This window comes from Cibotium barometz, unplaced genomic scaffold (genome assembly GCF_041138505.1).
Source record: "Cibotium barometz isolate CiBa-2024 unplaced genomic scaffold, ASM4113850v1 ctg412, whole genome shotgun sequence".
NCBI lineage: Eukaryota > Viridiplantae > Streptophyta > Polypodiopsida > Cyatheales > Cibotiaceae > Cibotium > Cibotium barometz.
The window spans coordinates 215,089-287,177 of NW_028229439.1; the positions used below are offsets into that span (position 1 = coordinate 215,089).

General features: G+C 41.5%; 1 protein-coding gene across 1 annotated transcript; it reads left to right on the forward strand.

Annotated features, from left to right (window-relative positions):
- Positions 1-7,613: 7,613 nt before the first annotated feature.
- Positions 7,614-10,107, forward strand: LOC147602601 (agamous-like MADS-box protein AGL15). The gene is made up of 3 exons (XM_086797837.1): positions 7,614-7,795; positions 9,667-9,777; positions 9,933-10,107. The coding sequence occupies exons 1-3, from the start codon at positions 7,614-7,616 to the stop codon at positions 10,105-10,107; spliced, it is 468 nt and encodes a 155-aa protein (XP_086653963.1).
- Positions 10,108-72,089: the final 61,982 nt, after the last annotated feature.

The following is a 72,089-nucleotide window of genomic DNA, read 5'->3' on the forward strand; positions in this document are numbered from 1 at the left end:
ACATAATATGAAAGGTACTCAACCAATACATACATGGGTTCTCTATAGTGTGAACTCGACTAAATACACACAAGGTAAGAGGCTGAAAATCTTCTTCTTCTCTACTCAACACTCAACATGCCATCTACAAGATAAGAGTACACATAATATGAAAGGTACTCAACCAATACATACACGGGTTCTCTATAGTGTGAACTCGACTAAATGAGCTGGCGCTATAACTATGCCAGTCTCTAGAATGGCTGTCATATAGCCTGTCATCTCACTGGCCGCATATCACCCATGATCTCACCAACCATGCCAGTGGTGTAAGTGTGGGGCCTATCCCCCAGGCGGGTCATCAGTGTCCACTGCCTCACTAGACGAGCTCGATATCTCAACAGGTATAAGCAATCAATATGGTACCAGAATTGCAAGAGGATGAAGAAGAAGAGTTTCTGAGGAGAAATCCTTCAGTTACCCCTGTCTTTGAGGTGGATGTAGAAAATATTATCCAACAATATGCTTTTCAAAAGGATTTTAAGATGGACCAGCATGCCATAAAAACAGATTATGAATCGTGAAAATGCATAAGGAAATTACAGATGGAGAGGATGAAGAAATAATGGAGAACACAAAAGAAGGGATACAGGCAGTTATCCAGGCGACAGAAAGAGTTTTTGAGGAACATATGTCCAAGACATCTAGGGTTAAAGAAGATGAACTTTAGGATTTGAACTTAGGGACATAGGAGGAGCCAAGGAATGTCAAAATCAGTATTAATCTGAAAGGACAGTTCAAAGAGGACTTGACAGGTCTGTTATGGGAATTCAAAGATATTTTTGCTTGGCATTACACTGATATGAAAGGAGTTGATCCAAGGTTCTGCTAGCATAAGATCAGCCTAAAGAAGGATGCCATACCTATAGTAGTGCAAAAGAGATATAGGATGAACATTGAACCCTAACTTTGCAAAGCAGGTGAAAGAAGAAATTGATAAACCCCCCTAGTTGTTGCTAGCTTTTTATCCTTATCGTCAACTATGTTCTAGATTCCATTCTTCATAAGGAAAAATTTCACCTTGGTTTGCCAAGTATGAAATCCCTTCTCATCAAATTCATTAGTGTGCCCTCTTGAATCCATTTGAGCAAGTTCTTACCGCTTGGCTTATAACTCAAGGGAAATGTCTATTGCTTTATAAATCTCAAATTAGGTTCTTAATAATTAATCAATTTATGCATACCCAAAATAGGATAAAAAATGGTTAATAGAGTGATTTAGGATGATCATATGAACACATGCAAAACTTTTGCCCTGCTAGAGGAGCAACTATCTAAGTTTAACAGGTTGGTTACAGGAAGCGAAGAGGGAGCAGGAGGAGGAGAAGCCAAAAGGGGCCCACGAGAGGCGGACGAGCGGCCAAAGGTGAAAAATGTTTTTCCTGAACACTGAACCCGTCAGATTTTGGCTCGGCAAGTTCTCTTTTGCGATCGTGGGTAGTACTGGAGTCTGGGGGGTTGGTGGGTGGCTGGGTATGGTGACTCGTGAGTACTAAAAGTAGTATGATGTGTGTAGCCGGGTGAAGGAAAAAAAATAAAAAACTGTACGCAGACCACGTGCCTGCTGACCTCGTCGCCGTTGCGACTCTCGAGTCCCATCTCCATTGAAACGGTAGTCTGCGACGACTCTGTCGGTGGCGTGGGCGGGAAATCCGACCACGATTTAATCGTCTTATCAATCATTAACCATCAGGGGGTAAGGCTTTGGTTCACTTGTCCCTAGCGTCGGGTGTTCTCTGCAACTTGTAAGTGGCCTCTGGGCGTACGCACCTTTAGATCATGCACTGTTCTCTTTGAGTAACAGCGAGAACGCACACTGTCACACAGGCTTTACGCTTGAGCTTTGAGCAGCTGATCTTTTGCAAGCTATTTTCCCATGGGGCGAAGCAAGATAGAGATCAAGAGGATAGAGAACACCACGACCCGCCAGGTGACCTTCTGCAAGCGGCGTGTTGGTCTGGTGAAGAAGGCCCGCGAGCTCTCTGTGCTTGGCGATGCCGGCGTTGCTCTCATGGTCTTCTCCAGCTCGGGCAGACTCTTCGATTAGGCAGGCTCTAGGTACGCCGCTGCCCCCCAATCCTCTTAAAGCCAGGACTAATTAATTAGCTGTGATCTGAATTCGCTCCCTGCTGTGTCGCCGCAAGGACCATGAACGAAATCCTCCAAGCTTACATCAGTACCGCTCGCGAAGGCGTTGGCCCTCACCCTCCACCAAGCCGGTGAGTGCTTAAATCAAATTTGATGCAGAATACTCTTCCTCAGAAATGATTTCTTTGTTTGGGGACAATTTGCATAGCCCTTGGTGTATCGATGTATTCCTCTTTGTTATCTCACTGCTCTCTACAATATTGTCACAGCATTGAAGAGAAAGTTCTTCTTTATTTCCTCTGTGCGCTATGCTTCCACCATTCTTCATGCTAAACTCTCTAACCACCCCTACCTTCTGTCCCTCAACCCTAGGTCTCTCACATCTTAGAGGATGGTGGAATTCAAGTATCTCTCATCCACCTTCCCTCTCATCCACCTTGTACAAGGAGGTAGACAAGCTAGTGGGAGGTAGACAAGCATGCCCACTAGCTGGTAAAATGGCACTGAAGCAATTCATAGAGTTGCCCTAAGAGGAGCTCGAACAAAACTTTAGAGCAGTTGGAGCAGCTTCAAAAGTCAAACGTCATCACTCTGCCATCAGGTAAGAAGAAGGTCTTCGACCCTTTATATGTAGTTGAAGTGTTTAAATTGCTGGACGAGGGGGAAGTTGAGAGCAACAACAAGCCGACGAACGACGAGGACCTAATTAGGTAATTTGGCTCACTGGAGGGCCTGGCCAAGGAATTCATGATTATAGGCACGGTAGATGAAGACACACAGAAACTGAGATGATCAATCTCTCACACAAACCATACTGCATGTCTAAAAAACTTTCGGAATAGTGATGGTAGCCAAAGCCAAAACAAGAGTGACCTTGGTGGAGGTCTTGCACCACAATTTGAAGGAACAGATTGGGAAGCTTACAAGACCCAACACAAAAACAAAGATTGGTCCTTGTCTGGCGTATTATGAGACTGATCGATAAAAGCATCAAGCATGCATGCCTATGATGAGGATGTGAGGTCTTTGAAATAGGATTGGAAGATTACATGGGCAGGACCATGCACCACTAACTTTGATAGTTCTTTCCTATACACACTATGGATGTCCAAAGGAGGGGGGATGGGTTCTTGTGGAAGAGAAGGGGGCTCAGGAAGGGTTGGTTCATGTGGATTATCTAAACTAACGGATAGTGGGGGAGAAAATCGCAAAGGGAGAGGAAGAGGAAGAGAAGGAGCAAGGCTTGGATCATTGCCAAAATGAAAGGTGTTGCTCGTTGACATGGTTTCTACTCTATCTTTGCCTCATGAGCTACCCTTTTTGTTTCCACCTCTTGAACTTGGTGGATAGGGAGAAGTTTAGTCCTATCATGTTTCCGACTCCTACGACTTTGAGAACCCATTCTCAAGGAAGCTAAGAGAGACAAATTTATGAAGGCTCAATGATGCAATAATACTAGAGATGTGTGTGGGATAGTATTAAAGATGTGTGTTTATATAGAAAAAGTAGCTTATCCACTTCAAATCTAATTGGATTTCTTACCTATGACTGATTGGATACTTAAGATAAACATAAAGATAAAAAGAAAACTATTATCCACTTAAAAAATTAATATTATTAATAGTAAATATTTATAAATCTAAATATTTATCATTACTAGATATAAAAATATATTTTAAAATTATCTTTTGTTTTATAACTGTATAACTACATTTTCTTTCAAAGGTTTTTCCTACACATAAAAATGTTTTTAAGAAATATTAAATTTTAAAAATCAAATTTTAAAATAAAATAATATGGACTTAAAAAAATTTTATTTATCTAATTTTAAAAATATAATCCTTTAAACTTAGTGATTTTAAATTCTTTTATATTAATAAGTTATATATATTTTATTCTTTGAAATTCTATATTCTAATTCTCTTTTTTGAAAAATATTAAAAATATACTAAATTAACTTTTTCAAAAATCTACTTTTGAAAAAAAATTGGGAAGGAAGGAAGGAGGTGCCAGGTGTCATGCGTACATGCCACGTGACTTTTACTAAACATGTGGCATTATTATGGCTGACGTGGCTATTCCTTGATGTGGCATGCTATGTCACCAAGTGCGAGGTGGCATGCAAAGGTGAGAAGAAGATGTGGCATTAATGATGACTAGAATGATGAGGTGGGAAGTCAACTAGGTTGACCATGCTGACATGGAGGAGGGTGGATGTGGCAAGGTGAGGTGGCATGGTGCTTATGTGGATTCTCTCGAAAGCTGATGTGGACATAAAGTAGCATGCACATATAAGATTTGTGTCCACCCAAGCCTCACACATGGCATGATATTTAGGCTTTGAGGATTACCAAGCTTAGATTTCCAAACCTAACTAGGATTAGTTTTAGACTTGAAAAGGGGAGAATGGACACAATATGGGAATTATCACTTGGGAGAATTGAAATTGGAGCTTTTCATACTCACATTAAGAAAAAATAAAAAATAAAAAAATCATAGTAACAAGTATATTTATCTCTAGAGTTTTTAGATTGAAAATTTTAATATTTGATTTTCTAGAATTAAATTACAATTGATTTAATGGACCTCTAATAGTCATAATAAATTTTATAAAGTAAATCTACAAAAATCTAACTGTTAGAATTGTAATATTATCTTAGATCCACATTCTACTAATCTTCCCTAATCTAATTATCACCAGATCCATACAAATTGAGCATTTTAAATGGTAGATGTGGTGGGAGGACAAAATAGTATGTTTTTAACAATTCTAATACCTTTTAAATAATATAGAAAATAGTGTAACACTTCAAAGATTACTCACTAAATCAAGTTAATCTCCATATTATGTGAGTTTGTGATATGCAAAGTGGGAATATCATATAAGTAATAATGTAAAAGTTATAGGTAATTTACTCACATTTAGTGTACCTATCGAGACCTCCGATGACAGGACTTGTATACAATTTTTGTTTCCAAAGAAAAGGGGCTTTGCAATTATTGGATATTTGATAAGATTATAGTTTTAGTTTCCCAACTTTGCATGTGATGTTTCATTAGAAGACCTTAAAGTGAAACTCCTTGGGGGTGGCTGACTTGGAGAGATTGGCTATTCTTCTGGAAAAATTACCTATTTTTCAGGTTAAACCCAAGGGCGCCCACTAAACAAAACTAGATAACCTCATCTTGCAACCACCCAGGAGTAGAAAGTATTTTTGTTCTCACACATTATAACCAACCAATTTGTATAGATACCATTGTAATAAATATATATATGAAATTAATATTAAGTTCAATTTCTCGTTTACATTGGTCATCTTGTCTTAATAACGTTGAATAACTCTTTTACAAAATGAATTCACAAGACAAGATAGATGGATACAAAATTATATTATATTAAGAAAACTTCAAGATTATGGGAGACAGACATTTCATACAACTAAAAGTATTTTCAGATTTTCTTCCCACCATAATACCATCTACCTTAAAATTGAAATATGATGGTATGGCATCTAATAGAAATTCCAAGGACGTGCAAAGATCTCTCTATGTCCATTTTGCATTTATAGGGATGACTATTGTCTTCATCACTCAAGTTGATCATTAGGTCATACTACACAAATTTTTGCTCTAAATCCAATGGCATCCACGTCCCCTCTACTCTTTTTTATCCTATGAGGATTTTTTTCATGATGGTTGCATAGTCACCCAATCGTTTAATTTGAAGTTTATACCTTTCCACACACCCTGATCATCTTTAACACTATGAAGGATGCATGATGAAATGGCATTAGGAGTGCACCTCAGGTTAGATTGTTAGATGATGGATGATGCAAAAAGATGACGAGAAAGTGGTGCAATTATGGTAGACTAGGGAATTTCAAATGCATTTACATATTTTGGGGAGAACATAAATTTTTATTTTTTATTTTTTGAAGTACAACATTTGAAACCTAGTAAAGTGAAGTTGAAATAGCTATGCCATATTACATTAAAGTGGTGATAACCTACTAAAATACCCAAAACTAGTGAAGTTAGTGAAAAATGGATATGACACCCGATGACATATTTATGGTTGAATGTCACAATTCTATTGGTCCAAAGCTTAATCCAAATCTCGTACGAGTGATTAAAATGCGACCCTTTTTAAACATTTTTTGCCATAATGTGGAAAACATTAGCCGATAGATCATAGATTCTGAAGAGCTCTTAGCCACATACCAAGTTATTTCTTACATCCAAAGTCTCTTTTCAATTACTGACATCATGAAAAACAAGATACACTTAATTTCCATGGGCTTACAGAAAAAATTACATTCATAAGGTGGTTAAAGAATTGAAAAATTATATTATATTTATCCAAAAGGGTACCTAAAAAAATTAGAGAGAGGTTTCATTTTAAAATTCAAAATTCATTACTAAGTGGTTTTGAAAATACATCTTCAATGCAAATAGTGTGCAAGGTTTTCATTTAATGACTCCCCCCCATACAATAACCCCCCTCCCCTTTTCTCAAGGATATGTGTGTGTAAGTGGTACTGGACACATTTACTATGAGAGATGTTCATAAAGACACAAGGGGTGTGGTTGAGGGTGGGTGTGTGTATAAAGGCACAAGAAAATGTGGGATAGGATAGCAACCATTGAGCTTTGTTGGGAAACTTTATAAAGGAGGATGACATAAGGATAGAAATGGAAAGTAGCATAGGCAGGTCTAGCTCAAATCCCAATTGTGAAAACATACCATCATTGTATTAAATTTGGTTTAGTTGTCTTCTAGGATGTTTGTAGGTTTTGGTAAAATGAATGATATCCAAATACCCAATAAGTGGAATAATTATGGTCATGCGTGTAGCTTTAACAATTAAAAAAGGTAAATTTGAACCAAAATATCAAATATTAAAAAATAACTTATAAACAATGAATCTACTAAATGTACAGATAATGCATCCACCACTAGAACACGATAGAAATTGAATCTAAGGGAGCTGAGCCTGCCTTCCCCTTAGAGCGCCTTACCAATAGAGCTCTTATGCTTTCATAATTGTAAACTATTTGTACTATTGCCAAGCTCTTTGAATTGCAAATACTAAAATTTGACACTTCAAAGACTTTAGACTTTGTACTAGAGTTTCTGGGTTCAAATCCTCTTGGGGACATTGCATACTAACCATGTGTTTGCATGCAGGTGGACACTCTCACGTAGTAGAGGTTCCCTCTCACGTAGTAGAGGTTTGATTTTTGACGGGCACCCTTACCCGTCAAAATTGACTGGTTTAGTAAAATATATCAAGTTTTTCTTTAGTGTAAAATATTTCTTTAGTGTAAAAATTTCCAAGTATTATATAGCCAAAATGTTAAACAACGAACATGATGCCCATCTCTGACCTTTAGATCATGCACTGTTCTCTTTGAGTAACAGTGAAAACGCGCGCGCACACACTGTCACACAGGCTTTACGCTTGAGCTTTGAACAGCTATTTGCCCATGGGGCGAAGCAAGATAGAGATCAAGAGGATAGAGAACACCACGAACCGACAGGTGACCTTCTGCAAGCGGCGTGTTGGTCTGGTGAAGAAGGCCCGCGAGCTCTCTGTGCTTTGCGATGCCGACGTTGGTCTCATCGTCTTCTCCAGCTGGGGCAGACTCTTCGATTACGCAGGCTCTAGGTACGCCGCTGCCCCCCAATCCTCTTAAAGCCAGGACTAATTAATTAGTTGTGATCTGAATTCGCTAAGGAATGGTAGATTCAGGAAGCACTAAGGAACCAGGAAGGAGAGCACCATGAGCTTCAAAATATGAGGCACGAAGCTCAAGAAGAAGAAGAATCAATAGATGTGTTTCTCAAGTACCCAATGTTCAAGGGAAAGAGCAAGGAGGATCTAGATGCACACATCTTCATCTTCGAAACCACATCCTTGGCCACTTGAGCTCCGTTGCCACAAATGACAGAGTACTTTATGACAACTCTATGGCAAGGCCACTAGCTAGTATGCGCAATATGGTTTGGAGCACTTTCAGATATTTGAAGAGTTGAAGAAGGCCTTCCTGAAAAGATTCACAAAATACAAGACCATCACAGAAGTACTGGAAAAGCTATAGATGCTAACTCAAAAGAAGAGGCCGACAAAAGATTCTCCAGCTAAATTTCGAGCACTGTTAATGCATCTGGATCAGCCCAACAAAGCTACGCCAGCCACATTGAGTCGATGGTTCGTGAGAGGACTGAGGGAAAAGCTCCAGATAGTGGTGGCCTTTGCATATGATTGGGATACCCTCACCTTCGAAGAAGTGGTGGTGGGAGCAACCAGAGTTAAGGGAATCTTGAAGCAAACAAGCAAAGACCCCAAGAAGAAAAAGAAGGATAAAAGGAAGAAGAAGGTGCACAGAGAACGAGAAGCGAGCTAGCAACAGCGTGGAGGTGGCAAGAAAATTGAGGTTGCCATCCCAAAAAAGGATACATAAATGGAAAGGGAGACGCATCAAATCACTATCTCCCCTCCTCAATCCGGCAATTAATGACCTTGCATCTAGGGCAGTGGGCACTGATGGATAGATTTTAAAAAGATTTTGGGAAAATCATGGAGATATTAGGTAGTTATGGTCGTACCAAGGGGGGGCATGCACCACGACAACGGCTAGAAATCGTATCACTTTCTCTATAGAAGGCCTAGTTTGCATGTCATTGTGCAAAAACTCTCTATTGTGCTATGCTTCCACCATTCTTCATGCTAAACTCTACTGCCACCCCTACCTTTTGTCCCTCAACCCTAAGTCTCTTGCATCTTACAGGATGGTGGAATTCAAGTATCTCCTGTCCAGTCTGTACAAGGAGGCAGACAAGCATGCTGATTGGCTGGATAAAATGGCACTAAAGCAATTCATAGAGCTGCCCTAAGAGAAGCTCCAATACAACTTTAGATCTAAGAAGCAGTTGGATCAGCTTCAAAAGTGAAACGTCATCACTCTACCATCAGGTGAGAAGAAGGTCTTCGACCCTTTATATGTAGCTGAAGTGTTTAAATTGCCGACCAAGGGGGAAGTCGAGATCAAGCCAGCAATGACAAGGACTTCATTAGGGAATTCGGCTCGCAAGGGCAGGGCCAAGGAATTCAATATTACAGTCACGGTAGATGAAGATACATAGAAACTGAGATGATCAATCTCACACACAAACCATACTACATGTCTAGAAAAACTTTCAAAATGGTGAAGGTAGCCGAAGCCAAAACAAGAGTGACCTCGACAGAGGTCCTGTACCACAATTTGAAGGAACAGATTGGGAAACTAACAAGGCTCAACAAAAAAACAAAGATTGGCCCTTGTCTGACAGCCTTGTTTAACGAGAAGGTCTAAGGAGGAGCTAAAAAGGACAAGGAGAAAGGCCCCAAAGAGGAGGCAATAGGAAATCCCTAGAAACAGGTGACGTCCGGCAGGGCAGCGAAGCAACTTCAAGAAAGGGCAAGAAGACTCAAGACTTCGCATCATCCGGACTAAGGAAGACAAGAATCTTTAAATTTGGTGACAAAAAGATGGGCAGGAAGAAGGGGAAAATTGCCAAGGAGGGAGCTAGTGGGGCAATGGAGGTAGCAAGAAGTCCTGAGCTCAAAGAGGACTTGGTCGATATTGGAAAGTTGATTTTATCACAAAGGTTGGAGTAGCAGCAAACATGAGGGTACCACTAAGCTTGCAACTAGATACACCTGCACAATCAAACATCTCTGCAACCAAGCTCGCAAGCTTTCTAGAATCCATTGACACAGAGTGGGTACAAGGAGCCCTTAATTACCTTTAATGATGTATCAGTATGATTGATAGGCTGAAGGAGACGACAAAGCTACAAGCACTCATCAAGGAGAAAGATGCAGCCCTCCAGCACGTTGTGATGAGCCCGCAGGAACCCTTGCAAGAGAAACTATGCAAGAGAAGGATGGAGGCTGGCCGAATCGATGTATTGCAAAACGAAATTCAGGAACTCTAGTAGGCCAACATAGGGATAAAAAGGGAAATGGAGAATATGAAGGAAATGATGGCCAGAAAGGAAAAGGTTATTGCACAAATGCAGGAAGAATTGGAGAGGGCCAAAGAAAATCAAGTAAGGACTGAGAAACAAGTCACTCTAATCTAGGAAGAGTACCTCAAATTCATTTAAGAGGTCCAGGATAGGGTTGATAAAGACAAGGTGGAGTTGGTAAAAATAGAAGCCAGGCTTGTAGTGCTAGATGCAGAGGAGTTCCCTGAAATATACGAGCTTGATGTGGAGAATATGGAGCAATGGGAAGGTCTTGTAGTAGATGACCTTAAGGAGATGCGGGGAGAGTATATTACAAAGTTAACAACTATTATGCAAGCCCCCACACCTTCTTACAAACAGTTGACTCCCTGCCAGTTAAAAGGGGGAGATTCAGACGAGGGGGTCCAGAAACCCAAATCCAGCCAAGACAGTAGGCTTGTAGCCAAAAAAGGCCTTGGAAACAATAGCAACAAGCCAAGTGGGCAAAGGAGCTCGCAACAACACAACGGAGGAGGTGCCAGCAGAGAAGAAGAGCTACAAAATGAAAATGAGAAGTTGAGGGAAGAGATGAAAATTCGGAAAAGAAGATTCACGATCTTGAAGGGTGAAGGAAAGAAGCCAGCCGCGCAATCTGAAGGGAAGGGAAAAGAAATCGTCTTATGGAAAGGATCATCAATGGATCTCATCCCCAACAATGAACTTAAAGAGCATGCATGGGCAGCTACGAAGAAGCTAGAGGAGAAAGAAAATATTGAGGCCACACTGAGGGTCAAGATTGAAGAACTAGAGGTGCTCATAGAAGAACTCAAAGAGCAACAGAGACAGGGTGGCAAGATAATAAAACCCCTGAAAAGGGAAGTGGAGGAAGCCATGCTTGTAAGGATAACAAGGGAGAAATGAGGGAAAATGACTACATATGAGCTGAATGTCACCCTTACGATAGCTAGTGTGCTGACCTTAGAAAGAAGGCAAAACTAATGGAGGCCATGAAAAAGGCACATGCAGAGGAAGTGCTGTCAAAAACAAAAATGTTGGAGGACTTCCAAAGTTGGGCTGAAATAGAAAAAAGGGAAAAGGAGGACTTGGAAAGAAAGATGCAAGAGGAAATGGGCCAAAAACACATGGGCATTCGGAACGAGATTGCACTGAAGTGCATGCAAAATTTGATCCACACAGCTCATGAGGCCTTCCAACTAGGATGAAATTGTGAAATTCATGAACCAATTGGAAGCGCCTAAGGTAGCAGGATAGGGCTAGATGAGCTCTCAGGTAGGAGTAGCCAGACAAGGAAAAATCACATCCCCCCGATCTAGACCTATGCACAGAAGCAATGAGCTCTTATGACTCAGAGATCTGAGTGAGGAGGCCACTATTCACTGGAAGAGCAATACTGCTAGTGCCCCTCACCCCAATAGAGTTACCTAGCAGAAAGAGGAAGGGGAGTACCAAAGTCAAAACCAACAGGTATACCACCCAATGGGTGGAAATGGAGTTGGGGCAGGAGAAGAAGGCCAAGAGAACTAGAGAAAACAGATAGCATCATCACCCTAGAGCAAACAAATCCCCATGCCTTTGCAACATGCATGGATGTGGACACAATGAGAAGGGCCAGGGCAAGGTATCTAGAGGCGCACTCCATAGATGTGCAGTTCCGACGACGAGTGGATGAAAGAAATGAAGTGGACCATGCATGGGTGAGCAGTAGGAAAAGGGTCTATGAGCTAAGATATGCCCAAGACTACCCTATCCAATTTGTTTCAGAGGGTATTACACCAACAAAAGTAGAAGCAGAAGGTAAATCAGAGATAAGCCATAAGTGTCTAACCGTTGGATTCCGAGTCAGGAATATCTAGATGAATTGTTTTTCGAGAACAACTCTGGGCTTTGATACTGGTGCAGCATCAACCACGGATCGCTAGGTGTCAGCGGCCAGCCAGCCTGTTTCGCCGCCAGTTATTGCTGACCATTGTGCAACAAACTAAGCCTTCTTGTTTTGTAACAAACTTGTAATAGTTTCTTGAAGAGCGGATAGTATGTGTATGGATGTAAGCAACAAAAGGATTCTAGTCGGATATGGGTGGATGAGAGGATAAGGAATAGAGGGTGGTTGACTACTGAGTGAAGGAGTCAAGCTTTTACCATTGTAAAACTTTGTATTTGCCAAAGCTAATACAAAAGAATGTTGTTGGAATTTCTCTCTCACTTATCTCTCCTCTCTTTGCATTGTTCTATCTATTCTCCATCATTCCATGTAAAGAGCATTCCTGTCTGGACGAGAACTCGATTCTTGAATCATGAGAGGCCTAGGAACTAGCCTGTATGTAAACATGATTAACTCCTCTAGATTACATAGACGAGTAGCTTAACGTGTCACCGTTGGCTTATTGCATTGGGCACAATTGCATTAGTCATGCTCTGTAGGAGCTGACTAGGTGGTCCGAAACCACACAAGCGGCGAACACCGACATTAGCGATGGAAGAATTGAAAAGTAAATGAAAAAAATGGAAAATATACATCCAAATAGCAAATGATTGTCCTATGATCCCTCTTCTTCATATACCAGTTTCATAGAAGAAATAGGGTCATGCATTTGTGATGGGAAAAGTCTTAAGAGGTGGTGTCTATAAAACTCTCTTCTCACCCATTTATGATGTATGTGTCTAAGAAGATATACCTAGAATATTATTACACTCGATTGATCTCATGTCATGAGAGGTTAAGGTAAGGGGAATCTAGACTCTATCGAAATGGGGGGAGATGGTCCATATCCATGCCATGTTCATGCAACTAATAAACTACCTTGAAATACCATACACATATTGGTAATCGTGGTGGTGTGTGGATCGTATTTCAACTACCTTGAAATACCATACACATATTGGTAATCGTGGTGGTGTGTGGATGAGGAGGAGGGTGGTCTAGATTATTTCATACATTGCATCTCCCTCTCATGATGCAACTACAAAGAAAACTCTAGTGCCAACTGTGTGATGGGAAAAGTCTTAAGAAGTGGTGTCTAAAAACTCTCTTCTCACCCATTTATGATGTATGTGTCTAAGAAGATATACCTAGAATATTATTACACTCGATTGATCTCATGTCATGAGAGGTTAAGGTAAGGGGAATCTAGACTCTATTGAAATGGGGTGAGATGGTCCATATCCATGCCATGTTCATGCAACTAATCAACTACCTTGAAATACCATACACATATTGGTAATTGTGGTGGTGTGTGGATGGTATTTCAACTACCTTGAAATACCATACACATATTGGTAATCATGGTGGTGTGTGGATGAGGAGGAGGGTGGTCTAGATTATTTCATACATTGCATCTCCCTCTCATGATGCAACTACAAAGAGAACTCTAGTGCCAACTGTGTGAGGCAATCTATTTAATTGGATATGTCCATTGTGGTAGCATGCCATTGAGTTGGCTAAGTAACATACTTTGGCACGAAGGTCATAAAATGCCAATCTCCAATGGCTTCTGCAAAAAAGCTTAAAGGCTTACAAAAAGATCATTAATGAATTTATCATGTATAAAAACTGTACTGATACTTACATTTTGTGGTAAGCCAACAAAACCACATTGAGGGAGTCCATGTTAGCACACAAAACCAATTCAGGATATTAAAAAATGTGACAGTTGGATCATGCAAGTGTGTCAACAACATTGGGTCCAATAAAAGCATACGACTCTGCATTGGAAATGGCAGATTTCCTGTAGTCATTCTATAAGAAAAGATACAGTTCAATCCTACACTCACGAAGGAATGGGTAGCACAATTGTACAAATAAATTTCTCTAACTAAAATAAGAAACACTCACGAAAGAATAGGTAGCACGATCAAGTCTGTGACCTTGCATCAATAGTTTTGCAAAACTAGAACATCATGTAGAGAAATTGCAAATAATCTGTTTTCTTACGCAACATATAAACAAATTTAAAAACTGGTGTTGAGAAATCGCAGTGCCTTTGCATTCTGTGCATCAAGTCCATCTAGCAATCGTTGTCTTAGAGCCCCCGACATAATTCTTCGAGCTGTTTAGCTTCCTATTTTTCTTGCTATTTAGCCACCTGTTTTCTCTCTGTAGGTCTAGCATGCTTTATGAAAATAAGTATTCGATACCAATAAATGATATTGACATTGTCCAAAAAAGAGTAAATTGAAAATAGCCTATCTAGTCGTCATCATTCCCACCATCACCTCCTTTCCCTTCCTCGGCATTGTGAGCCTCTTTCTAAATTCCCTCAATAAATATAGGTAAACCATAAGTTACATGATACCAAACCATAAGTTGTAAACTTAATTCGTAAACCATTATACTTACATAGTTAAAAATGTGGGCCCAATTAATTGGATTCTCTTATTGCGCCAAGATTTTGAGCAATGTAGATTTTCTATGCCTCCATGTATATTTGTACTTGTCTTGCATATAGGCACGACCAGTTGTCTCTTTCTACACACATTCATTGAAGGCAATTGAGTACACATATGGTACAGGCTATACATAAATACATGGAGTACGGAAGCATGGATAAGCACATGGAGTAAATGTGAGGGATTCACTTATGAAGTATGTACATAAGTATCCGGTGTCACGCCCATTATCGAGATGAGAACCGTGAATCTTTGAAACATGCTCTAGCTTCCTCTTATTATTTCTTATACTTATCAAGGGTGTCAAGTATTTCATCCCTATCCTTCCTCTAATCATTTACATCTAGATACAGGGGAGCTTATTTTTTCTCTTTTAATGCATCTCGTACATGTAACCTTTGATGACTCATTGTGGTTGTCGTCCTCTTTAGCATCCACTTTGTACTAAAATTTTCATCTTGGTTTGGTTGTTGCAGGATCGATAGAGTTGGTTGAGGATATAGCTCTTCGTGGTTGTTCCAGTTCCTAAGGATATCATGGGAAAACTCGACCGCTGACAAGAGTTGATGTACACATGTCAAGATGTGGTAGTACTTGCATCCTCTTCTCATTGATGAGTCCACCATCGTGGCTCCATCATTTGTAGCATCAATAAGAATAGCATGCAGGTGCCCTAAAGCAAGGAGTGTGGGCATTCGGAGACTGAGGAGTATGAATGCCTAGAGTGGGTCCCAGGCTGGATACCATAGTAGTGGCATTAACCAAAACACTGCCAACTCTCTTGTAGATGATAAGGTGAAGTGTAAACATCATCCCACCACCACCCACAACAACCACCAATACCACCACTATCACCACCACCACCATTGCCACTAGTATTTCCACTACTATGGCGGCTTCTATCACTTTGTGGAGACCTACGGTATGAACTCCCTCTTTCACTAGCCTGGTTATCTAAGGTGCAAAACCATAGGATATGTGTGCCATGCTCTAGCATGGCTACCTCTCCTACTACTTAAGGGAGAGCATCTGAAAGAAGTCTCATATCTCATCATGTGTCGTGTAGTCCCTTATATTACTAGATGACAGCCTAGGAGGGGAGTCCAAAGATCTTATGCATAGACCTATGCATAATACTATTTACATAGTTTTGTGCATTAATACTACACAAAAGATAATTATTAAAAAAAACATATTTTAAAGCAAAGTTTTCCCAAGCATCTTAGGTTGTAATAGCAAAGAGAATGGTAGTGCATGTCTCTTACCGAAATGTAGAGAGCTTGAGGGAGCTTAATAAAGATCCTAAAAAGTTGGACAAACAAAATATTTAAGATAATACATAAGCCATTCATACATGGATTCATTCTAGAAATCATGGATACGGATGCTTTCTTAATACTAAAAATTAATTGTTGGTATTGGCCACCAACGAATAAATTGTAGCCATATAAATATCACGTATCTTATTTTTCTAAAGAGATATCTTTGTCCTCTCTCTCTCTCTCTCTCTCTCTCTCTCTCTCTCTCTCTCTCTCAGTTTTTCAATGGAGTGTGTAGACAATTTTTCATCTTCAAAGGCTGAGTGGTTGGTAGAGAGAGAGTTTAATTTCTTGCATACGTTGCAATTCCTCTATTAGAAGGGTACGTCACCATCCACCACACACACACACACACACACTCTCTCTCTCTCTCTCTCACACACACACATACACACACAATCGCTCTCAGTCATTATGTCTACTTAGGATGTGGATGATATAGACTACATGTGAGTATAATTCAATTTGGTAGTATAATCAAGGCCTCAGAGAGGTGAGGCACAATGAGGGATATAGTTCAATCAACACCCATAGAAGAACCAAGAGAAGAGTACCCCAATGCAAGGCACACATACGTATATTTGGGAGCATATGCAGCTACATATACAAGAAGGGGTAAAAAACATGAAATTGATGCATTATTTGGAGATTAACATGATGGACAAGACACATTGTTAGAAGAAGTTGGAGTCATCAACCCCTTTGTACAAGGGATCGAGAACATCTAAGTTATGAGGTTGTCTTTCTTTCATTAATTTATATTCTATTTATTGTTGATCAAACAAGTGTCTCTATATTATTCACAGTGTTACAATTTACAATATTTCTCGAGGAGAACAACTCTATGGCCGAGATACAAGACAAGGCAAAGAAGATGCTAAGTTTTTTTTTTCGAGAAAAGATCCTTTCATTAGTTAAATAAAAACGCCCGTAGGGCTACAAAAGATCTCTCCTACTCCTAAGAGAGACAGAGCAGCGAATACAGCATGGCAGCCCGGGAGACTCTCCCTAGGTGCTGCAAAATACAAGCATCAGTACAAAGAACTGAGCGGCTAAATCATACAATAGGGGGGGGGAAGAGCCAAACAGGTGGCCTGTAGTGCCAACGAGGGGATCCCGTGTGTAAGGTGTAGAAAGGGCCACAGCGCCAAGTGGTGTGAAAGGCCTGGCGCCGTAAGATCGCCTCATCCGAGTCTCCCCGGATGCGGTCGTACTGTCCTCGCAGGGTGTGGATCAACTCCTGCCAAATCCCCCGTACAATCTCTGCTGGTGGCTCCAATCTCCCCTCAAAGGCCGTAAAGCACCGGGCCCTCCAGATGGTGAGGCTGCTGAGGAGCTCCCATCGTAAATCCCTCTCCTGTGTCCAGCTGGCGGACGAGAAATCCGGTGCCGGAACTAGGCGAGGCTGGCCCCTAATAAATCTGATGGCCTGACTGCCCTGCTCCATCTCATAGTCCATAGCAGGCCCTGACGAAGTCGACCAAGCAGCGGCACCCCACGTAAACATACCCTCTGGAGAGGGGGGCCAGAATACACAGCATCCGCAGCCAAATCTGCTGTGCCTGAGGGCAATCCCAAAGGCAATGTCTCTGTGTTTCCATAGGGTGGCCGCATCGGACGCAGGCCGCCGGAAGACCGCTGTAAACAAGCCAAGTGCCAACTTGCTGAGCCCCTGTGGTGGGCGACCACCACTGAAAAGTCGAGATCCTGCGGGCCTGTCGACTAGCCCAGAGCCGAGCCCAAAAATCCTCCAGGAACTCCTGTGAGAGTCCCTGTAGTCGCCAATGCCCCGTTGCCACTGGAGAAACCGTCCTCCTCGCCGTCAAAATATGCCGCCCCAGCCGAACAGTATACTGGAAAAAGGTGATCTCTGTGGCCTCAAGGGATGCATAAGGATCATGCCACTCGTACTCCCCGGGGTCCCATTGTAGCCGGGCCAAGGGCGCACTGCATATGCCCATATGCGCCAATCCGGGAGCACATCAGCAGGGTCGGGGTCAATATGCCACTTCCGAGAAGTGGCGGCCACTACCTGAATCCTCTGAAAGGTGCACTCTGCAACCAAAGGCGACTCCACCTCCACTCTCTGGAGTCTGCCCTCATCCTGAATCTCATAGTAGAGGCATCTGCCATCCTCAGTGCAAGCTCTGACAGCAATCAGGATCTCCAACTGTGTAAAGGCTCCCATCCACCATGGGGCCACTGGCTCGAGAGGCGTGAACCACTCCTCTGTGAGTGCCTCCTGAATATCATCCCTCATAATCAACCCCCCTCTGAAGTGACTCAGCCTCTCCACCTGGATCTCCTCTGGTAGACTGCAGAAAGCCTGCCTGTCTCCAAAACTACGAGCTGGGCCTGCCGCTAAAGGTCCCCAGGCTAGACGAGGCTGAGAACCCAGCATATGACCCTGCTTCGTGCGAACCGCTGGGCTCCAGATGAGCAGCTGTTTGGCAAGAAGATGCTAAGTTATTTGGACATGGACCACAAGAGTATACATGCATGCCCACATGATTGCGTGCTATTTTGTGGAGAGTATGGAGAATTGTCTGCATGTCCAAAATGTGGTGCTCATAGATATAGGCAATATTATCAAGGTCAAACCATTCCTTGTGCAAGTTTTAAAGAAATTTTCTAGAATTCCAAGGATAAAACACATGTTTAAGTGCAAGTCCATGGTAGAGCTAATGACACATGGCATGTTAGAAAATGATCTACATATGGTATCTTAACGATTCTCATTGATTGTGCTGCATGGAGACACATCAAGGAGACATAGCCATAATTTGAGGAGAAGTTTTGATATATATATATCTTGGTCTAGTAATGGATGCTATTTATCCATTTGGTTTGGATTCCGCATCATGGAGTACATGGCCAGTGGTAATAGTAAAGTACAACATCTTGCCATGGTTGACCAATAAGAAGGGGAATCTCTTGCTTCGTCTACTAGTACCTCGAAAGTACAAAGTGAAACAAATGGATGTGTATTTAGCACTATTAAAAGATGAGCACCAAATGGATGTGTATTTAGCACTATTAAAAGATGAGCACCAAATGTTATGGGCATGACACTCCTATGCATGATATATCTAAACATTCTAACTATAGCTTACCCAACATAAAGGGAATATTGATGCATGCCTTTCTAAGCTATGGCAAGTGTTTAGGTAAATTTAAATTTAACCATACAAATATATATATTTATATCTATACAAAGACCATGCACAACTTTCAAGGCTATGGGGAGTGTTCAAGTAAATTTTACCATACACACACACACACACACACACACACACACACACACATATATATATATATAGTGAAAAGGTCATTATGAGACAAAATCATAAGATTTTGTATATTTAATTCTTCAGAAATGAAAAAAACGACTTTTGGCATTGCCTTGAATTTCAAGGGTTAAAATTGGGAGAAATTTTCCTCAATTTTGAGGTTGAAAATTGATTGGTTTTAGAGCTTCAATGTCTTTAGAAAAAGGTTTTTTTGCACTATGATTGTTTTTTGTCTTTTCCTAAGTTGTTTAGAGGTTGTTCTCACGGAAGGATGTATTCGTCCACACATTGCGAGTAGGAATTTGCATCATGCATGCATTATATCACTTTTTTGCAACACACATGGAGAGTTTTATGCACTTTTTTCTCACTGAAAATCATAAAAAGAAAACTATCTTACCAAGCTTTTTAATAGCATTCAAACATAGGTAAACTAAAAGCCTTCTACTTTGTTGTTGTGTCTACATTGATCTGATATAACACCATATTGGGGAATATGGGAATTTCCCACAAGTTTGGGACACGTGGTCAAAAGTTTGGATTAACCATAACTTGAACACCACTAATCCAAAAAGAGCGCTTTATAGCTCTTTAGATTCCATTTTTCAAGCGCTTTCCAACGATAGGTCATATGATAGGATTTTGAGAAACTTACAAACATGTTATCCATGTCCCCTTTTTTAAGTATTCAAAAATGGGAATTGGGAAATTCCCAAATTCACTAATATGGTGTTATATCCATGTGTTGCAGGTGACTAGATATGGATGATTTACATTAGGAATTAGGCACTATGAGTGTAAATGCGAGGCAGGAGCTTTACCTTGAGATTCAAGAACTTGGCAAACAACAACTCTAGCAATTAGAATTGGCATTCATCAAATGATTCTTATCAAAGTGGCTAGCCAATGTAGAGTCCACCACCAAACCAAGAATGTTAAGATGTCAAGCTCAACATGAGGTGACACTCACGAGGCACCTCCATGACCGTTCAACATTTAGATCACTCGAGGGTATGATGGTTGGTGCCGACATATCTTTGCCAAAGATTCTACACCTGGACTACAACTAGTCCACACCTACCCACTCCACTTTAGCGTGTCCAAATTATTGACAGCTTATGTATACTATAGTATGTGTGTTAATCACTTTTTCTGATTTATAGACCGCTTTTGTTGAAGAAGCAGAAGAACAATTTGCAGCCTCTCATCTTATGTGTTCTCTTCTAGGGTTTGTGAGAGTGTGTGTGTGCTTGCAAGAGCTCAAGCTTCCTTCTCCCCTATATCTTTTCATGGTATCAGAGCCTAGTTCATGCTAAGATCTATGAGTGGCAAGAAAGAGAAGCACAAGAAGCGGTATGAGGGTAAGAACTTCAACTACTCTTCCCCCTTTGTGTTGGCTACTACACCCTTGTCGAGAGCTCTTCGGGAGAGGCACCAGCTAGCGAACTCTGATTGAGGAGTTGTCTTCACGTGAGAGCGGAGCTGCAAGGAAACTATATATCATCCTTCTGCCAAATTTTTCGAGCCGAAAACATATTTTTGGCACGTCTTGACCTTCGTTTTTCAGTTCACTCACGTGCACTGTAGGTAAGTTTCAATTCTCTGCAGATTTCTACTTTTTGAACTATAGGAAGGGAAATTGGTTGTGCATACACTGTGTACTACAAAGAGGTCCGAAAGTTTCATTGGGTGTATGTATGCAAATTAAGGTCACTATTTGTGGTGGATAGTTATGGTATAGTATAGTACCGCTGTGTAAAGAATACAGTAATTTGTGCAGGTCAAATAAAGTGACGTTTTTTGTGAGTTTGTGCGCTACAGACAAGATGTTGAATGATGTACCATTATCGTTTACTTCTCTCTCTCTCTGTCTCTGTCTCTGTCTCTCTCTCTCTCTCTCTCTCTCTCTCTCTCTCTCTCTATTGGAGAAGAAACCTCATGTTTCTTTAGTCCAAATCAGTTCATTATTTCTTTGGCCATTTTTGTTGTGCACATATCTTGCTATTACTACTCGGCAAACATGTCCAAAGTATTGCCAAGAACCGTATCATTTCCTGACAAACCCTGACCTCTAATCATTTTTTCTACCCCAGTTGCTCAGATTTCATCTGTTCATAGTGATTCCTTAACTACTTTTGTTGACCCAGGTGCTTGGATTACTTTGCTCAAACTAGTAAGTGTGCAAGGAGAAACTATGTCTTCAACAAAGGAGAAGATCTTATCATATAAAAAAATTGAAGCTTGTGGATCTCCCCTCGCACTAAACCACACATAAATCATCTAAATATGGGTGGTCCAAGCACTAGAACATCGTGAGGGAATGACAAAGAAGACAAATACCTTCTTTTCTTTAAAGACAAAAACCCCTCTTTTTCCATCCATCTTGTGAGCACATCTATTAATCTTGGAGCACTATCTGGCACAAGACAATGTTTCTCTTTTAATATATCAAAATGATCAAGCTAATTTGGGAGACTCTTTACAATTTTAATACTGTGACTCGTGGCATAGGGGAGACGCCACCATTTTAAAAATTGATCCTATGTCTTGTGTATAAAAATATAAGTCCTTGCATATTTTTGGTGATTTGTTTTCTGGGTATATTCCCCCATCTTTCATTATGTTGCTGACAAATTATAGATGCTTCTTTTGGGAAACTCCATCCTAAAGGATGTGTATTGTTGAAAAACAGGTAGAGGGAGAGGAGACACACACACAGGAGCAAACCCTAATGTATATTGCAAACCCTAACCATAGAGGGAAGCCATCTTCCTTCTCACACAATGCATAAAGCCATAATCCATAATACACAAGACACACTATGAGTTGTGTCCACACACATCTAACCCTAGCTAATGTCCACACACTAGACGCGGTCATTTATGTCTCACACATGCTCCTACCTAACATGCCAGCACATAGTGCAGCTGGCACACACTGACATCAAGCTTGAATCTCAACAGCCCCTCTCAAGCTCATGATGTACTGCCATAGATGAAGATGTAGATGAGCTTGGGCTATCAAAGCTCTCAACACTCCCCCTCAAGCTCATCCCACGTACTCCTAACATAGTACGGAAGTACTCAAACTTCTCCCTGCTAAGTGACTTTGTAAAGATGTCAGCCACTTGCTCTTCAGTCTTCAAATACTGTAGATCCACTGTACCATCTAGTACAAGCTCTCTGACAAAGTGATAATGGACCTCTATGTGTTTGGTCCGCACATGAACACTGGATTCTTGGCCAACTGTATGCTGCTCATGTTGTCACAATGAATGACAACTCTGCCATCAATAGGCTCACCCAAATCAGCCAATAGATTCTTTAACCATATTCCTTCACAAGTAGCAATGGCTGCACCCTTGTATTCAGCCTCTGTGTACTGGATAAAGCAATAGTAGGTTGCTTCTTGCTGCTCCAACTCACCATGGCACTTCCAAGTGTAAAGGCATATCCTCTAGTAGACCTCCTGTCATATGAGCTACCTGCCCAATCAGCATCTGTGTAGCCATGTATATCCAAGCCTTTACCATTCTCATAAAGAAGACCATAATGTGCAGTGGTCTTTACATATCGCATAATGCGTCTCACTGCATCCAAATGAGGTCTTCTGGGACTCTGCATAAATTGGCTTACTAGCCCCACAGCATAACTCAAATCCGGGCGTGTGATAGTCATGTAAATGAGACTACCAACCATCTTTCCGTACATAGATGGATCATCCAACTCTTCACCAAAATCAGCCCGCAACTTCACATTTTGCTCCAAAGGTGTACTCATTCGCTTACACCCTATCATGCCATATTTTGCCAACATATCCAATGCATATTGGCGTTGCACTAACCATGTACCTGCATGATCTTTGATCACTTCAATTCCAAGAAAGTATCTCAACTCACCCAAGCCTTTCATGTCAAACTGCCCACTCAATGCTTTCTTGACATACATCACATCTGTACCATGATCTCTTGTGATAATCAAGTCATCCACATAGATGACAAGTAAGACAATCCCATGATTTGTTTTCGTCACATAGAGTGAAGAATCTGCTGTAGAAACCTGAAATCCAAGGGAGATAAGATATCTTCTCATCTTATCACTCTAAGCACGAGGTGCTTGCTTCAAACCATATAATGCCTTCTTCAATCTGCATACATGAGTGGGATACTTTGGGTGTACATATCCTTCTGGCTGTGCCATATACATTCTTCTCGTAGATCACCATTTAGAAATGCATTTTTCACATCCATTTGATGCATTTCCCAACCATTTGCTGCTGCAGCCATAGCAATGACTGCTCTCACTGTTCCCATCTTTGCCACTGGACTAAATGTTTCATCATAGTCCAAGCCTTGGGTTTGTGCATAACCCTTAGCTACCAATCTCGCTTTTTTTTTAGATTTTATAGGTTTTAAGTAATATTATAACTAAAATATTTAAAATTTGTAGGTTCTAATGACCTACTTTAAATTTTGAAGGTCTTTTTAAAAATTTATCATTCACCCGACACTAAACCTCGGTTTTTCCTAAACACTCGACGAGTTCCTTAAAATTTCAAATGACATACATTTTTTCAAACTGCTTTTCATATGACATGAATCTCCAGAATCATGCTATTCAGATGGCAAGTATTTTATCAAAATGAAAAGCTTTTTCTAAACTAAAAAATTATATGTAATAAAACAATCAATCAGCTTCTTTTTTAGGTAATAATAACGTATAATCTTTGATGAAACTTGTATATACATAAAGCATCCAATCTACAAACAAAAGGTTGCAATGTAATACTTATGCTGTGAAAGTATTAATGCAAGAGATGTGCGATAGTCTAGCTTGCCAAAATGGGCTTAAACACCCTAGTAGGACCCTCTTGCTAATTGTGTTCAAAGCCAAAATAGTTTGGTTGCTCCTATCCAAGTATTCAGTGGGGGTGTCCTGCCATCTTAACTAAGTGTCTAGCTTGCCAAAATGGGCTTAAACACTATCTTTGGATATGCATTGTAGTTGTCCAGCCATCTTAACTAGGTGTCTTGCTGCCTAGCCATCTAAAATGTGTGTCCATCTTGCCAAAAAGGGCTTAGACACCCTAGTACAACCTACTCACTAGTTGTGTTCAAGGCAAAATAGCTCCAGTGATGTTGCCAACCATCTTATGTACCCATACATTGCCAAACCATCTTATGTACCAGAGCCCACTTGCAAGTTCCAGAGAACATGTGACAGCAGGGACAAGTGAATCAAAGCCGATGGTTAATGATTGATAAAATGATTAAATCATCGTCGGATTTTCTGCCCATGCCACAGGTAGAGTCGGTGCAGACTACTGTTTCAATGGAGATGGGACTTGCGAGTCCCTACTCCCAAAATGGCACCAAGGTTAGGCATGTCGTATGCATACAGTTTTTTATTTTTTTCCTTCACCACACATCATACTTAGTGTGAGAAAAAAACCGTCCTTTAGTGTAATTTTCACTGCTCGAATTGAGAAAAACCGGTTATAATTTTGCCTAGACTTAAATTTAAAGATTGAGAATTTTAAAGTTTTAGTTATAAAACCGATTAATCCATGCATTTTTTCAATAAAAATTGGCTGGGCTTGAAGGTCATCCTTTTTTTCATTGGTTAAAAAAAAAGCTTATTTCCGACACTGATCATACTACTTAGTACTCACCACACCCACCCCCTCATACCACCCAAGATCAGAAAAGAGAAGGGTGGATGGTGATGGCTTTGTTGAAAGAACGGTAGAGGGGGAGGAGACACACACACAAGAGCAAACCCTAATGTATATTGCTAACCCTAACCATAGAGGGAAGCCATCTCTCTTCTCACACAATGCATAATGCCATAATCCATAATACACACAACACACTATGAGTTGTGTCCACACACATCTAACTCTAGCTAATGTCCACACACTATGACCAGCTGGACACGCGGTCATTTATGTCTCACACATGTTCTTACCTAACATGCCAACACATAGCATAGCTGGCTCACACTGACATTGAGCTTGAATCTCAACAGCCCCTCTCAAGCTCATGATGTACTGCCGATGAAGATGTAGATGAGCTTGGGATATCAAGGGTCTCAACACTCCCCCTCAAGCTCATCCCATGTACTCCCAACATAGTACGGAAGTACTTAAACTTCTCCCTGCTAAGTGGCTTTGTAAAGATATCTGCCACCTGCTCATCAGTCTTCACATATTGTAGATCAACTGTACCATCCAGTACCTTCTCTCTGACAAAGTGATAATGGACCTCTATGTGTTTGGTCCTCGCATGAAAAACTGGATTCTTTGCCAACTGTATACTGCTCATATTGTCACAATGAATGACAACTTTGCCATCAATAGGCTCATACAAATCTGTCAAGAGACTCTTTAACCATATAGCCTCACACGTAGCAATGGCGGCACCCCTGTATTCAACCTCTGTACTAGATAAACCAACTGTAGATTGCTTCTTGCTACTCCAACTCACCACAGCACTTCCAAGTGTAAAACCATAACCACTAGTAGACCTCCTGTCATATGAGCTACCTGCCCAATCAGCATCTGTGTAGACATGTATGTCCAAGCTTTTACCACTCTCATAAAGTAGACCATAATGTGCAGTGGTCTTCACATATCGCATGATGCGTCTCACTGCATCCAAATGTGGTTTCCTGGGGCTTTGCATAAACTGGCTCACAAGTCCCACAGCATAACTCAAATCCGGGCGTGTGATAGTCATATAAATGAGACTACCAACCACAGCACAACTCAAATCCGGGCGTGTGATAGTCATATAAATGAGACTACCAACCATCTTTCTGTACATAGATGGATCATCCAATTCCTCGCCATAATCAGCCCGCAACTTCACATTTTGCTCCAAAGGTGTACTCATAGGCTTACACCCTGTCATGCCATATTTTGCCAACATATCCAATGCATATTGGCTATGTACTAACCATGTACCTGCATGATCTTTTACCACTTTAATTCCAAGAAAGTATCTCAACTCACCAAGATCTTTCATGTCAAATTGCCCACTCGAAGCTTTCTTGACATGCATCACATCTGCACCATGATCACCTGTGATAATCAAGTCATCCATATAGATGACGAGTAAAACAATCCCATGTTCTGTCTTCTTCACATAGAGTGAAGAATCTACTGTAGAAATCTGAAAACCAAGTGAGATAAGATATCTGCTCATCTTATCACTCCAAGCACGAGGTGCTTGCTTCAAACCATATAATGCCTTTTTCAATCTGCATACATGAGTGGGATATCTTGGGTGTACATACCCTTCTGGCTGTACCATATACACTACAAGAGGCCCATCTTAGCCACTGGACTAAACGTCTCATCATAGTCCAAACCTTGGGTTTGTGTATAACCCTTTGCTACCAATCTTGCTTTATGTCTCTTAATAGAACCATCAGATTTGCACTTCACTTTGTAAACCCATTTACATCCAATAACATTCTTGTCCTTTGGTAATGCAACCAAATCCCATGTGTCATTATGAATCAATGCGTCCATCTCAACATCCATTGCTTTCTCCCATACATGCGTTCCAACAGCTTCTGTATAACATGTAGGTTCCACATGCTTCACCATAGATGTCATGTATGCATAGTGCATAGCAAAATCTTGATATGTCAATCTGTCAACTGGATATCTGACTCTCTGGGATCTCCACAATGCATGCGGATCACTCTGAACACCTGTAACTCTAGCATGTGGTGGCACATATCTATCCTGCCTAGCACCAGGTGTGCGTAAAACAGGTATGCCAAGCTCCTCATCCAAACTCTCTAAACTCGATGACTCATAACCTGTAACTCCAATGCCTTCAACCTTCTTCTTTCCTTTATCCACAGCACTACTCCCAGTGCTTACACTCTCATGCCTCAAACGTCCTGACCATGGACGTACAGTACTACTTTCAGCTTCTGCTCTGCTGGCCGAGACATAGTAGTAGAACTAGAACTTGCTTGTGGCAAGTTCACAGGCACATCAGCCTCAAGTGACTCAATGACACCCTCATCTTTTGCTTTGTACCAACTAGCAAGCTCATCAAACACCACATCTCATGAGATGACCACTTGTCTAGTTTGTGGATTATAACATTTGTATGCCTTTCGATCGTATGCATATCCAACAAATACACATTTCTCTGCCTTAGGATCCAACTTCCTTCTTCTTTCATCAGGCACATGTACATAAGCTATGTATCCAAAAACTTTGAGGTGTCCAATGTCTGGCCTATAACCTATAAGCCGCATCTCTGGCGTGCTTCCATGAATGGCTGCTGTAGGTGTTTTGTTCAGTATATACACTGCAGTAGCACATGCTTCTGCCCAATAATAATCTGGCATGCTCTTTTCATTGAGCATTGCCCTGGCCACTTCACATATGACTCTATTCTTTCTCTCAGCCACACCATTCTGCTGAGGTGTATACCTGCAAGAAGTCAATTGTCTTCTTCTACCATGCTTCCTCAAGAAATGCTCAAAAACTTTTTAGGTGTATTCACCACCTCCATCTGTCCTCAAACATTTAATCCAACAGCCATATTGCTTTTCTGCAAAAGCTTTGAAATCCATGAACTTTTCCAATACTTCACTGTTCTCTCTTAGAAAGTATATCCATGTCATCCTGCTAAAATCATCTATGAATGTCACATAGTATAAACTGCCTTTGATAGATGGGTTTTATGCAGGACCCCATACATCACTATGTACTATCTCAAGTGGCCTGCTACTCATATTTCCTTCTCTAGGAAACCTCAACCTTGCCTGCTTTCCAAACTGACAGGCTTTACAAACATGCATATTCCCATCATATTTGAATCTAGGCAATCCATTAACAATGCCTCTTGTCTGGATGTTCTTTAATCTCTGTATATTGACATGTCCAATCCTCTTATGCCACATATCAATGTCCTGTACCACATTCCTGCTTTTGGAGAACATGGCTGATTTTAGCTCAGGAATTCCAGCATCCAGCTTAAACAATCTGCCTTCTTTCTTGCTTTTAGCAATGACTCTACATCCATGTTTGAAGTCCTCAACGAAGCAACCATGCTCGTTGAAACGAACCTGTAATCCCTGTTCCACCATTTGACCAACTGAGGCCAAGCTCTTTGTGATAGAAGGCACATACAATACATTAGACATAGATTTTGTTTGACCATTGTGCATAACCAATGGTACACTTCCAACATGTGTAATGGCATGCTGAGTATCATCTCCTGTTTCCACATAGCCTTTCACATCCATAGGCTTCGTATGCTCAAACCATTCACCATGACACGTCATATGGTTTGATGCTCCAGAATCCATATACCAAGTATCATCATTCTCAGCATTTGTCATCATCGATCCAACAACATGTTTCATGGCGAACAAATGATTTGCAGTGCCATCATTACTACTTGATGCATAATTTCCACCACCATGTTGTGCATAATTTCCACCATAATGACCACCATGTTGTGCTCTAACCCCTCTCAAATCATTCTGTTTGCAAAAACAATCTCTCGCCATATGACCAAACTTCCCACAATAATGGCATTCCACATCTTGCATAGATGTATGTTGGCCTTGCCAATGTCCTCTACCATGGGGATTACCTCTGCCTCTCTGAGGTGCATATCCACGACCACCTCGAGCACCATATAAAGGCTGAAAATTCTGTTGAGATGACCTGTCCTGCCATCCACAACCATTACCACCAGGTCCATGTGATGCGAATCTCCCCTTGCCTCTAAAACCTCTCTGAGAATAGAAAGCCTGATTCTTGCCATTATCATCATGGCTAGTAGATGCATCTAGAAATGAATCACTGAGTTTGATTTCCTCAACAAGCAAGAGGGAAACCAACTCATCAAAGTCCGGTAAACCTGTACTCCTCACTGAGATAGATGTATTAAAAGATTTATATTCCTTGCCAAGACCACGCAAAGTAATATCCACCAAATCATCATCAGGCATGGGGGCATTTATTGTTGCCAATGCATCTGCAAACTTCTTTATTTCTTGCACATAATCATGGATGCTCCTTTTGTTCCGCTTCACATTATGTATCTGTTGTCGCCAAACAACTGAGACTTGCAAGCACTCGTGTCTGTATCAAACATCTTTACCAAAGTATCCCATGCATCTTTGGGATTCTCAGCATCCTGTATGTGTATGAGAAAAGCATCAGAAATACATATAGACAGATAATGCAGCACTTTGAATGCTCTTTCTAACCATTGCTTATGAGCAATAACCTGCTGCTGTGTAGGTTGTCGAGGTAGCTCAGGCTCAGGCTCAGGCTCAGGCTCAGCACCTGTAATGAGATTCCAAAAACCTTTTCCTTTCAAGAAACTTTTTATCCTGTACTTCCATGCCTGGAAGTTCTTCCTATCTAGCTTTTCACCTACTGGATTATCCGACATGTTTGCTCAATGCAAAAACACTTGCGTACACTTCAAATTTGTAAATGAGCCTTCCTCAGCTCAACCACACTCCAATGAGTGTTCCAGATACTCCAATGTAGCCACAAATCTTCAAATTTGATGTAGAAAATCAACCTGTATGCATCCAAGATGAACTGACTCACGTAGTCCGAGATACTCTGCTTTGATGCGCTTTCCATGGCTCCAAATCACAATGTAGTGGTGCAATCAAGTGTGGGCAACTTGTATTGACACCTAAACAACCTCAATGTTGAATATCAACACCATCTGACATGTGTACATATCAATTTTTGAAAACTCCTTTCTCTGTTTTGGGAAAAACCAGAAAAACCAATAGTAAAATGGCTCTAATTTCTTCAATATTTGTTCAAATTGAGCAACCAGGCATTCATTAGCTTAGCAATAGTGTCCATCAACTCCATGTAGGAGGAATTTGTCCAATTGTTTAAGACCAAAGATTAATTAAAATTACTCTGGACAACCTATTTATCACCTCATTCCCAGCTCAATTAAGCATAATTCATCAAACCAACCATGTAGCATCCTTCTCACTAGTGTGTACCACAAATTTACTAAGCCAATTGTGAGATTTATCAGTCACCACACTTGATTTTGAGCCTCCACCTATCAAAAACCTGAAAATTCTGCCCTGTTTCTCTGTATGAGCTGCGCCGCCTACTTCTGAGGGCTTTGGGAGTGGTTGTAGTGCTAATTGATGAGGTAATCAAATCCCCAACACACCTAAGTATGTGTGCAACCAGTCAATGGTTGGAGTTTTGCCAAAAATATGCTCCAAATGCATCAAATCTTGACTCCTTTTTCTCTGTTTTGTGAGAGCTCAAAAACCAGAGTTTTTCACTCATTCAAATGCATGTAAATTGCTCCAAAATCACAGTAGGGCTTGCATAGGAGTTGCCAATACATCTCTCCTTGTCAGATACATGTTTGTTTTGCCAGATTTACATGTATTTCCACCATACATCAGTGTTTCCAAGCTTTAATGGAAAGCTTCCAAAAACCAGAAATTTTCTTTGCTTTGATTTGCTCTAACTTGCTTTGTTTTTGCCTGAATCACCTGCAATCCGCTCAAGGATGTTTAGAAGACCTTACCCGGTAGGCCAAGCTCTCAGATCTGATAAGAATTGGTGTGCTCCAAGCTTCACAGCTCCAATGGCAAGCTTCACAGCTTCTCTTCACAGCTTCTTCTCCCTCTTCTCTCACTCACTCATAAACCCTAATAGACAGCACAAGGCTCTGATACCATGTTGAAAGAACGGTAGAGGGGGAGGAGACAAGCAAACCCTAATGTATATTGCAAACCCTAACCATAGAGGGAAGCCATCTCCCTTCTCACACAATGCATAATGCCATAATCCATAATACACACAACACACTATGAGTTGTGTCCACACACATCTAACCCTAGCTAATGTCCACACACTATTACCAGCTGGACATGCGGTCATTTATGTCTCACACATGTTCCTACCTAACATGCTAGCACATAGCATCGTTGGCTCACATTGACATCGAGCTTGAATCTCAACAGCCCCTCTCAAGCTCATGATGTACTGCCGATGAAGATGTAGATGAGCTTGGAATATCAAGGGTCTCAACAGGCTTAAGGTGTGCGAATGGCAGCCTACGTCATAGTTGTGTCCTGATGGGCATCATGCTCGTTTTCTAACATTTTGGCTATATAATACTTGGAAACTTTTGAAGTGCTTGTGATATTTTACACAAAAGAAAAACTTGCTATATTTTACTAAACGAGTCAATTTTGAAGGGTAAGGGTGCACGTCAAAAATCAAACCTGGCCTACGTGTCCACCTGCATGCAAACACACGTTTAGTATGTGATGTCCCCAAGAGGATTTGAACCCAAAAACTCTAGTAGAAAGTCCAAAGTCTTATCCACTAGGCTACCGCCCTAGGGACAACATCATATAATTTGAAGTGTCAAATTTAGTATTTGTAATTCAAAGAGCTTGCCAATAGTACATAGTACAAATAGTTTACAATTACAAAAACATAAGAGCTCTATTGGTAAGGTGCTCTAAGGGGAAGGCTCACCCCCCTTGGATTCAATTTAGATCGTGTTCTAATGGTGGATGCATTATCTTTACATTTAGTAGATTCATTGTTCATAAGTTATTTTTTAATATTTGATATTTTGGTTCAAATGTAACTTTTTTAATTGTTAAAGCTACACGCACGACCATAATTATCCCACTTATTGGGTATTTGGATATCATTCATTTTACCAAAACCTACAACATCTAGAAGACTGCTAAACCAAATTTAATACAATGATGGTATGTTTTCACAATTGGGATTTGAGCTAGACGTGCCTGTGCTACTTTTCGTTTATATCCTTATGTCATCCTCCTTTATAAAGTTTCCCAACAAAGCTCTATGGTTGCTATCCTATCCCACATTTTCTTGTACCTCTACACACACGCCCCCCCTCAACGACACCCCTTGTGTCTTTATAAACATCTCTTATAGTAAATGTGTATAGTACCACTTACACACACATATCCTTGAGAAAAGGGGAGGGGGGTTATTTTATGGGGGGAGTCATCAAATGAAAAAATTGCACACTATTTGCATTGAAGATGTATTTTCAAAACCACTTAGTAATGAATTTTGAATTTTAAAATGAAACCTCTCTCTAATTATTTTAGGTACCCTTTTGGACAAATATGATATAATTTTTCAATTCTTTAACCGCCTTATGAATGTAATTTTTTCTGTAAGCTCATGGAAACTAAGTGTATCTTGTTTTTCATGTCAGTAATTGAAAAAAGACTTTGGATGTAAAAAATAACTTGGTATGTGGCCAAGAGCTCTTTAGATTCTATGATCTATCGGCTAATGTTTTCCACATTATGGCCAAAAAATGTTAAAAAAGGGTCGCATTTTAATCACTCGTACTACCGGATTTGGACTAAGCTTTGGACAAACAAAAGTGCGACATTCAACCATAAATATGTCATCAGGTGTCATATCCACTTTTCACTAACTTCACTAGTTTTGGGTATTTTAGTAGGTTATCACCACTTTAATGTAATATGGCATAGCTATTTCAACTTCACTTTAGTGGGTTCCAATATGACATAAACAAGGTCAACGTCTCCTGCCAAAACCTTCTCTCTAACAAAATGGTAGTGGACCTCTATATGCTTCATGCGAGCATGAAAAACTGGGTTCCTGGCCAACTGTATAGTGCTAATGTTGTCATAGAAAATGACAACTTGTCTATCCACTGATAGACCCAAATATGCAAGTAGCTTTCTCAACCAAGCTACCTCACATGCTACCATAGCAGCACCTCTCTACTCAGCCTTTGTATACTAGATAGATAAATTGTAGGCTGCTTCAAGTCACAGTAGCACTCCCCAAAGAAAACATGAAGCCACTAGTAGATCTTGCTGCTTCTTGCTACTCCAAGTCACAGCAGCACTCCCTAAAGAAAACATGATGCCACTAGTACCAGCCCAATCAGCATCTGTGTACCCATGTACACATATCTATGTCCCAGTTTCATAAAATAGTCCACAATGCAAAGTAGACCTCACATACCTCAGTATGCATCTTAATGCATCCAAATGCGACTTTCAAAAAAACAAGGAACCTGCAAAAACCTGCAAAAACTGACTCACCAACCCAACAGCATATCTCAAATTTGGCTTGGTGATCGTCATGTAGATCAAGCTTCTTACTATGCACCTATACATAGTAGTATCCTCCAAAATCTCTCCGGAATCTGCACTCAACTTGCCATTCTGATCCAATGGCACTAAGATAGGCTTACAGCCTGTCATACCATACTTGTACAACATGTCCAAGCCATACTGTCTCTGCAGTAATCCAATACCATTTGGTGACCTAATCACCTCAATGCCCAAGAAATATCTGAGCTCCCCCAGATCCTTCATCTCAAACTTTTGTCTAAGCAAGATGTTTACATCAAAGATCTCTGCATCATGGTCCCCCGTAATGACCAGGTCATCTACATAGATGACAACAAGCACAACCCCTCTATCACTGTGTCTCACATACAATGAGAAATCTGCATTGGCTACATGAAAGCCAATAGTGACAAGTATTGTCAGACCATGCTCTTGGTGCTTGTTTTAAGCCATACAAGGCTTTCTTCAACCTGCAAACATGCTCGGGGTGACTCACATCCTCATAACCAGGTGGCTGCAACATATACACCTCTTCCTGCAAATCCCCATGCAAAAATGCATTCTTTACATCCATTTGATGTAAAGACCATTGCTTTGATGCAGCCACTGCTATCACAACTCTCATTGTTGCCATCTTGGCAAACTGGGCTGAAAGTTTCCTCATAATCAATGCCATATGTCTGCGCATATCCTTTGGCTACCAATCTAGCCTTGTACCTGCTTTTATGCTTCCAACACTGTTATGTTTTACTTTGTACACCCACTTGCATCCAATGGCTTTCTTGCTTTCAGGCAATTGCACTAAATCCCAAGTCTCATTTCCATATAGTGCATCCATCTCCTCATCCATAGCTTTCTCCCAACGCACATTTTCAACAACCTCATCAATGCATGTGGGCTCTACAACTTGTACAACTTTTGCCATGTATGCATAGTGATGTGCCACATAACCATCATAGGTAAACCTCTGCAAAAGCACAGGATTCTTTACTCTCCCAGATCTTCGCAGCTTTGCATTCATGGCTTCCATAGCCTTCTTTACACCACGTGTTCTCATAGTTAGTATCCCAAGATCCTCATCAAGGCTCATCTCTGAGCCACTAGACTCTCCATCAACATGAGAATGCCCCATGTCAGGCATACTAAGGGGCTTAACCACTTTCTCTTTGCCTTTATGTGATGTACTAATCACATTTGCAGGACTGGTATTATGATGCAGCCTGCCACTCCATGGTCTATCAACTGAACCACTAGATGACTCTCCTGGTCCACTCAAACACTGTGATTGCGGACTTGCATTCTATGCAACCACATTTCCACTTACATCAGCCCCAACAGCTTCTTTTTCAGCAGCATACCAGCTGCTGATCTCATTAAAAACAACATCCCTACTTACCCTCAACTCATGTGTAAGCAGGGTTATAACACCTGTATCCCTTTTGCTCAAGGGAATACCCAATAAACACACATTTTTTAGCTTTTGGATTCAGCTTAGTTCTCAGCTCATCTGGCACATGCATATATGCAATGCATCCAAAGACTTTCAGATGAGACAAATCAGGTTTTCTGCCACAGCAAACCTCTCCTCTCGAGTTACATCATGTATGGCTGCAGTTGGAGTCCTGTTCATGATGTAAACTCCTCTATGAGCAACCTCAGCCCAATAGTGATGCGGCATATTCTTCTCTCCCATCAATGCTCGCGCAATCTCAGCAATGTGCCTGTCTTTCCGCTCTCAGTAACTCCATTTTGCTGCGGAGTGTATCTGTAAAAATTCAGAGAACTCATTGGAGAAGCACTCTCCCCCTCCATCTGACCTTAGGCACTTTGCATGTTTCCCTGTTTGCTTTTCAACCATAACTCTGAAATTCTGAAAATGAGTGAACACCTCACTCTTCTCCTTCATGAAATATACCCACACTTTCCTTCTGTGGTCAATATAATACCTGTAGCCTCCCATAGACATGGTCTTCATAGGACCCCATACATCTGAATGCACAACATCTAGTGCATTTTTGCTCACATTTTTGTCATCAATAAATGTCACATAATACCTGTAGCCTCCCATACATCTGAACGCACAACATCTAGTGCATTTTTGCTCACATTTTTGTCACGTAAAAATACATGCTTTATTTGCCTTCCAAATTGGCATGCTTCACATATTTTCTGCATACCTTCAACTTTAAACTTTGGCAGCTCTGTTACAATTCCTTTAGTCTGCATAGACTTCATTCTTTGCACATTCACATGTCCAATTCTTTTATGCCAAATGTCTGTGTATGTAACAATTCCTGAACCATTTGCAAACATCGCAGCACTCACTTCAGGCATGTTTACATTCAATGTAAACATTCTGCCCACTCTATTGCCTTTTGCAACCAACCTGCACTTGTCTTTAAAGTCTTTAACATAACAACCATCACGGTTAAACCGAACTTGCAAACCTTGCTCAATCATCTGGCCAACTGAAACCAGATTCTTTATTATGTTCGAAACATGAAGTACATCTGCAAGGTACTTCACTTTACCATCTTGCATAGACAATGGCACATCTCCAACATGGGCAATTGGATGAGCAGTGTTATCCCTTGTTTCCACAAAACCTAGTCTTTCAAGGTTTTTCATCTCCTTGAACCACTTCCCATGACTTGTCATGTGGTTCATAGAAGCACCTGAATCAACGTACCATACATCATCTTTATGTGCTGCTTCAACATTTTCAGACATGGCATTAACAACATGCTGCATAACAAACAATCTTTCATTATCCTCATTGTTTTTGCTTGAGGATGGATAGTTGTTTTGTTGCAATTTTCCATTTTGCATGTTAGCCTGCTTCTTATAACAATCTGCCTGTACATGTCCAGGCTTACCACAATAAAAACATCCACGTGTATCATTATACTGCCTTTGCCAATTTCCATGACCTTTTTGACTCCCCCTATCTCTGAATTGGCCTCTTCCACCTGCGTGTTGTTGTTGTTGTGAATTCTGGGACTGTTGTTGTTGCTGATGGCCATAATTCTGATTACCTGTTCGGCCACCTTCTTGGCCGCGTCCATGGCCTCCTCTACCTTGTTCTGTTCTTGAACGTGTGTAGAAGGCTTGTTGCTCTGAATTGTTTTTGTTTTGTGAAGACTGTTGGTCTTCACCCAAGCTCTTCTCTTCTATAATCAACATAGACACCAAATCTGTGAAATTGGGAATGTTTTTCCGAGTCTGAATAGACGCCTTGAACGCCTTGTATTGTGGCCCGAGACCACGTAGATAGACTTCCACTTTATCATCATCATCTACTAAAACACCAATAGATGTAAGGGATTCCACAATACCCTTGATCTTCAATGCATAGTCATTCATAGACATACTCTTTGTCTCCATAGTATGAAGTTCATTCTTCAATTGTATCTTTCGTGCCTTGGTATTCGTTTCATAAAGTTTTTCCAAGGTGTCCCATGCCTCCTTGGGGGACTTGGCATCCTGTATGTGCCCAATCATGGTGTCCTGTATACTGATAGAGAGCCAATACATAACTTTTCTAGCTCCTTGGTTCCAATCCTTGAACTCTTTCACATCTGCAGTAGTCAAATTGATCTCCGGTATCTGCGGTGCCTCTTCATGCTCACCTTCTATGTAGTCCTAGTAACCCTTTCCCCCATCAGAAAATTTGTCAACCTGAATCTCCAAGCATGGAAGTTGTTCTTGTCAAGCTTCTCAGCAACAATCTGGTTTATGCCATCATTTAACATCTTGCAAGACACACAAATTTACCAAAAACAGCACTCTGGTTTGTCCTGCACAAATTTCTATATTTTCTACAGCAGTACTGTACTACACTCAAATGTCACAAAAACTAGTGACCTCAATGTGCAAACATACACCCAATGGCATTTGTTTGACCTCCTTGCAGCACACACAATGTTTGCACAACCAATCTGTCTTCCTGCAGTTCTTAAAATAGAGTTCTACATAGAATCAATGACTTACCTGTAGTGCTTGAAATCGCCTGCTTTCCGAAAAACGGAGGTCCTAACGCGCCCGAAACACATTTTCGACCTGAAAACTCTATCCAATATTGTCTGATAGGACAATATAGTTGCCCTATAGCTTTACTCATGCGAAGAAAGCTCCTCAATTAGAGATCGTTTGCCAGTGCCTCCCGTAGAGCTCTCGTAGAGCTCCCGACAAGGGTATAGTCGCCAACACAAATAGGAAAGAGTAGATGAAGCTCTTACCCTCGTACCGCATATCACCCATGATCTCACCAACCATGCCAGTGGTGTAAGTGTGGGGCCTATCCCCCAGGCGGGTCATCAGTGTCCACCACCTCACTAGATGAGCTCGATATCTCAACAGAGGTGTCACGAGAAAAGCAATGTGTGAGTGTGCAACATGAATAGAGCAAGGGGAGGAGCATGCACATTAGATAAGGAATGGACTAAGGGTACATTGGCAAAGGTTTATTTGTGTGGTCATTTGTAAAAGGTGAATTCAAAGGTAAAAAATGTAGCACATGGAAAGTTCAAGGGAGCACATGTAGTGTGAGCATTTATGGACACATGGTTGGCACTAGGGTGCACACAAAACATAGATTGGGAGCTCCATGAGAGCTATAAAAGGATGTACTTGGATCAACTCTAAGGCAATGAGATTATGGTATTATGAGTCGTAAACCTTGATTATTGTTTAGCATTAAAGCTTAATCCTCTTCACTATTGTTGTCTCTCTACAATGAAGGCTATCATCATCTTCAATCCTTCCTATCCATGTGATTTCACAACAGCTGTATGGTGACCTTTGCTACTCTTGTTTGGCTTACTGAACTCACTCCCTATCTCTTCCTTGTGATATTTGGCACCACCTCTCTCAACAATAGGCCTTTTTGGGTGTAGGGTATTGGGATATGAGCTTTTTTGTCCATTCTTTTTTGGGTGATCATCCCTCAGGTTTTTGAGATACTCAGCAATAGGGTCTACTTGGTGTGGGGCTGTCATGGCTTTTGGTTCTATCCTTCAAGGAGTGCTTAATATAGAGCTTAACTTGATTTTTGAGAAACGTTTAAGCTATTTGTCAATTTTGAGTGTTATAATATATGCCACTTTTTGTACCCATAATAACTACCACTTAAAATGCTCAATCTTGTAGTTCAAAAGAGTGTTATAATGAGACATTAATAGTCAAAATTGCAAATCCAATGGTTGGATTTTTAATGATCTCTTTTCCAAAATTCTTCCAAGTTATCAGAAGGCCTGTAAATATTAATAATTTAATTAGCAAAATTATATTTTTGATGTAAATCATCTAAAATATATAGGGACTAGTGTACTTGTAATGGTGCATATATGGAAAAAAATTAGATCTCTCTAAGTATGGAAAGATCATTTATTAATCATGTTATCATATTTTTTGATAAATTTTATTTAATTAGACTAATTTATATTAATTTAAGTGATCTTTTTTTACTTTGAGTGCATATGTATTGTCTATTAGTTGCTTGATCTCATTTAGCATACCTTGCCCCCCCCCCCCCAAATTTGCTCTCCATGCATTGTCCTAGTCTAGCATAAACTAGACACCCTGATCTGCAACCCAACCAACTCCTAAGCAACCTTTAACATTTCCTTCTCTTTGATGGTGGGACACCTAATCTTGCAAAATAACCAAACCAACTCCTGAGCGGCCTTTAACATTTCCTTCTCTTTAAAGTGGGGTTTGGATATTTGGCTAACTTTCCGGGTAGCCGATGGGGATCTATTTTCCCTCTCACCACTTGAGGGGTTGATGGTAGCATATTCTCCTCATCAAACGAGGAAGATGACACATTGGTGGTTGTCTCCTCTCTTTATGACCACACAGCTATCCCCTTTGCCGATATTTGTGGCCTTTTTCTTTTGCGAGCACCTAGTTGCACATGCTTGTTTAGGGCCTTATTTAGGGGATAAAATCCATTCATGTCCAAGGGTCTCCTAGTTTTGCGATGTAGACACTTCCGTGTGGCATGATCTCCAACTCTCCTGCTACTTTGCATTCCGGTGACCGCATTTAGAGGCACCATGTGAATGAAGCCATCTCGTACACTCAGCACTCGGGGGGGGGGACTCATAAATATGTAAGTGTAACACGTGGGTTCAACAAAAGGGATTTTTAAAAATCCCTTTTTTACACATTTTTTACATACAGAAGGGTACCATTTAAAGGGGGTACTCATAGGTTGAATAGAAAAAGGGTATGTTTTGTTCAAGAAAAATTCACAGATAAGGGATTTCTAAAATAAGTCTTGAACCCATGTGATACAAAGAGTTTACTTATAGTGAACCCCTCGAGACTGAGCAAGTTAAGGCTGGTGCTAGGTTTAGATTCATTTCCCTTCCCTAATATACTTATTTTCAATGGACAATCCATGTATATATGGTCTATCCCACATCACGGGCATGAAGGAGTTAAGGCAAAATTCTCGAAAAAAAAAGGCAGAAGTACTTATAGGAGTATTGCTACTTTAACTCATAGGAATGGCTAGTACTCATAGGAGTACTAGCCATTCCTTTGTTTACTAGAAACTCAGGTCTATCCCACATCACAGGCATGATGGAGTTAAGGCAAAAGTACTTATAGGAGTATTGCTACTTTAACTCATAGGAATGGCTAGTACTCATAGGAGTACTAGCCATTCCTTTGTTTACTAGAAACTTAGCTATTCGATAAGGTCCTGCACAATGATAGCATTGCATTGGTGGTAATTTGTCCATGTTACTCAAGTCTCATCCCCGTGGCGTTGGGGTTGTTAGGTACATAGGGTACATGTGTTCACCCTCCATCTTATAGTGACTTAGGATCTGCAAGGGTGGACTGCCTGACTCAATGTGCTTAAAGGTAGTATTGTTAATGGCTTCCTTCCAAAATTTTTCAAAGATCTCTAAGAAGGTCACTGGTGAACATGGGTGATTCGAGGTAATGACAGTTGTGGTGGTAGGACTAGGGGTGGTAAGGGTACTACACGCACCCTAAGGATTCCTCTTAAGGCCACTTCATGGCCTAATTGCGGTGCATTGTGTTGCACTAGGGCTGGTAAAGCCAGCGATTATCTAGGGTTTGGAGGCAAGGTCTGTGTGGTAACAATTGGAGGTCTGGGGGGGGGCTACCCCACCTTTGGGAATAAGCATAGTAGAGATCGGGTCGGGGTCTCAAATGTGGACACTCCGCACTAGCATTGCTAGCTTGACAAATCGGGAAACCATAACAATTTTCTCTTTCACTACAATAGAATTAAGATCTAATAAAAAAATAACAGTGTTTTTATAACTAGAAGCGCAGCTAGGTGTCGGGCCATTTTCGTTGTTAGAAACTGTGCTATTTTTGCAACGGGTTTGGTGCTGAGTAATGAACTCTGCACACAAAAAGAGCTGGGGAAGATTGGGGAGTCTCCAAAGGACTCCCCAGTCTACCCAACTCTAAAAAAAAAAATAGAGTCAGAGTTTTAGATTTGTAACACAAACACAAATACAAGAAACACATACATTGTGGAGAATGCAATTGAGCCGAAAACGTTATTATATTTTAGAAATTGTTAGGCCTTTGGTCATATATACATAAAGTTTTTACAAAAGAGGTATGAAGAGGTGGTGTCTAAATGGAATCCTCATCGAATTCTGAGTGATCTTCATCATCCGATTCCTTGTCCTCTTCCCTTGCTTCACAACGTTGATAATTTGGATCCTCCTCTTCTTCTTTCCCTTCATTCTACATACATGCCATCAAGCATAAGGTAAGGAAAGCATGAAAATACAAATAAGCATGGCAACACATTACCTCATCAGCTTGAGTCCCCAAAACGGACTCATCCAAGCGTACACCTCGCGTACGCATCCATGCCCACAATTATGGATGGGGGGCTCTATACCCATAGTCATATTCCTTCTTTGTTGGGTATAGAGCCCACAATTACGGATGGGGGGCTCTATACAAAAAACAATTAAGAAAATAAACAATTACTTCAAGAAAACAATATAGTACAAATTGAAATAAAAGGAGAGAAGAAATGATCCTTACAAAATGAGCAAGAAAGGAGGATTTCCCGCTGGATCCGAAGTGTGAAGTCTCACTTCCATATTCGGGAAGCACTCACCCCGCTTGTTGTTGAAAAGCACATGGGTGCTTTCTCACGAAACTACTTGTGTGCCTCCACTCCTCGACCGTACACACGCTAGGCTTCTCCTTGGAAATTATTTTTCGTTGCTCTCTTGATATTTGCTCTCCTATTAGAGAGAAAAAGCTTGATGCGCAACTTCATCCACTCCTCAGAGAAGCACAGACCCACATGTGGTGCATGGGGAACTCCGACTTAAGCACATCGATAACATATTGCTTAGAAAGTTCATCTTGTGCTTTCCACTTTTTGAAGGAGATTACGAACTCTAGGTTTGCAAGTACATGCATATGATTCATGACTTTCTTTCCTCATGCATCCATCACGAGGGCACCATCCTTATCCATGGTGTATGGTAGGAGGCGTGGATCCAACAGTGGAGTGGGTCTCTTGAGCTGGCTCATAATGTGTAGATGATGAGCTCCCCTGTTGGGGAGACACATCAAGAGACCTAGTGCTGCTTTTACCAAACCAATAGCAGCCGGCTCCCCCTCGCTATAGCATGTCTACTACCCTCTGTACTCCTCCCTACTACGTCATCATCCTGGTGGTGGTGAAGAGGGACGTGAGGGAGTGGGGGTGGATCTAGTAGAGGAAGGTGGTGTAGGCTCATCACACTCATACCATGATGGGCCTGCACCACTCGGCCCCATGCATATCAAAGGCAAGGTCAATCCCGACTAAGCAGGTGGGGTAGATTGCCCCCCACGACCTCGACTGGCTAAGTGGGTTAGTCTGGCCCCATGGCGTCAACTGGCCCACCTGCAAGCCCGCATGCATATAAGATTAAAATATAATACAAATAAAATGCATAAAAGATTAACTTTATATATGTGAAAAGTTTTGATGGAACCATACCTCTGTCTGTGTAAACCATGACCAAGCTTGCTGTCCATATCACTAATTTATAATGGACAAGATATTGGCCACATCGAGATCTTATGATGGGTCGATCAACATTGCTACTAAATACATGCATAGGCAACAAAACACGATTGCTCTAACCCAAACCATACTTAAAGCTTAGAAAAAGAATACAACATGTGATATTAGAACATTGTTATAAGACCTCCTACATTTACTACTTAGACAAGCAGGGTGGACAATTTCCCTTTCGGATGATAGCATCTGAGGACTTTCCACATGCTCCCCACTATTAAAGTGAAAGGCATCTCCTCTTTTGCAAGAGAAGGATAGTGAGAAGATTGAGGGCTCCCCCTCCACTATAACCACCTACTTGCAGATAACCACTTCTAGCCTGACATAAGCAGCATTCTAGACGGCATATAATAATCCCCCATATGTCTATACATAAGTCCATTTCCTAAACCTGGCACCCAAGGGTGCAATAAAAATGAGGTTAAATGAATAATGCCACTTACCTCGCATATGGCAAGCCAACCAAGAGAAAACAACAACAAAAGCTTAGACAAAAAATACAACCTGTGATATTAGGACATTGTTATAACCTCCTACTATTGAAATATGCAAGTGAATGGGCGGGAACAAGCCCTTTTAGTAGCTAGAGATTGTAAAAGGTGAGTTCGTAATTGAGTGGGTAGAAGTGAAAAGGTGAGATTGAAAAAGGGATTCCGTAATTGAGTGGGTAGAAGTGAAAAGGTGAGAATTAAGGGTAGCATGAGTGAATATAGGGGTGTGGAAAGATTCTAGGAAAAGGTGCCCCCCAGATGTAGGGAGGTGGCACAAATCAATGTCCCATGAATGTTTGTACCCCTTTAGGGTTGATAGGTCGAGGTAATGAGACAATGACATCAAACTCTCCAACCATAGGAGTGTGAGTCTCCTTGCTTGAACACTCGAACTTGCTTGATCTCTAACTTGTACAATTCATAGTCTCCATATTGGGCACCAAGAATAGCAAGAAGCCTTTTTATACAACTACGTAACAAATAAGATTTCACAATAAGATACACTCCCAACTTCAAGCACTCTAAGATACTAGGAGAAAGGTGATTTGGATGTTTAATTATAGTCCTAACTTAGGTTGTGAACTTGGTATTGAATTAAGGGTCCACACAATTCTCTTATCCAATTCTATACACGTAAGGCTCCAATGGTTCTTGCAAAAGTAGAAATGTCTATGACTAAGGCATCCCTTATCTATTAAATGCATATGACTATCAAGATAGAGAAGTAACATACCCTGAATCACATGGACATGGATGTAAAAACTATAAATTGAGGCATTGGCCTAATGAGAACTAGCTAGTTTTTAAGTATCCAAGCCTACATTATGCTATTAGATTAACTGTGTATTGATCTTGCTTTAAATCACTTTCTAATTGCTTACTAATCATGTTGATTCTTGCATTTGATCCACCATAGCCCATCACATTGCTATAAAATCAACTTGGTATGAGAGCCTAGCTTAGCATTTAACTCTTGTTTTAAGCCTTAGCACCTTCTTAATTACTAATTAGGTGCTAATAGCCTTATAAGCCATTTTTCACTTTCTGCAGTACCCACTCTTGGTGGAGCTTAGATCTCTCCCTCCACACAGCTCCATTGCCTACAAAACTCACACATCCTCTTGCCAACATCTTGGTACCTAGGCATGGCACCTTAGTACCTCTACCTCACCGACGAATATAGCCGAGAAGCGTCAATTTGCTAGCGCTTTTTTTTTGAGAAAAATTGTAAAATTGCCATCACGCCTTTAAATTGGAACCGTTAGAGCCTAGCCCAAGGGATTTTTGGGTGTGTTGAACATGCTGGTGGCCTCATAATTTTGAAATTTGTCAAGTAGAAGCTACATCAAGCTTTGGATCAAATCTGCAAGTGACTTTGGTAAAACAGAGATTAAGCATTCATTATTTGGTTAAATCTTATGTTTTCAGACTTAACTGCTATTCATGCCCTTAAAAGGATTTAAGATCTTCTAAACTCTAAGGCACCAGATCTGGCCTCCCCATACAGTCTATGTTTTGCACACAAAACAGGAGATTAAGCTCACTAATTAGTGATTAATTATTACTAGTCATTGAAGTTTGGTACAATTGATGGTTCAAACTTACCATTGGGTATCTAATATAGACCTTTATCACTTCATATTGCAATTTGAAGTTGGTTTGATGTCCCAGCCATCCAGTACAAAACCAACTATCCTTGGCTTTATGGAAATTTTTGGTGTATTCATACTTGTAAACTTAATGTAATCATCATTAAACACCAAATTATAGTTGTAAAACAGTAGACACTGCACTTGAATCTTGAATTGGATCAAGAGGTAAGACCCCCTTTGCATCATCATGAGCATTGCACAAGAAGTAGCTAAATTCAACAAGGAGCAATTCCATACATGGCAAACAAAAACCATGTATTTGCTCATGAGGAAGAATTTATGGGGGCTACTTGAGGGAAGAGATGAATGTACAAAGGAGCATGGGAAGGATGAGTGGAAGAATAGAAATGAGAAAGCATTAGGACTCATTTCACTTAGCTTAAATGATGAAATCATTCACAACATTGGGGGGATACAACAAGCTAAAGATGCTTGGGATGAACTTAACAAATTATTGGGCACTCAAGCAAAGAATTCAAAGATAAATCTACTAATGCAATTCTATAAACTTGACATAAAGGAAAGTGAACCTCTAACCACACACTTGAATAAATACAAAAGCATCAAACAACAACTTGCAGCAATTGGGAAGAAAGTAGAAGATGACGAGGCACTAGCAGTACTTCTAAAGAGTGTGGACAAGGGAAAGTATGAGAACATTGTGGCAACCTTAAAGAATGTACCAGATTTTGTAACATACCCATTGTAAATAACAATGTACTTGCTTCAGAGTTGAAAAAGATGTAACATACCCATTGTAAATAACAATGTACTTGCTTCAGAGTTGAAAAATATAACTTAGTTTGTCATTTTTATGATAAAAAAAACTTCTATTTTTGAAAAATGAACCATTTTTGCTTAGAAATTTGTAATTTTGAATCCAAATTTGGAACCTACGCGTAATTTTACGCTTAAAATAGTTTTTTCTGAACTAAAAACGGGTACCCGGAATGGGTTTAATTAAGCTTTTAAGCCTTTAATCTGCGAACTTCCGACCTAAAATAGTAACTATCCAGGCGTCTAATCAACGAACGGAACACGCCCCCATGGTCACGGGGCAAGGCCGGACATTTCCGTCAAAAAAAAATTTTGACCCCTCGGGACGACGGGCGGCAGGCGGCCGGCGTGGGCCCCACCACCACGAGCGCCGCCCATGAAAAAAACCGACAATCCACCCGGGACACCCAAGCGTGTACACGACCTAGACGCACCCTCCAGCACACCCCTACATGTACCCCCTCCTCCCAGAACCCTCTATCCACAGGTGTCGCGCTCTCTCTCTCTTGGGGACACCTCCACCCCCATGTGTCACACTTTCTCTCTCCTCGAGACACCTCCACTCCCAGGTGTCTCACGCCCACACTCTCTCCCGGACACCTACACCACCCAGGTGTCACCTCCCCGCACCCGGACGTCCACCCTCCAGCACCTATAAAAGGACCCTCCTAGCCCCCTTCTCCAGACAAGCCCCTAGCAAGCCCCTACGCGCAAGCCCTCTCTCAAGCTCTAGGACATGTCCTACACTCTTCTCCCCCCCCCCGTGTGAATAGACTTAAAGTGTGCTTCTCCTCTAACCCTTGCCTTACTCTTCCCTAGGCCTCCCTAGACGTACACTCTTCTCAAGAGCTCTCCAAGTTAAGGACACCCTCTCAATTCCCCCCCCATATGCGGCGACTTAAACTTAAGCTAAGAGGTCGTTCCTACCCATAAGCCCAACAAGCTTTTCCTACCCCAAACGGACTCCGTTTTCGAATCCGTTTGAACCAGTAGAATTCTCTTTTTTCTCTCCACGCACCCAACCTCTTATATTCACCTCGTTTTCTCTCTATCCTCTTAAAACTCTAGTGCTCCTATGGCACCGAAACGCCGCCGAATTGAAGAACCACGCGCTGCCCAAGGAGGGAATGAGGCGAATCGTGTCCCTGCAATCGACTTCGCCCCTCTTGAAGCGAATAGGCATGAAAACGATAACCAGGTTGGTCATTTAACAAGTTTAAGTAAAATTCTCTCTTATGAAGCTTAATGCAAAGATTCGAAATAATAGGAAAGGAACCAAGGTTAAACCCCTAGTATAGATGGCCTAAAGTACCTTATGGTTACTCTTAAGTAAAGTTATAGAAAAATAATCTTGCTTTTGAATCATTGTCTTTCCGAAACGATGGTTTTTGTTAATGCGTGAATTCATTGAATAAAGGCTATGTCTCTTTTTATTGGATATACTGCTGGTTTATTGCTAACATGCAGGTACAGCTTCTCCCCCCCCAGCTAACTCCGTACTTGCCTGTGTAGCCGGGCGGAGGATATAGCGAGGCCGGGAGTCGGCCTAGGGCAATCCCCTCTTATGCCACTGGGAATTGGTTTTCACCACCAGGGTGATGTATATATGCTGCCTAGTTGTGTGGGTCCAGACTAGTGCGGTGACTTAACCCCCACCTCATGAGGAGACGTCCCCTCCGAAGAGTGAGAGAGTTTGGTACAAGCGTCAGTACCTGAGGGGGTGACAGGATGGCTTGGCCCTCATCGGCGGCTGGCTGACGACGAGGGGAGACGGTCCGTGAGGTTTACCCAGCTGGTTGAGGCTGGAAGATCGAATTCTAGATCATCGATGTGGTTGTGGTTATGGTTGTGGTTGTGATTGGATTGTGGTTATGGTTATGGTTATGGGTTGGACATGAAGTTTGGATTGGAATATCGGCCCGGTTTCAGGGTCTTTGTAAATATTTTTCACTGTAAGTATGTTCATTGATTTCAATGTTGTGCTAAGGAAGATTTCTGTTTAGGAATCAAGTGTAATTAATTAACAAAAGAATTTGTTTTTAAGTGTTTCACAGTGTGGTAGGACTTAATTAGAAAACAATTGAACGGGTGAGTGTGTGGAAAGTGGGAGAATGGATGCCCTGACGGTACCATTCTAAGGATGGGTGGACCCGATCAGTCGGGTAGCTTTCTACTAGTCGTAACTTACGATACTTAGGGAATAGTAGAGTCCCGAACAAGACTTGTTTTAGGGGACCGAGCCAGCGGCCGTGCCTCATGAAATACAGGGGGAAAAAGGCGTTGGCTTCCTTGAACCAAGTGTGGGTCTTGTTCCATCTCCACGCACATTCCGTGCTGGGGATTAGAATTTCCTTTAGGATGACTACACCTCCTCTGTGAGATAGAGTTAGGTCCCTCCGTTTGCTCGTAACCTCGTATTTCTACGAGATCGAGGACGTTGCGGATGGTTCGCCTGTTCTGGTTTATTGGCACTCCTCGTAACACCTATGTCACTATCGATGGGAATCGCATGTTGTGTAGAATCGATGGGTTTATGATAGGGTGACTTAAGTTTTATCCCCTGATAGAGTAGCCGTTACCCGTCTTTCTAGACGAGGTTTACCTCCCCTACCAGAGACTTATCGAGTTCTTGAAACCATGGGAGAACCCCCCTACTTTTTCAATGCTACCACCGCAGATCTTTATTAGGTTCCCTAGAGGACTACCATGTAAATAAATAAGATTGGATTTAGTCCAATCCTTGTAAATGGCTTGGTTTACTTGTAAATATTAAAGCTTGGAATAAAAGGTTTTGATTTTCACACTCATTGTCTTATGTGTATTAAACCGCCTAAGTGACATGATTCTAAATCTAGCTTCATATTGATAACCAGGATCATCAACTTCTTGCTCCCAATGCATTATATACAGATACATAGGAGAAGAAGCTTCTCCTCAAACAAATGCAACCTCCCTCATTTAATAAGGCAGGTTCAAAGATTGAAAGGGATGTAGAAGTTTGGATAGAAGCCATGGACGATTACTTTTCGGCTGCTGGTACAGGAATTGGGAATCAATCCATGCTTGCCAGATTCCGTCTTACCGGGGACGCCAAACTTTGGTGGAAGCCATGGTGCCGAGATAAGGGCGTCACTGAAGATACCCAAACCTGGAGTGACATTAAGCAAGCTGTGAAGGGCCGTTATCTTCCCCCATCTCATGAATCTATTAAGATGAACGAGTTCTTCAGCCTCAAGCAGCTTAGCTCAACCTTGGAGGAATACTACTCAAAATTTGTCACACTTGGCAAATATGCTCCACCTATGTCGATCACTCAACAAGTGGCCCAATTTTGCCAAGGGCTGAATGAACCTTTGGATTCTCGCCTTGAAGCAATGAGGCCAACCACCTTGCAAGATGCTCTTACCCGAGCCAAACGTCTGGCTAAAGAAGTAAAGAGTGGTCAAGCAAAAAAGAGAGTCTATCCTGAGTCTAACCCAAGGGGGCGCCTTCAGAGGAATTACCAATCGAATTTCTGCCACAACACTATTGGTCAGTACCCGAATAATTTTATCCCCCGCAGTTATGCTAATTCCACTTCAGAATCCTATGGGGACCAAAGGTGCTTTTATTGCAATGAAGTTGGCCACTTCCGGAATGAATGCCCCAAACTTGCAAGACCCTCTTTCAATCCTAGTGTCACTGCTGCTCCACAAGGCGGCCGGGTAGTTCAAGGTCGTGGGATTCCTAATAACCGCCAGGCTGGATGAGGTGGTGGTGGACGTGGTAGAGGTCGTGGAGTGACTGCCCGTGTCTGCTCTATGATTGGTGAACCGACTTTAGAGATGGAAGAAGAAGAGCAAGCCACCATTCATGCAGCTATAGAACATCAAGGACCTAATCAGCAGTTTTCTGTTATCCAAGCTCCGGCTACTTATCAAGGTAGATCTTTCCAGCTCTTGATTGATTGTGGTAGTACGCATTCATTTCTTTCTCCAAAATGCTTGCGTAAGTTATAGTTAGATTAAAAACCAGCCCAAGCAATGATTGTTGAGTTAGCTAGTGGAAAAAAAGAAGTATCCCGACATTGTGTGGGAGATCTTGAATTTGAATTGGGTGGTGAATCAACCCACGGGTATTTCAGAAGCTTACCATTAGGGATTTATGATGGAATCCTTGGAATGGACTGGTTAATTGCAAACAATGCTGACATTCATTGTGCTGAAGGAAGCATAACCTTTAAGAATAGTCAAGGACAGGTAGTATCAGCCCAGGGAAAAACAGGTAAACCCAAATTTCATTTGGTCAAAGCTAATCGCCTTCTTAAGGGAGTGCGCAAGGGCCAACAGATCTTCCTTGTCAAACTCAACAAGGTAGAAGAAAGCAACCCAGATTTAGAACCCTTTTGGCTCCAGGAGTTTTCAGATATCTTTCTAGAGGAACTTACAAAACTACCCCCATCTCGAGAAGTAGATCATGGGATTGAGTTAATCCCTAGGGCTGAATCAGTTTCAAGGAGACCTTACAAAATGTCTCTTCCTGAAGCCATAGAGCTCAAGGAACAACTTAGGCAGCTCATTGAGCAAGGATTCATTCGCCCTAGTAATTCCGCATGGGGAGCGCCTGTTCTTTTCCAGAGAAAGAAGGATGGCACGCTTCGTCTTTGTATTGACTACCGAGGCCTAAACAAGGTCACTGTCAAAAACAAATACCCCATTCCTCGCATCGACGAACTTCTTGACAGACTTTATGGATCCAAAGTTTTCTCCAAGATGGATTTAAGGTCTGGCTACTATCAAATTAGGATCAAGGAATCAGATATCTCCAAAACCGCTTTCAATACCCGCTATGGCCACTATGAATTTACAGTTATGCCATTCGGATTTACCAATGCTCCCGCCACCTTCAACCGCCTGATGCAGGATATCTTCCGACCCTACTTGGACGAATTTGTCCTTGTCTTCTTTGATGACATCTTGGTCTATTCTCAGTCAAAAGAGGAACATGAGGAGCATGTACGCAAAGTATTGCAAATACTGCGCGAACATAAGCTCTATGCCAAGAAAAGCAAATGTACCTTCTTCACTTCCCAAATTGAATATCTAGAGTTCATTGTCTCCTCAAAGGGCATCTCAGTAGACCCTGCCAAAGTCAAGGATATATTGGAATGGCCACCCCCTAGGACAGTCAAAGAAATCCGTGGGTTTCTAGGCATCACAGGATGGTATAGGATCATCAAGGATTATGCCAAGATAGCCGCACCCTTAACTGATCTCCTCAAGAAGGAATGTAAGATAGTATGGTTACCAATCCACCAAATCAGTTTTAGCCAACTTAAGACTATCCTCACCTCAGCACCAGTTCTGAAGCTCCCTGACTTCACCAAAGAGTTTGAGGTTGTCACTGATGCTTGGTGGTGTCTTAATTCAAGAAGGAAGGCTTGTGGCTTACACTTCTCGTAAGCTTAAATCCTATGAAGTCAATTATGCCACCCATGATTTGGAACTCCTTGCAGTTGTTCATTGTTTCAAGTTATGGAGACACTATCTCCTAGGCCATAAGTTTCTGCTTGTAACTGACCACCAGAGTTTAAAGTGGCCCAATCTCAACATGAGGCAAAGGAGGTGGATTGAGATTCTGCAAGAGTTTGATTTTGATATCAAATTTCTTCCTGGAAAGGATAATGTTGTAGCAGATGCCCTCAGTCGCAAGTCCTTCCTAAGTGCAATCTCTATGCCAAATAACCCCATCCTAGAGAAGGTAAAGCAGGTTTCACTTCATGACCCTGATTACCAAAAGCTAGTAAGCCTAGTTCACAAGGAGGCACCCACAGAAAAGGAAAATATATTGATCAAGAGATACACCCTCGATGATGAATGCCTCTACTTCATGCATAGGTTATGTATTCCAATAGATCTTGCACTGAAGAAGATGATCTTGTATGAAGCTCATGATAGCCCCGTAGTAGCAGGACACCCAGGTTATGCAAAAACCTTGAATGCCTTAAGAAGAAGTTACTTTTGTCCTGGAATGAAGAGAGATATCCTTCAATACATCAGACAATGCCTTTCATGTCAAAGGATTAAAGCTGAAAAAATCAAAATGCCCGGGAAACTCCAACCTCTGGACATTCCTCAGATGAAGTGGGAATGTATCAGTATGGATTTTGTCACAAGTCTTCCCACAACACAAGGAGGGTATGATTCTATTTTAGTAGTTGTGGATATGCTTACCAAAGTGACCCATATTATCCCAGTAAAGAAGACATTTAAATCTTCTGATATTGCCCGCCTATTCATCAAGGAAATCTTTAGGCTTCATGGATTGCCAAAAAGAATAGTCAGTGAGGACCGGGACTCTGACTTCACTTCAAAGTTCTGGACATCATTATTCCAGGCTATTGGAACACAACTTTGTTTCAGTACAGCTTACCACCCAGAAACAGATGGTCAAACTGAGAGAGTTAATCAGGTTATAGAAGACATCCTGAGAGCCTATTGTGGGCGTGAACCAAAGAAGTGGATTCAGTATCTCCCTCTAGTGGAATTCTCTTACAATACATCCTATCACCAAAGCATAGGGATGTCACCATTCAAAGCTCTTTATGGTCAGGAATGTTTGTCTCCCTTAAATTTCTCTGACCCCACACTAAAGGTTGAAGCCTCCAGGATAATGCTTGAAGAAATGGAAGAACAAACCAAAGCTATTCGTAAGGATATTAAAGCCGCCCAGGATCGACAGAAGCATTATGCTGATACCAAAAGATTTGAAAGAATTTTTCAGCAAGGAGACAAAGTTTTTCTTCGAGTGCGGCCAAAGAGAAGTTCTTTATCTCTTGGAAAATTTAGGAAGCTGAGTCCAAGGTATTGTGGGCCTTATGAAGTCATCAAATTTTTGGGAAACATGCCTACAAACTTCGCCTCCCAACCCACCTCAAAATCCATGATGTATTCCATGTAAGCTTACTAAAGCCATATGTGCCTCATCCTGATCATGTTCTTGATGATGAACAAGTTGTAATGCCAACTCAGGGAGTCCTTGAAATGAGACCTAATAGAATCATCGACTCTAGAGAAAGAGTGCTTCGCAATAGAATCCTTAGGGAACATTTAGTGGAATGGAAAGATTACCCTGAGGAGGATGCCACTTGGGAGGAGGAGTCAACCCTCCAAAAGAATTACCCAGAGTTCGTGCCGAGATGAGGACATCTCGAGTTCTTTTAGTAGGGAAGGATGTAACATACCCATTGTAAATAACAATGTACTTGCTTCAGAGTTGAAAAAGATGTAACATACCCATTGTAAATAACAATGTACTTGCTTCAGAGTTGAAAAATATAACTTAGTTTGTCATTTTTACGATCAAAAAACTTCTATTTTTGGAAAATGAACCATTTTTGCTTAGAAATTTGTAATTTTTAATCCAAATTTAGAATCTACGCGTAATTTTACGCTTAAAATAGTTTTTTTTGAACTAAAAACGGGTACCCGGAATGGGTTTAATTAAGCTTTTAAGCCTTTAATCTGCGAACTTCCGACCTAAAATAGTAACTATCCAGGTGTCTAATCAACGAAGGAACACGCCCCCATGGTCACGGGGCAAGGCCGGACATTTCTGTCAAAAAAAAATTTTTGACCCCTCGGGACGACGGCGGGTGGCCGGCGTGGGCCCCACCACGGGCACCGCCCGTGAAAAAAACCGACAATCCACCCGAGACACCCAAGCGTGTACACGACCTAGACGCACCCTCCAGCACACCCCTACACGTACCCCCTCCTCCCAGAACCCTCTATCCACAGGTGTCGCGCTCTCTCTCTCTTGGGGACACCTCCACCCCCATATGTCACACTTTCTCTCTCCTCGAGACACCTCCACCCCCAGGTGTCTCACGCCCACACTCTCTCCCGGACACCTACACCACCCAGGTGTCACCTCCCCCGCACCCGGACGTCCACCCTCCAGCACCTATAAAAGGACCCTCCTAGCCCCCTTCTCCAGACAAGCCCCTAGCAAGCCCCTACGCGCAAGCCCTCTCTCAAGCTCTAGGACATGTCCTACACTCTTCTCCCCCCCCCCCCCCCCCCCCCCCCCCCCCCCCCCGTGTGAATAGACTTAAAGTGTGCTTCTCCTCTAACCCTTGCCTTACTCTTCCCTAGGCCTCCCTAGACGTACACTCTTCTCAAGAGCTCTCCAAGTTAAGGACACCCTCTCAATTCCCCCCCCATATGCGGCGACTTAAACTTAAGCTAAGAGGTCGTTCCTACCCATAAGCCCAACAAGCTTTTCCTACCCCAAACGGACTCCGTTTTCGAATCCGTTTGAACCAGTAGAATTCTCTTTTTTCTCTCCACGCACCCAACCTCTTATATTCCCTCGTTTTCGAATCCGTTTGAACCAGTAGAATTCTCTTTTTTCTCTCCACGCACCCAACCTCTTATATTCCCTCGTTTTCTCTCTATCCTCTTAAAACTCTAGTGCTCCTATGGCGCCGAAACGTCGCCGAATTGAAGAACCACGCGCTGCCCAAGGAGGGAATGAGGCGAATCGTGTCCCTGCAACAATCGACTTCGCCCCTCTTGAAGCGAATAGGCATGAAAACGGGTACCCGAAATGGGTTTAATTAAGCTTTTAAGCCTTTAATCTGCGAACTTCGGACCTAAAATAGTAACTATCCAGGTGTCTAATCAACGAAGGAACACGCCCCCATGGTCACGGGGCAAGGCCGGACATTTCTGTCAAAAAAAAAAATTTGACCCCTCGGGACGACGGCGGGCGGCCGGCGTGGGCCCCACCACGGGCACCGCCCGTGAAAAAAACCGACAATCCACCCGGGACACCCAAGCGTGTACACGATCTAGACGCACCCTCCAACACACCCCTACACGTACCCCCTCCTCCCAGAACCCTTTATCCACAGGTGTCGCGCTCTCTCTCTCTTGGGGACACCTCCACCCCCATGTGTCACACTTTCTCTCTCCTTGAGACACCTCCACCCCCAGGTGTCTCACGCCCACACTCTCTCCCGGACACCTACACCACCCAGGTGTCACCTCCCCGCACCCGGACGTCCACCCTCCAGCACCTATAAAAGGACCCTCCCAGGCCCCTTCTCCAGACAAGCCCCCAGCAAGCCCCTACGCGCAAGCCCTCTCTCAAGCTCTAGGACATGTCCTACACTTCTCCCCCCCCGTGTGAATAGACTTAAAGTGTGCTTCTCCTCTAACCCTTGCCTTACTCTTCCCTAGGCCTCCCTAGACGTACACTCTTCTCAAGAGCTCTCCAAGTTAAGGACACCCTCTCAATTCCCCCCCCATATGCGGCGACTTAAACTTAGGCTAAGAGGTCACGAAGTGGTAGTGGACCTCTATATGCTTCGTACGAGCATGAAAAACTGGGTTCCTGGCCAACTGTATACTGCTAATGTTGTCACAGAAAACGACAACTTGTCTATCCACTGATAGACCCAAATCTGCAAGTAGCTTTCTTAACCAAGCTACCTCACATGCTGCCATAGTAGCTCCTCTGTACTCGGCCTCTGACTGGATAGAGCAACCGTAGGCTGCTTCTTGCTGCTCCAGGTCACAGCAGCACTCCCCAAAGAAAACATGAATCCACTGGTAGATCTTCTATCTGAGATACTACTAGCCCAATCAGCATCTGTGTACCCATGTACACATATCTCTGTCCCAGTCTCATAGAATAGTCCACAATGCAAATTAGACTTCACATACCTCAGTATGCGTCTCAATGCATCCAAATGCGGTTTTCATGGGACCTGCATAAACTGACTCACCAACCCAACAGCATAGCTCAAATCTTGCCTGGTGATCGTCATGTATATCAAGCTTCCTACTATGTGCCTATACATAGTAGGATCCTCCAAAATCTCTCATGAATCTGCACTCAACTTGCCATTCTGATCCAATGGCATTGAGATAGGCTTACAGCCTGTCATACCATACTTGGACAACATGTCCAAGCCATACTTGGACAACATGTCCAAGCCATACTGTCTCTGCAGTAATCCAATACCATGTGGTGACTTAATCACCTCAATGCCCAAGAAATATCTAAGCTTCCCCAGATCCTTCATCTCAAACTTCTGTCTAAGTAAGATCTTTACATCAAAGATCTCTGCATCATGGTCTCCCATAATTATCAAGTCATCTACATAGCTGACAACAAGCACAATCCCTCTATCACCATGTCTCACATACAGCGAGAAATCTGCATTAGCTACATGAAAGCCAATAGTGACAAGATATTCAGAAATCTTGTCAGACCATGCTCGTGGTGCTTGCTTTAAACCATACAAGGCTTTCTTCAACCTGCAAACATGCTCGGGGTGACTCACATCCTCATAACTAGGTGGCTACAACATATACACCTCTTCTTGCAAATCCCCATGCAAGAATGCATTCTTTACATCCATCTGATGTAAAGACCATTGCTTTGACGCAGCCACTGCTATCACAACTCTCACTGTTGCCATCTTGGCAACTGGGCTGAAAGTTTCCTCATAATCAATGCCATATGTCTGTGCATACCCTTTGGCTACCAATCTAGCCTTGTACCTGTTTATGCTTCCATCACTGTTATGTTTTACTTTGTACACCCACTTGCATCCAATGGCTTTCTTGCCTTCAGGCAATTGCACTAAATCCCAAGTCTCATTTCCATATAGTGCATTCATCTCCTCATCCATAGCTTTCTCCCAACACACATTTTCAATAGCCTCATCAATGCATGTGGGCTCTACAACCTGCACAACCTTTGCCATATATGCATAGTGATGTGCCATATATGCATTCCTCATCCATAGCTTTCTCCCAACACACATTTCCAATAGCCTCATCAATGCATGTGGGCTCTACAACCTGCACAACCTTTGCCATATATGCATAGTGATGTGCCACATAACCATCATAGGTAAATCTCTGCATAGGATTTTTCACTCTCCCAGATCTTCGTAGCTTTTCATTCATGGCTTCCATAGCCTTCTTTACACCAGGTGTTCTCATAGCTGGGATCCCAAGCTCCTCTCATCAAGGCTCATATTTGAGCCACTAGACTCTCCATCAACATGAGAATGCCCTACAGAAATGTCAGGCATACTAAGGGGCTTAACCACTTTCTCTTTTCCTTTACGTGATGTACTAATCACATTTGCAGGACTAGTATTATGATGCAGCCTGCCACTCCATGGTCTATCAACAGACCCACTAGATGAGGACTCTCCTGGTCCACTCAAAGACTGTGATTGCTGACGTGCATTCTGTGCAACCACACTTCCACTCACATCAGGCCCAACAGCTTCTTTTTCGGGAGCATACCAGCTACTCATCTCATCAAAGACAACATCCCTGCTTACCCTCAACTCACGTGTAGTAGGGTTAAAACACCTGTATCCCTTTTGCTCAAGGGAATATCCAATAAACACACATTTTTCAGCTTTTGGATCCAGCTTAGTTCTCAGCTCATCTGGCACATGCACATATGCAATGCATCCAAAGACTTTCAGATGAGACAAATCTGGTTTTTTGCCAGTAAACCTCTCCTCTGTAGTTACATCATGTATGGCTGCAGTTGGAGTCCTGTTCATGATGTATACTGCTGTAAAAACAGCCTCAGCCCAATAGCTATGCGGCATATTCTTCTCTTCCATCAATGCTCACGCAATCTCAGCAATGTGCCTGTTTTTTTGCTCAGCAACTCCATTTTGCTGCGGAGTGTATCTGCATGTAAACTGTCTCCGAATACCATTCTTCTTCAAAAATTCAGAGAACTCATTGGAGAAGTACTCTCCCCCTCCATCTGACCTTAGGCACTTTACATATTTCCCTATTTGCTTTTCAACTAAAAACCTGAAATTTTGAAAGTGAGTGAACACCTCACTCTTCTCCTTCATGAAATATACCCACACTTTCCTTGTGTGGTCATCAATGAATGTCACATAATACCTGCAGCCTCCCATAGACATGGTCTTCGTAAGACCCCATACATCTGAATGCACAACATCTAGTGCATTTCTGCTCACACTGTCTATTACATGGAAATACATGCTTTGTTTGCTTTCCAAATTGGCATGCTTCACATATTCTCTGCATACCTTCCACTTTAAACTTTGGCAGCCCTGTCACAATGTACACCCACTTGCATCCAATGGCTTTCTTGCCTTCAGGCAATTGCACTAAATCCCAAGTCTCATTTCCATATAGTGCATCCATCTCCTCATCAATAGCTCTCTCCCAACACACATTTCCAACAGCCTCATCAATGCATGTGGGCTCTACAACCTGCACAACTTTTGCCATGTATGCATAGTGATGTGCCACATAACCATCATAGGTAAACCTCTGCACAGGATTCTTCACTCTCCCAGATCTTCGTAGCTTTGCATTCATGGCTTCCATAGCCTTCTTTACACCAGGTGTTCTCATAGTTGGTATCCCAAGATCCTCATCAAGACTCATCTCTGAGCCACTAGACTCTCCATCAACATGAGAATGCTTTGCAAAAATGTTAGGCATACTAAAGGGCTCAACCACTTTCTCTTTGCCTTTATGTGAGGTACTAATCACATTTGTAGGACTGGTATTATGACGCAGCCTGCCACTCCATGGTCTATCAATTGAACCACTAGATGAGGACTCTCCTGATCCACTCAAGGACTATGATTGCTAGCTTGCATTCTGTGCAACCACATTTTCACTCACATCAGCCCCAACAGCTTCTTTTTCATCAGTAGCATACCAGCTGCTCATCTCATCAAAAACAACATTCCTACTTACCCCTCAACTCACATGTAGCAGGGTTATAACACCTGTATCCCTTTTGCTCAAGGGAATACCCAATAAACACACATTTTTCAGCTTTTGGATCCAGCTTAGTTCTCAACTAGTCCAGTTCATGATGTAGACTGCTGTAGAAACAGCCTCAGCCCAATAGCTATGCGGCATATTCTTCTCTCCCATCAATGCTCGCGCAATCTCAGCAATGCGCCTGTTTTTTCGCTCTCAGCAACTCCATTTTGCTGCGGAGTGTATTTGCATGTAAACTATCTCCGAATACCATTCTTCTTTAAAAATTCAGAAAACTCATTGGAGAAGTACTCTCCCCCTCCATTTGACCTTAGGCACTTTACATATTTCCCTGTTTGCTTTTCAACCATAATGCTGAAATTTTGAAAATGAGTGAACACCTCACCCTTCTCCTTCATGAAGTATACCCACATTTTCCTTGTGTGGTCATCAATAAATGTCACATAATACCTACAGTCTCCCATAGACATGGTCTTCGTAGGACCCCATACATCTGAATGCACAACATCTAGTGCATTTCTGCTCACATTTCTGTCACGTGGAAATACATGCCTTGTTTGCTTTCCAAATTGGCATGCTTCACATATTTTATGCATACCTTCAACTGTAAATTTTGGCAGCCCTGTCACAATTCCTTTAGTCTGCATAGACTTCACAATTCCTTTAGTTTGCATAGACTTCATTCTCTACACATTCACATGTCCAATTCTTTTATGCCAAATGTTTGTGCCTGCAACAATTCCTGAACCATTGCAAACATCGTAGCACTCACTTTAGACATGTTTACATTCAATGTAAACATTCTACCCACTTTGTTGCCTTTTGAAACCAACTTGCACTTGTCTTTAAAGTCTTCAACATAACAACCATCAGGGTTAAACCAAACCTGCAAACCCTGCTCAATCATCTGGCCAACGGAAACCAGATTCTTTGTTTTGTTCTGAATATTAAGTACATCTGCAAGGTACTTTACTTTGCCATCCTGCATAGACAATGGCACATCTCCAACATGGGCAATTGGATGAGCAGTGTCATCCGTGTTTCCACAAAACCTGGTCTTTCAAGGTTTTTTATCTTCTTGAACCACTCCCCATGACTTGTCATGTGGTTTGAAGCACCTGAATCAACATACCATACATCATCTTTATGTGCTGCCTTAACATTTTCAGACATGGCATTAACGACATGCTGCATAACAAACAACCTTTCATTATCCTCATTGTTTCTGCTCAAGGATGCATAGTTGTTTTGCTACAATTTTCCATTTTGCATGTCAGCCTGCTTCTTATAACAATTTGCCTACACATGTCTAGGCTTACCGCAATAAAAGCATCCACGTGTATCATTATACTACCTTTGCCAAATTCCACGACCTCTTTGACTCCTTCTACCTCTGAATTGGCCTCTTCCACCTATGTGTTGTTGTTATTGTGAATTCTGCCCAGGACTGTTGTTGTTGCTACTGCTGGCCATAATTCAAATTACCTATTCGGCCACCTCCTTGGCCGCGTCCACATCCTCCTGTACCTCGTCCTCTTCCTGAACTTGTGTAGAAGACCTGTTGCTCTGAATTGTTTTTGTTTTGTGAAGACTGTTGGTCTTCACCCATGCTCTTGTCTTCTATAATCAACATAGACACCAAATCTGTGAAATTGGGAATGTTTTTCCGAGTCTAAATAGACATCTTAAATGCCTTGTATTGTGGCCCGAGACCACGTAGACAAACCTCCACATTATCATCATCATCTACTGAAACACCAATAGTAGATGCAAGGGATTCCACAATACCCTTGATCTTCGATGCATAGTCATTCACAGACATACTCTTTTTCTCCACAGTATGAAGTTCGTTCTTCAACTGTATCTTTCGTGCCTTGGTATTTGTTTCATAGAGTTTTACCAAGGTGTCCCACGCCTCCTTGGGGGACTTGGCATCCTGTATGTGCCCAATCATGGGGTGTCCTGTATACTAATAGAAGAGAGCCAATACATAGCTTTTCTGGCTCCTTGGTTGCAATCATTGAAGTCTTTTACATCTGTAGCAGTCAGATTGATCTCCGGTATCTCCGGTGCCTCTTCATGCTTACCTTCTATGTAGTCCTAACAATAACACTTTCCCATCAAGAAATTCGTCAACCTGAACCTCCAAGCATGGAAGTTGTTCTTATCAAGCTTCTCAGCAACAATCTGGTTTATGCCATCATTTGACATCTTGCGAGACACACAAATTTACCAGAAACAGCACTCTGGTTTGTCCTGCACAAACTACTGTATTTTCTACAGCAGTACTGTACTACACTCAAATGTCACAACCAGTGACCTCAATGTGCATACATACACCCAATGGCAACTGTTGACCTCCTTGTAGCACACACAATGTTTGCACAACCAATCTGTCTTCTTACAGTTCTTAAAACAGAGTTCTGCATAGAAACGATGACTTACCCACCGTAGAGCAGTGCTCGAAATTGCCTGCTTTCTGAAAAACGGAGGTCTTGACGCACCTGAAACGCGTTTTCAGCCCGAATAACTCTATCCGATAGGAATGTCCGATAGGACATATAGTTGCCCTATAGCTTTACTTCCGCGAAGAAAGCTCCTCAATCAGAGATCGTTTATAGGTGCCTCCCGTAGAGCTCTCGACAAGGGTGTAGTCGTCAACACAAATAGGGAAGAGTAGATGAAGCTCTTACCCTCGTACCGCTTCCTATGCTTCTCTTGCTTACAGCTCAGCCCTTAGCATGAACCAGGCTCTGATACCATGAAAAGATGCAGGGGAGAAGAGAGCTTGAGCTCTTGCAAGCACACACACACTCACAAAACCCTAAAAGAGCACACACAAGGTGAGAGGCTAAAAATCTTCTTCTTCTTCACACAACACTCTCAACACACCATATACAAAGATAAGCGTACACACCATATGAAAAGGTACTCAACCAAATACATACTAGGGTTCTCTATAATGTGAACCCAACTAAATGAGCTGGCGCTATAACTATGCCCTTCTCTAGAATGGCTGTCACACAGCCTATCATCCCACTGGCCGCATATCACACATGATCTCACAACCATGCTAGTGGTCTAAGTGTGGGGCCTATCCCCCAGGCGGGTCATCAGTGTCCACCGCCTCACTAGATGAGTTTGATATCTCAATAAAAGATAGGCGTCGATGGTGACATAGGTTTAAAAAGTTAATTTTTCCAGTGTTGCTACTATAAGCACCGCTCTAAAAATGACGCCTAGTGGTGCTTATAGAAACGCTTATAGTGAGCAATATTTATAGTGACGCTGGGAAAATTCCATAGAAAAAACCTATGCATATACCTTTGACATTGCTAGATTTAGTGCATGTATTCATATTCAGTTTTTTAATTGTACACTTTTTTTGGCATAGTATAGATGTCTTCTACTAGTGCGAATAGTGATGGGTCACCATTAATTGGAGATCTAGAGTGGTTGCAAAGAAGAATCCCTTGTTCATGTGTTAAATGCAAGAATGTTTGTGTATGTGAACGTCGAGTGACATTGGAGTTTATTAAAAAATGGGGATCATTTGAACCAATGCCAACCAACATCATGATGTAAGACAATTCCTCGGTTAGTATATAAATTTATGAGATGATATGTATACTCATGCTTTGCCATATGTAATGTTTAGTTTCATTTTTAAATATGACTCATTAGGATGATGAGGGCATGGACATTCATGCATAAGTACTACACAATATGCCTCATTATTCTATTATTGGGGGAAACCTGAGAAACGAGTAGAAGCGTCGTGGAGCACTTGGAAATAGCTTATGAGGACTTTCCACATGCTCCCCACTATTAAAGCCAAAGGTAACTCCTCTTTTGCAAGACAAGAATAGTGAGAAGACAGAGAGATCCCCCTCCACTATAACCACCTACCCGGATAACCACTTCTAACCTGATATAAGTAGCATTCTGAATGGCATATAACAATGCCCCATATCTCTATGCATAGGCCGTATGCATAAGCCGTTAATGTAAAGGCCGTATGTAAAGGCTGTATGCATACGGTCTTTACATACGGCCTATGCATGCATATGTCCTATGCATACGGCCTATGCATAGGCCCTATGCATAGTTCGTATGCATAGGCTCTATGCCATATGTATATAGGCTGTATACATAGGCCTTAGGCATAGGCCATATACATGCGGCCTATGGCCTATGCATAAGCCGTATGTATATGGCATATGGCCTATGCATAGGTCGTATGCATAAGGCATAAGGCCTATACATACGGCCTATGCATATGGCATATGGCATAAGGCCTGTGCATAGGCCGTATGCATACAGCATATGGCCTTATGCATACGACCTTATAGGTCGTATGCCATATGTATAGGTCGTATATGCATAAGCGGTATGCATACGGCCTATGCATAAGTGGTATGCACATGGCATATGGCCTATGCATAAGGCCTATGCATATGACCTATACATAAGGCTTATACATAGGCCATTTGCATAAGGCATACAACCTATGCATACGGCCTATGCATAGTCCTTATTCATATGGCCTTATGCATAGGCCGTATGTTGTATGCATAGGCCTTATACATAAGCCGTATGCATATGGCCTATGCATACCTAAACCTTAAACCTAATACCCGGCACCCAAGGGTGCAAAAACACAAATAGAAGAAGCATAAACAAAGAGGGCTTTCCTCTGATAGCTGAATTCGTATGAACCATATACGTGGCCTGTGCCCTTGGAGGTCGTTTGCTTAAATAGACCTACAAAAGATTATTATATAAAATCAAAACATTCATTCATTATGCATGATAATGCTATACATAAGTCCTATTGCATAAGCGGGCTATAAGAGGCCTATTGCATAAGAGGGCTATGCATAAAGAGGGCTATGCATAGCGTATGCATAAGCCCTATGCATAAAGAGGGCTATGCATAAAGAGGGCTATGCATAGCCTATCCCTATGCATAAAGAGGGCTACGCATAGCCTAGCCCTTATGCATAGCCCTATGCATAAAGAGTGCTATGCATAAAGAGGGCTATGCATAGCCTATCCTTTATGAATAGCCCTATGCATAAAGAGGGCTATGCATAGCCTATCCTTTATGAATAGCCCTATGCATAAAGAGGGCTATGCATAGCCTAACCCTTATGCATAGCCCTATCCATAAGCCCTGTGTATAAAGAGGGCTATGCATAGTCCTAGCCTATTGACCTAACCCTAATCCCCAGCAACCAAGGATGCAAAAACACAAAGACAAGAAGCACAAAGCACAAAGAAAGAGGGCTTACCGTATGAGAGGCTATGCCTAAAACCTTGCTCACTTGAATAATCCTACAAAAAAGAACCATAATAAATAAAAAATTAAGTCCTCAACATTAACACATTAGTAAGCAAGAAGAACAAGAGAAAAAAGAGATGAGTGCTCTAAATCCTACTCTTAATCCATAAGTGAATGGAAAAACTAGTTTATGTTAAGCCTAAACCTATGCATAATGCATAGAATGCTTAATAGAAATCTTTGACGGAGAGCTCCCCATCAAAGCTCTCTATTATATCTCTATGGATTAGGCTAGGGTTAGGGAAAGGGAGAGGAAAGATAGGGGAAGGGAGAAAAGGAGAGAGGGGAAGGGAGAGAAGCTCACCTAAACCCTATTTCCAAGCTTTCCATGAAAGCTTGGAAGAAGACATAAAACCATGAAAGAGGGAAGAAAGCAAGAAGAGCTTACCTTGGAGAGGGAGGCTTGATTGATTGAAGACCCTTGAGGGATGAGTAGAGGTGGGAGGAGAACTCGCGTTGCAGGTGTAGCTGTGCACGTGCAGCAATAGGAAAGTAGGTAGGTATTGACATCTATTGGTAGCAATTTAGGCAAGAGTGAAAGTTTTGTAGGTCGCCTGTGCTGAGCATGCTGAGCAGTGAAAGTTTTGTAGGTCGCCTGTGCTGAGCATGCTGAGCAGTGAAATTTCGCTGCTAGCTTCGCTACTGTGATCTGTCTACTAGCAGCAACAATGAAAAACTAGGTAAATTTCTATTTGCAGTATTGGATGTTGTGTGTTTTGTATGAACCCTAAATTAGTTTTGGCTTGGTTAAAGATGTCTGACAGGGATCATTAAGGGCTAGAAGTTGGATCCGAGGCATGGCTAAGAGAGAGAATTTGTTGTGTGTGTGTGATCAATGCAAGGGCCAATATATACGACAACATTGTATATAATAATTGAGCATGTCCAAACATATGGTCTTCATGAGGCAGTGGCACGACCAAGTGTGGATTGATGACATAGAGGAGAACCATAGGAGAGTTCCAGGTAACATGCCACACCATTCGGTGACATTGGGTAGAGTGTGAAAGGTAGAAAGGCCTCATATGGAAAGCATGACTAAGACTCATCTTCCCCAACTAATGAATGAGGTGCCTCCACCATTGCCACATGACGAGGAAGAGAATCTCATCATGAACGATATGGTGAATGACTTCTTTGGACGGGAGGTCATAGATGATAGTGGAGCAAGCTCCAATGTCACAAGAGGAGGAAACCTTGCATAGAGAGGCAAGCACACCTTTGTGTATGAGGGATGTTTGTACTCCACACTGGCAAGCAAACATGGAGCTATTGAACTTGCAAACAATTTATGGATGGAGTGATGCAAGTGTCACAAGTCTTCTTCGGTAAGAGTCTCATTCTATTGAAAATATTTCATGTTCTATATACTCTCCTTGTTGCTAATATTTTAACATATGATTTCTTACCCTATGTTGTAGGCTTCTTAAGAAGATTCTTCCCCCTTAAAATCTATTACCGAACTCACGAGATGGGTGTTGTAAAATGCTCTCTATGTTAGGTATGGATTACACAATAATACATGCGTGTCCCAATGATTGCATGCTATTTAGAGGGGTTAATAAAGATGCAACACAATGTCTACAATGTGGGGAGATCCTCTATAGGGATGATTTGCAAGGTGATAAAGTTTATTGGTTTTTTTGAGATAGTTTTTTCTATGCATAGTTTATTCTTTCAATTGCTATAGTTGGTTGTGGAGACAAGAATGTGAGAGAGGCTATTTACAAAATGGGAAGCTTGGTGAGGTATGAATCTTCTCTTCAATTCACTAAGTTATATTGCTTATTTGGAATTCTTATGCGCTCACAAGTTATGTATTGGTAAATAGTACACATAATTGCTATGTATGTAGGTATATATCCTTAAAGGAGACAAATCCTACATCCATTGAGATGGCTCATCTCAATGCTATTGAGGCAATGTGTATGATTGAGCACAACTTCCCTAGAAACATTCTCACTAGCCAATTGCATCTGGTGGTGCATTTGGTTGATGAACTGGAGTTGTGTGGCGTTGTTCATGTTTGATGGATATTTTTTCTTAAAAGGTTCATTAAAACCTTGAAGGACTTTGTGAGACAAAGAGCAAGGCCAGAAGCAAGCATGGCAGAGGGATGGTTGATGCAAGAGTCTCTTGTGTATATCTCAAAACATCTATCTCGCATAAATCCTTCCATGCCACGATTATGGAGCAATGAGGAGGATGACCGACTAACCACTAATGTGCCTCAGGGAGAAAAGGAAGGAAACGAAGACTAGATGAAGCATTACACCACAAGATGAATACATTCTGCATTCTAAATAGTCCCATCATGGAGAAGTGGATTGGGAGATACAAGGATGCAATCAATAGACGCAAGGATGAGAGAAGAGTTTTTAGAAGAGCGAATAGACGCTTGCCATTCCTGCCTACCTTGGAACCTCTAGCAAATGTGATCAATATAGAATGGCTTTGTATGGCAATATCGATGGCATCGCAAAATGGAGAGATAATCACAAGAGAAGAGAATGAGTATGCAAGAGGATGTGACCCTCAAGTAAGTACATTCTTCATCTCTATCTCATGTATATACCTTGTTTAATGCACTATATATACTAAATGTCATACTTTTGTTTAATGTTAGTACAAACTATATAATGCAATATGGTAAGAGGGAAGGCACTTTCGCACGAAGCGTGTGGATTCTAAAATAAACACATTTGATTGTGGTGTGATGGGAACGTTTGAGCAAGAAAGTTTAGCAAGTAGACATAATACCAATGTTATAGAGGATAATCTTGAGTATTGTGGAACTATTGATGATATTATTGAGGTTGGATTTAGAGCATTTAGTCGATTCATCTTTGATGTCAAATGGTTCAAGGTGATATATAGAGGTGCTCAAGCAACCGTGAAGAAACATCCAAATGGGTTCTTTCAAATTGATTCCCTCAAGTTTTGGAATGATGAGAAAGATACCTTTGTACTACCTCAACACTTTCAACAAGTTAGTAACCCAACCAATCCGAAATTAAACCTTGATGTAGTATAATAAAAGTATAACCCCTTTAAGTCAATATTAGGTAATTTGGGAAAAATCTCACATTTTGGGGATCAATTACTCCATATAGTTTTGGACATATCTTAAACATACTAACTCCAAATTTGTCGGAGATCATAGATTTAGATTCTACTCTTCAAGATCGATGATATGTCACATCAGGGGGTTTTGACAAACTTTTGGACAAGTTCATCATGCTCCCATTTTTCAAATGGGAATGGGATTTTTTCCAAATTATCTAATATAGTGTTCTTTGCTTTGTGATATTAGGTTGTGTTTCATGCTGATCGAATTGATCCAAAGTGGTGGTATATTATACAAGTTTTCCCTCGTTCTCAAAACATATCTTTCAAGATCAAGATGTGGAGGCCGAATCTCTGGATGAGGTGCAAGTACTATCTCAAATTGTCTCATTGGAAGAAGACGATGAAGAAAATATTTTGGATGGGGCCGATGAAGAACATGAGGAACATCAATCGGAAGAAGATGATGAGTCACCTATCAATCATGACAATGCTTCATTGCATCATGATAGTGATATTGATATTGATATAGAACCCCATCTTTTCATTGAGCTTCTATTAGATATAGACATTGATGAAGCAACACATATGGATTTATTACAAGATGGGATAGATTCATGATCTTGACAATGTTTCACTTCTCAAAAGTTTTCAACTATCTTCTTTTTTCTCAAAAAATGGCTCCAAGGATTTTAATGGATGATTAAACCATATATCATTTTCTATGTGCATGTGACATGTATTTTTAGAATTCAGCATCCAACAACTCTCTGGAATTTCTTGCAGCAAAAATAGCAGCATAATTTCGCTGCTACCCTCTCTGTTCAAGCAGTGACGAAATTTTGCTACTAAAAGCGTTGCTGGTGGGCAGTGAAATTTTGTTGTGCCAGAACAATAAAATTTCACTGCGCAGTAGCAAACGTAATCCCCAACATCCCGACAAAAAAAGCACTACTGAAACATTGCTAGAAAATGCTGATGTGTCCCCGACGTGTTGTACTGTTTAGGTAAATATGGGGTTGCTCAACTTGGTCAAAACCTTGGCTCAACTCTCGTTCTCTAGTGTTGGGTCATTTGCTCCATTAGTGCAGCTACTAAACTGCTCCACTTATTATCTTGAAGAGGACTCTTTTCCTTTTGTAAAAAAATTCAAAAGTTGAATGATATGGGGACCACAAGAAGAATTTGTAAAAAATTCAAAAGTTAGACCTTGCTGACATAAACAGATTGGTAGACTCCAAGCATCCCAAGGGACCTCAAAGGTTCCATAAGCAATGGATCCAAAAGGACTTACTACGAGCACAAGGATACTAGCAAGGCAATACTGCAATATGGGTACCCAAACCCCACTCTCAGTGGCCAATACCACAAGTAGTTCAAATCATAAAAAAGAGGGTGGTAAGAGCATACAACATCAACTCCCAACTCAAGCAATAACCTCGCCAACCCTTGTGTGGAGGAAAAAGACAACTCAGCCAAATGGGTTAGGAATTGCCAAAACAATGAAAGTACCCACTCCGGTTACAGTGTTGAACAAGGAACCTAAAGGCAGAAAAAAAGAAGTTCAGCAAGACACAGATAGAAGCCCTCCACCACAAGGCACGGTGATAACATTGTTCAGTTGGGTGAAAGGAACAATAAAAAACTCCCGCGAATAGAGCTAAAATGACTGCATCAAGAAATGCCCAAAAGTGCCCAGGTGACCCCTTGGTTTTTGTGGGGCAATTAAAAAAAAGGGTGTCCAATGGTTGCACAATTGGTACGAGGTAAGCAAGGTGTCATTCACTCATCATCATTCACTCATCATGTGCATGTTTGACTGTTTGAGCATGAAGGAAAAAATGAGAAGGTATCGATCTTATGCATTCAAACTTCAAAAAGGTTCATGCCATTAAGGATACTCCCAAGAAGTATTGACACAGAACTATGTGTAGAATACCTCAAGACCTACAACAAAGGGACCAAAAGGGGAACCATCACCAAAGCGGATGGCACTTCTGAGCAACTCCTCATCACAGAAGATCTCATACGAGATCCAATGTGGCCGAGTACGACATCTAGGATGAGGCTACGGAGAAAGCTTGCAGGGTCATGTCCTTGATGCTCCAAGTGAATCCCGTGGACAGATACAATAGGGTCACTCTAAACAGGATTGCAAAAGCACACGAGGAGAAAGAAGATGATTGGGCCTACTATGTCCATAAGGAGATGGAGAACTACTTAAAGGCCCATCAATCCAAAATCTGTAACCCATACCTCCCCTCACACAGGTTCTAAATCACGTAGCTAAAAGGCCTCTCAAGGAGCCCAAGGACCAGAGGAGCATATGCAATTGGCACTGCTACTAGACCAACCCAAATTAATAGCTGAAGATATGCAAGAAGGGCAGGCAATCTTGGTGGAGACCCAGGAAATCATGAAACAGATTAAGAAGGGGCAAAAGAAGAAAATAAATAAGAAGATGAGGGGAGTGCTGCCAGATATAGCTACTGAGTCGTCACAGAGATTAGAGGCAGAAGTGGCCTAGGAAATTAGCACATACCAAGAGGCCCTGCAAGAGACAACTCTCAGCCAAGCCACATAGGAGCCCCTACAACGAATTACTCCTCCGACAAGCCCAGTGCAACTAATATTTACAGATCTATCTCCTCTCAAAGAATCAACTCTGGCAGATACACCAACAGAGACAGCGCCCGAACAAGCAACACCCATACAGGCTGAGGAAAGACGAGGCGTTGCGGTGGCCATAGCTCTAGTACAAGAACCAGAGGCTCCAATTGACACAGGCAAAAGACAAAGAACTCAAGAGCCATCAAGCCCAAGCAAGAGAAGGAGGTTGGAAGATGAAGAAAGACTACCCCAGTTGGCCTTCCTACAGAACATAGACTATCAACAATTCTTGCAGGAGACCATGGAAGGACTCGATGAGCTACTCAACCAACCACAGACTAGGCTGGAAACTGAATCAAGCACAAGTGCAATGTGGGATCAAGAACAAAAGGTCTAGCGGTGCCACCCATTAGGGCCGATTTGGATGAAAAAAGGGCTGTTTAGGGTTTCTCTATTCTTGATCTAAGGGTCAAGGAGGAGCCACGTGTCAAGAAGTATGGCATTTTTGTACACGTGTCAAGATCTCCTTCACTTACTTTTGGAACATTTTGCACTATTTTAGCCATAACTTTTACATATGAACTCCAAATTTAGCGCTCAAATGGTCCACAGGTGGCGCTTGATGAGCTCTATCCAATGAGTACCCATGTTGAATAGTTTTGGTAATATCTTCATGGCCTTTTTTAAGTTGCCCCCTTTTAGATCCTTAGACAGCCCTTTTCTTGTCCAAATTGGCCCTAATGTCTCCTGACAACGCACATGCTCTATGAGCGTAATGCCACCCTCTGGAAACTGGTAAAAGATGCATCCACACAAGTGCAAAAACTAAAAGTCAACTTGGAAGCAGCTGGAACAACACATAAGGATGTCATATGAAGAGCTTAAAGGCCACGGAAGAGCAGGAGAAAAGGTATAATGCCCTGGAGCTGTTGAAAGAGTGATGCTAGAGTGCCAAGTCACCTAGCCAAGCTATCCCACATGAGCTATCATAGCTTTATTGTACTTTTCTCATATAAAAGGAAGACATTTGAAGCATTAGAATACAAGAACAACATCTCAGGTCTTTTTATGAGTACAAGTTTCCATCTTGTAACCTAACTGAACTTAAGTCTAAACTTAATTAGCACACACTCATCACCATGAGTATTGTTCATTTTTATCCACCTTAGATTAGTGTTGTCATTAGTGTAGGATTAGATCATGATTAGGATCTAATTAGATAGTTGATTGTCATTAGGGAGCTTGATCCATGAATTTTAACATGGTATCAGAGCTTGGTTTAAGCTCTCCCTTAGCTTAGCTCTAATATTATTCTTCACTAATCACATCATTAGGAGACTTAATCTCATCTTATCCTTCCTTCCTCTTTGTGGCCCAAATTTTACAAGCTTGCCATTGACCATTCTCTTTACCATTTTCAAAACCCTTTTGGCTAAGTGTTGGCTTCACATAGCTATTCACTCCAACCAGAGGAATTAGACAAATTCGTATGCCACTGCCCGAAAATCGCCATAAACCGCTGAGATTGGTCTTTTGAATCATTCATGCCATGTACAAAAAATTAGGGCAAGCCCTTTTAGCCATGTGTTCTACTTACCTAAAGGCCTCCACATCTCAAATCTTGTGGCTAAAGGCTTAGTCTATGCACCGGCGGCAAAAACAGGCAAAAATCAACCTTTTTGGGCATCTTTGAGCTGATTTTGTTACATGAGCCTTTGACCCTCATCAAGGGCAAGAAGTTCATTAAGAAAGCCCCATCCAAAAGCTTTTCATTTTCTCAAATTTTCCCTCCAAAGTTTGCTGTTGTTAATCATTATGATTAGCACTTAATCACTAGCATTAGCAAGCAATTAGCAAAAATTGAGCTGACCAAAATCAAAATTGGAAAATTAGAGTGATATTCCATTGTGGAAAACTCTATGTTGTATCAAAATCCATCTTAACCACTTGCGTTGCTCAACTTAAGTGATTTTTTCACCATATTGAGTTTATCTCTAGCATATAATTTACAATCACTTGTAAAAGGGTTAGACACTGCCTGAGCACTAAAATCAAGGCTCAAGGTAAGACCCCCTTCCAATCATTAAGCATGTAGAAGTTGTCTCAAGATTTAATGGTGATGGTTTTTTCACATGGCAAAGCAAGACCATGTACTTGCTTATGCGTAAGGGGATTTGGCACCTTATTGAGGATGAAGAAGTGGAGGTTGAGCCACTTCAAAACAACAAAGCATTGGGACTCATCGCTCAAAATCTTGGTGATGATGTGATTAGTCACATTGCTGGCATCAAAGATGCCAAGTTGGCATGGCAGGAACTCAACAAAATTTTTGGCACCACTCAAAGAGCTCAAAGATCAACCTTCTCACATGCATTTTTACAAGCTCGACAAAAAGGAGACCGAAACCATGGCACAACACATCAGTAAATTCGAAGGTATCAAACAACAACTTAGTGCATTAAAGAAAGTCATTGAGGAAGATGATTCTATTGCTGTATTACTAAAAAGTGTTGACAAAGAACCTTATGAATCAATTGTTGCTACACTTAAAAATGTGCCCAACACTAAACTTCAAGATGTAGAATCATCTCTACTTGAACAAGAATCCAAATTCAAAGAACTATATACAGAGAGTGGGAGGATAAATTAATCAACATCTCAACTTCCAAGATGCCATCACTATGGAAAACTTGGTTATACCAAGAATGAATGTCGCAATAAAGATAAACCAAAGCTTGTTTGTGACTATTGTGGAAAAGTTGGTCACCTAGAAGAAGATTGCTATTAAAAAAAGAAGCAATCAAACTACATTGAGGCACCAAAGCTGTCCTAGCTAAAGACATGCTCTTCTAGAGAAAGAACCATTATACTTTTCACCCCTCTTGTCCCTACAAAAAGTGTGATGTAATCAGCCTCTGAGGAAGGCCATATGATGCTTTCAAGCTGAAATTCATAGCCAAAGTAGCTATAATGCCA

Excerpts from the sequence above, each read along its gene's own strand:
- LOC147602601 (XM_086797837.1), top strand. The coding sequence starts at position 7,614 with ATGGGGCGAAGCAAGATAGAGATCAAGAGGATAGAGAACACCACGAAC. Across the intron at positions 7,796-9,666 it reads TTCGATTACGCAGGCTCTAG|GAAGAAGGGGAAAATTGCCA; the intron begins GTACGCCGCTGC and ends AAAGATGGGCAG. Across the intron at positions 9,778-9,932 it reads AAGTTGATTTTATCACAAAG|TATGATTGATAGGCTGAAGG; the intron begins GTTGGAGTAGCA and ends ATGATGTATCAG.